This window comes from Amphiura filiformis, chromosome 1 (assembly GCF_039555335.1).
Source record: "Amphiura filiformis chromosome 1, Afil_fr2py, whole genome shotgun sequence".
Lineage (NCBI taxonomy): Eukaryota > Metazoa > Echinodermata > Ophiuroidea > Amphilepidida > Amphiuridae > Amphiura > Amphiura filiformis.
In genome coordinates this window covers 39725223-39797311 of record NC_092628.1, presented here as the reverse complement: position 1 = coordinate 39797311, position 72089 = coordinate 39725223, and the positions used below count along the sequence as shown (strand labels likewise).

Genomic DNA, 72089 nt, shown 5'->3' with positions numbered 1-72089 from the left:
CTGTCAAAAAAAAAAAAAAAAAAAAAAAAAAAAAATTACCTACCACCTCCGAAGTACATTCCCAGAGCAAAATTTAACGTAAGTGTACCTAATGAAGTTCATCAAGCCGATTTGTTGTTTCTTCCTCACGACAGACCGAGTAAAGGAAAAAAGCTTTACAAGTACGCGTTGACTGTGGTGGATGTCGCGAGCAGATACAAGGAAGCTGAGCCTCTGAGCTTGAAGGAATCTGGGGAGGTGGCTAAGGCATTTGAAAAAATTTACTCTCGAGTTTTAAAGTGGCCGAAGCTTCTGCAGGTCGATCCTGGAAGAGAATTCATGGGCAAAGTGAACGAAGTGATGAAAAGCACAAGGTCGATATCAGAAGAGGGTTGCCTGGTCAACATAGAGCTCAGGCAATTGTTGAAAGATTCAACAGAACTTTGGCTGAAAGACTGTTTGGCCATCAGTACTCGCAGGAAATACTGATGGAAGCTCGTGGTCAGAAAAATGTGAGGTCTACCGAGTGGGTGGGTAGGCTTCCGGATGTGATCAGAGCTTTGAACAGCGAAGAGACTCGGCTGATAGGAATGAAACCGGTTGATGCTATCAAGAAGAAAAAGATTGAAACGATATCTTCAGCTCCACAGAAGTTGAAAAATGAGATTAAAATTCCAGGTAACGTGAGATTGAGGTATTTGTACGCTCCCGGAGAGTTGGAGGGAGGTGAGAGAAGACGCGCAACCGATCCCATTTGGTCTCTGGAAACTTACACGGTTGATAGTATCGTGAGAACACCGGGTGATCCAATTTTGTACTATTTGTCTAAGGAAGCACCAAAAAGAGCGTTTGTTAGACAGGAGCTTATGATAGTACCCGAGGGCACACAGTTGCCACCCGACAGAGTTTTGAAGTAAATTTTCTTATTCAAGTTTTACGGCGTAGTGTCCAATCGCATGTGTGTGTATTCCGTCTTCGTGTATGATTCTTTTGTCATCGTTAACATCTAAAGCGACTTTGTTAACGGTTTCTGTGTAGATATCGTGATTGTAACTCCTGATCACATTCATCTCTCTCGTCTGAGGTTTTTTGTCAGTAAGGCATTGCTTGTAGTCGTCAAAGGTAATCCTTCTTTCGACGACCGCTTTCTTGATACCTTTGCACCTCTTTTCATCGTTTCCCTCATACATTCTGAAAGAGTACAACTTTGGTCTCAGTCCAACAAATTCCGCTATCTGCTTTCCTCCGGCTTCGTCCTTGAACTTGCCGGGAACTTTTTGTTCTTTCCGGTCGGAATTCCTGATGGATGATCAGCCGGGTAGTTGGAAGTGTCGAAGTAGCGGTCCACGTCTGGTGCGATGTCCTCGTAGAAATCTTCGGTCTCGATTTCATAAAGTAGCGAGTCTGTGTCCGTCATACAGAGCTTCGCTTTGTCTCCGTACTTTTTCTTGATGTAATTGTAGTGAAAGTCGTACATCATCGTCTTTGCGATATCCAGGATGCTCGCTCCGAGATATATCGGTTTGTTGAAGTACAGCGAGGTTTTCTTCATGTGAACGGCTACGAGGTTTTCGTCAAAGATGGTGAATCGGTCGTAGGTAGGTTTGGCGGTTAACTTGCGCGCTTCATCTCGGGTGGTCACGAGATGAATGACCACTCTGTTTCTGATGTTTTCTATCGTTTTTCCAAAGACGCTGTTGTTCATCAACTTGAAGAAATCCTTCTCAAACTCCGATTCAGCTTTTGTTCGAAGACTGGTATTCTTGTCGATGTACGATTTCATGAAGGCTTCCTCTCGGTATTTTATCCTCGGTGAACCTTAGTCAGTTTGAGTCCAAGCTCCAAGCACTGCTTCAGAGCCACGTGGTGGATAACGTACTTTTCCTTGTCGTTCAGATTCGGAATTAGTTTTTCCACTTTGTTCACGATCAGTCTTTCTGGAGCTAGGGGAAAGTCGTTGTGAAGGTCGTGCAGCTCTTTGGGATATTCCAGATTCACTTCAAGGGTGCACGGGATTTTGCGCCAATTGTCTAGCTCTTTCGACGTCATCCACTCAAAGCCACCGACCGGAAGCTTTTGACTCATGGCCCATCCGTAAAGGTTGTTGTTGTCAACGTACTCGATGTACTTGGAGGGCTTGCTCGGATCGTAATCGCCACCCATGTACTTGTTGTTGGCTTTGGCGTATCTGGTAGGTATCAAGCAAACCCCTCCCTTTATGTTCTTTTCAAAGAACAGAATCATGTCGTAATCAGTGAGAAGTTCCAGACGTACGCCCGTCGTTTTCAGCATGGCGTCGTAAGAAAGTCCGGGAGCCGTATAGTACCAACAAGGATCCAGTTCGTAGTTTTCCAGACTAGTTTTTCTGAAATTTTCGAACATGTCGGCTAGAAGGAGAACGTCCGTCTTAAGATACAGATCGTGGTACTCCCTCATGGTTTTCATTCCGAAGGTATCCCAAACATTCCGCGCGTGCTGGTAATCTTCGTCGGAGAGTTCCACATCGTTGAGCTTGGAGTAAAACGCTTCTTTGGGAGGAAGACGGGTCTCTCGAAGTTTCTCTAGAGAGTTGACGTAATCGTAAGGGTACACTCCTTTTCTCAGAAGAAGTTGCAATTTTTCATTGTCTTTGAAAAATTTTGTGATTTCGGAAAAATCCGAAAGATTCTTCACGAGCGTATCCAAGCCGGCGGACAGAAACTTAAAGCTATCGAGAAACCTGATCTCGTATTTGACATCGACTGGTTTGATGCACTTTTGGTGAGCCGGTCCTAAAGATTCTTTCTTTGGATACGACACATCGGCTACGGTTGGATTCTTCTTGTCTTTCGGTTTTAGAGGACCTTCGCAAATATGACAGACTTCGTTCGGTCGCGCGTTGATTCGATCCCTATAAGGAACGAAGGAATCTACCACCATTTTTTTGCTGAAGGAGATGAACTTTTCCTCGTTGTTCGGAATGCAGTCAATTTTTCCCTTAGTCTTACCGAGATTTTTGATGAAGAGGTGAGAGTCGTATCCCGCGAGATTGTGAAAGAATACCGGAATAAAACTCGGCATTCTGTAAGAAAGATTGCACTGATTGTGAGCGGCTCCTCTGAATTTTCCAGTAAAGTGGCAGTGATCTCTAACGGTTCTGTTGTTCTTGTTTTTCGGGGTTAGAAGTTTCTTACAAATGTGACATCGCGTAGACTTCTTGTACAGCTTTCGCTCTTCGGGACTGATGATCATATTTTCCGCGAGTATGTAAGGATTGTTTTCCCGTTTCCAAAACCTGTCGTGGATCTTTCTAACATCCTCCTCGAGCTTGTTCACAAAACTTGCGATACGTCCTCGGTTTCACTTTGCTTGGTGTACACTACAGGCTCTTGAGAGTACACGGAATCATCAAAACACTTGATGTAGTAGCTAAAGCCCGAAGGTTCGTGCTTTTGGTATTTCGTCGTCTTCTGAGAAACTTCAGGTTGACAGGTTTGTATCGGACTTGTAAAGGATTCAAAGTCAGCGTAGACGACAAATGGAACTCTCTGCGACTTGAAGAAGTGCTTAAAGAACTGAGTTGGAGGATCGCCGTCTTTCGTTGCTTTTGGCATCTCAATTCTCGTAGGCTCATTAAGATGGCATAGATCTTCATGCACCCTTAGTCGTTCTATGGAAGTGTAACCTGCGTAGCAGTTTCTGCAGTGATCGTAATGTACTTTCTTCTTGGTTTTTATCCCCCTCAAAAGTCCTCCCATGTTCTTAACCACGGTATAGTGACTGGTTTCTTCGCCTTTTGAGTTTTTTCCATTAATCAAAAGCAGATCAACTTTTTGCGGTCGATCGAGGTTCTTACTAATTAATAAGGGAACAATGGCGGGATTGTACTTCGTGTCTTTGTCCGTACCCTTTGGTTTGTACAATGCTACATTTATGGAGAAAGAAGGATTGTTCTTTTCAAACTTGGGAAAATCCGAAATGGGAGTAGGAAAGGAGATACCATCCAAGTTGAGCTCTTTGTATTGTATCCTAAGGTCTCCGGTTATTCTTTCAGGATGAATATCAGTTAGATTGACACCTCGAAGGGTGCTCCACACGGCGCATCGATTGTCTTTATTTTGCATATTGATGATCGCTTTCTTGTTGGCTAGAAATTTTGGAAGCGGAAAGTACGTACCTCCATGCATCGGTTGGTAATGACCCATGTAAATTTCGAAGCTTACAATCTTCACAAACGCCCAATTACTTCCAATGTTTACAAACTTAATCAAACTCTGTAAAATTTGACCCCTCGTGGTTTGGTAAAATTCATCAAGATCCGTACCTTGTAGAAGTATCATCGTGGTAGAACGAAATGGTCTGGATATGGTAACAGTTTCATTGGTTGCCATGTCTACTTTTTCAAACGTGCACTTGAGAACCATATGAATTCTTCTCTGCCTGTTGTTGTTTAAAAGACTGATTATGCTCAGCCTGACGGTCGCAAAGAAGGTGTTGGGGTCGTAACCTCACGTCCTTCGATCGTGTACATTTCATAAAAATTCTTAAGAGTCGAAGGGTCTTTTTGTTCTTGAACGGATGACGAGGATTTGCGGGTGGTACCACAACGTCAAAATCGTTAGAGGAAATGATGTAATTTTCCTTGAGTTTTCATTGAGAGCATCTTTGTTCAGTCTCGAGTATCCTCGAAGACCCGCGTTTTTGCGAGCGCGCGTAATTCTTTTACGGTGTACTCTCCTCTTTGTCGTCTTGCTTCTTTTTTTTTATTATCGTTAAAATTGTAATCCGGAACTGGTTCGTTGAGTACTATAAGCAAAGCTGCTTTGTTTAGTTTGGAGTATCCACGATTTCCGCGTCTTTTAGCGTTTCTGCGTAAAAATTTTAGGCTTGAAATCGATCGAAAGACCGGCATTCTAGCTTTATTCTTTATTTATAATCTTTTTAAACCAAAATATTTATTTGTCTAAATTGATTTTTTCCGCTTTCTTTTTAGCATAATATTTTTTAGAAGCCTTTATATATGATTCTTTGTGTCTCAAATATCGCTCTTTCGAATATTTAACCGGATTACACAGTCCAAGTTCAGTACACAAAATTCCATCATATCGATTAATCATAAAAAAAAAAAAAAAAAATTTGTCTGGATTTTTCTTATGACTAAGCTGAATCCACTGATCCTTGTAAAATACAAACAAATGCTTGTTTTCAACTTTTGACTCGAGAGTAATTTCTTTTTCGATATTGCGATAATTTTTAAACGATTCCATTTTTTTTTATTATAAGATTTTTTTATTATATCAAAATTTCTTAAATTATTTTTTTAAATTAGGAAAAAATCTAAAAATAGTGTGTGCCCTCTCCCAGCTGGTATTAACTAGTAAAAAATAACAGCGCCATCTCTGTTTAGCATTTCCACATTCCGATCCGACACAAACATTCCAAACAGTATCAAAAAAAAAAAAAAAAAAAAAAAAATTTCAAAAAATTATGTCGGATCGGAATGTGTATGCCGGATCGGAATGTGTGATACCTTTAGGTATGTCGCCCAATTTGTATCAAAAAATCAGGCAACTGGATAAAATCAACAACAAAAAATTCCCTGCAAAAATATCCTAATGTACGTAAATAGGGTTGATCAGGCAACATGCTAACAAAGGAATGTGCGTTATTAAGTTTCAACTCCACAAATGCCTTCGGGCTAGGTTTCCGCCTGGTTAGACATATCAAATTAATTCTTCCCGCAACCGCTTTGTCTCACTGCATGTTATTGTGTGTAAGTGTGTGTGGGTAACAGACAATGGATCTGCGGGTTATGTCTCCTGCTGAGCTTAACCCTGTCTGACCTCCAGCTAGTAACTGTGTGTGAAATTTTTGAAGTGTAATAATTTTTGTGTCATGTATTGTACTTGACTGTAAAAATTAACTGATTGAAAAAAATTGTTTCCAGCATAAAATTGATTTTTCTACCGTTTTTGAGGGTTTATTGTGTATATCAAGTTAACAAGTGTTCCCAGTCACAGTATTGAATAGAAAGTCTGTTGTACTTTTATTGTACTGATTTGAAAAAAATTGTTTCCAGCATAAAATTGATTATTTTTTTTCTCATTTCTCTGAGTGTATATTGTATTGAATATTGAAAGGGGTTAGAGGCGGATAAAATATAATCAACTATGGAAAAGGTTACCCAGTTTTTATCAAATATGGCTGCCGAATCAAAGGTGTCAAAGTGCAAAGCGCGAATAGAGTTAGCACGGAAGATGAATCAGCGAAGTAAGCTAATTCAAAAGCGAAAACTTCAAAAAAAAAAGGAAAAAAAGTTAATAAAAGAGCTTACAACAACTGAAACTGAAATAGAGTTGGCTGAATCGGATATTCGACAAATAGAAGAGAATGTAAACAATGGTTCAGATGGTGAGGAGGACTAATAAGGAACTAAATTCACTCTCTACCATGTAAATAGACTAGTACTATGCTTTGTACATAGCAGTTTTAACCCCAAAAAATCCTTCCATGGTAACACACCATGGAGGGATTTTTTTATGAAAATGAGTAGCTTGTAAGCAAATGCCGATTAGATTAACCTCTGTAACCTTTTGTCTAAGGCTGGTTGTTTGTGTTGCACCATTGGTACTGGCAAGTGGGTCTGTGTTATATATCATGTGCAAAGAAAAGGACATGCTTTATAAAACTGTTCAAATGTTGATCAGTGTTATTTAATATTCTGCGATATTTTGACAATTTTGTAACAAATCAAAGGTATTTTCTGTATGGATATATTTAGCATGTTTAGCAGACAAGTTTTTGGTCTTCACAACAAAATTAAAAAGGTAAGATTTTTTTTTTGTGTAAATTATTGTTCTGTGTAATCCTGTGTAAATTATTGTTCTGTGTAATCCTGTGTAAATTGTTTTTTCTGTGTAATCCTGTGTAAATTATTGTTCTGTGTAATCCTGTGTAAATTGTTTTTCTGTGTAATCCTGTGTAAATTGTTTTTCTGTGTAATCCTGTGTAAATTGTTTTTCTGTGTAATCCTGTGTTGTAATCCTGTGTTGTTATTTTTTCTGTGTAATCCTGTGTAAATTGTTTTTCTGTGTAATTCTGTGATGTTATTTTTTTTCTGTGTAATCCTGTGTAATTTGTTTTTCTGTGTAATCCTGTGTAAATTGTTTTCTGTGTAATCCTGTGTTGTTATTTTTCTGTGTAATCCTGTGTGTTTTTTGTGTAATCCTGTGTTGTTGTTTTTCTGTGTAATCCTGTGTAAATTGTTTTTCTGTGTAATCCTGTGTTGTTATTTTTTCTGTGTAATCCTGTGTAAATTGTTTTTCTGTGTAATCCTATGTAAATTATTGTTCTGTGTAATCCTGTGTAAATTGTTTTTCTGTGTAATCCTGTGTAAATTGTTTTTCTGTGTAATCCTGAGTAAATTGTTTTTCTGTGTAATCCTGTGTAAATTGTTTTTCTGTGTAATCCTGTGTAAATTGTTTTCTGTGTAATCCTGTGTAAATTGTTTTTCTGTGTAATCCTGTGTAAATTGTTTTTCTGTGTAATCCTGTGTAAATTGTTTTTCTGTGTAATCCTGTGTTGTTATTTTTGAACACTTTACAGGGAAGAATACAGGGAAGCTTAGGGTAAAATAATGCAGGGGGATTACAGGGTATAAAAAGTTTTGTGTGTATTTTTTGTGTTAAGAGGTTTTTTTTGATTTTTACAGGGAAAATACAAGGGTGTCCCAGAATCCCTCTTTTACCCTACTAAAGAACAAACTAAACGACGAACAAAAGAAGAACGATTCGAAAAAAGGACAAAGGTATACGAAAGAAAGAAAAAACAATGAAAGACAGAATGAAAACGCACACAAAAAAGGGACAAGCAATCCCAGGGCCAGTCGCCATCACTGCCAATTGCATGCATGTTTAATACCCGCTCGCATCCCTGATAAAAGCCAGCCAGGATATTTTACACCCCTCAATCGCAAGATAAAACCACACTTTAACTATTCTGTAAACTAATTTGTTTAAATGACTACAATAATGCCGCAGCATTTACATGCATCGAATACATTGTAGCTTATTTAGTATCTTACAGCATATAATATTATAATAGAATGAACAAAAGATAAAATTGAAGAAAATACCACCAGAATGAAGATAAACGTCGATGTATGCTACGTAAAATATCCAGAAAAAGCATCCATGTTGAACTTCAGCGGATTTGTATTTAACAATTGATGATTTGACACTGAAAAAAATGATGAAAATATAATTCGGACTATAGAACCTGTTTACCAATTCGGACTAAAGACCACGGTATCCGTTTCGGACTATAGAACCCTTTTGCAATTTCGGACTATAGAATCTTTTTTTAAATTCGGACTATAGAGCCTATTTCCATATTCGGACTGTAGAACCCTTTTTTAAATTCGGACTATAGAGCCTATTTTCATATTCGGACTAAAGAACCCTTTTAAAATTCGGACTATAGAACCTTCGAAATAAAGAACCATCGGAATAAAGAACCTTCGTAATAAAGAACCGTCGGATTAAAGAACCTTCGGACTAAAGAACCGTCGGAATAAAGAACCGTCGGACTATAGAGCTTCCACCCCCACCTAGAGCCCAAGAAACATGAGCTGATGGTCTTTACTATCCTTACCAAAAGTGGCACCCTGCTTCTTTCACTTGTCTACTGTCCTCCAAAGAAGGCTATCGGACCCATAGACTGGTATGACAAACATCTGGATAGCCTCATCTCCAAGACCAAAGCTAACATCTGTGTTCTAGCTGGAGACTTTACCTGTCATCATCGCAAATGGCTGGCCAGTAGGTCTCCCACTGATGCAGAAGGGAAAGCAGCCTTCAACCTATGCTGTGCTCACGACCTCAGCCAAATTGTTGACAAGCCAACCCACAAACTTGGAAACCGCCTGGATCTCATAATTACGGATGCTCCAAACATGTTCTCTCCAATTACCATCGACCACGACATTGGCTCTTCAGACCATTACCTTGTCCAGACCATGTTGAAAGCTTCTCCACTCTCAAAAATCCTCCTCCACGACGTGTCTGGCTCTACAAGAAAGCTAACTGAGATGCCTTGAGAAATGAGCTAGCTGGTGCACCCTGGGACCGTCTTCTCACAAAAGATGACCCTGAAGGGGCTTGCAGTAATGTCACCAACACAATCACTGATGCCATGCACCGATTCATACCACAGAAATCTGCACCCTCATTTGTCGACCATCCTGCGTGGTAGAATGAGTGCTGTGAAAAGGCTCTGGAGAGAAAGAACAAAACATGGAGAAGATGGAAAGCCCTGCAGTCTCCTGATGCTCGCCTTGATTATAACAGAGCAAGGAATGAGTATACCACAATATCCAGGAAGGCATGCTCTCTTCACAAAGCTAGGGTCATAGGAAAGATGACAGACGAGCTCCAAACTGGTTCGAAATCTTGGTGGTGGACAGCACGCCGGTTGATGGATAAAGGTGGAAAATCTGAAATCCCAGTCCTGAAATCTGATGGCCAGACTTTTATCACTGCCAAGGAAAAGGCAGAGTGCATCGCCTCCTTCTTCAGTGACAAGTCAACCATCACTGAAACTGAAAACAGCAAGCAATTCCCTCACCTTCCTCCGAGGACGACCACCAAATGCTCCAGTGTGACTTTCTGGCCTAAGAAAGTAAGGAAACAGCTAACCAAACTGGATATCAACAAAGCGTCTGGGCCTGATGGGATTCCCGCCCTAGTTCTGAGAACTGCAGCTGCTGAACTGGCCACTCCTCTTGCACGGCTCTTCCAGCTCTGTTTCAACAGAAGACACGTGTCAGTCCAATGGAAAGTTGCCGATGTGGTCCCATGTTTCAAGAAAGGGGACAAACACTCTCCAAGCAACTGCCGGCCCATCTCTCTCCTCCCTGTTCTCTCCAAGATCATGGAGAAGTTGGTCAACAAGGCTACGTGGAAACATCTCAACGATCAGAAGCTGAAATCCAAACAGCAGTTTGGTTTCAGAGCTGGCCACTCAACATCAGATGCCCTCACTTATGTTTCCCAGCGTCTCACCAACACCTTGAACAACAGAGAAGAAGCTCGTGTTGTCTGCCTGGAAATCAGCATAGCATTCGACCGAGCCTGGCACCCTGGACTCCTGGAGAAACTCTCTGCTCTTGGCTTCTCTGGAAAGCTGTTAGCATGGTAAGCTGACTACCTTTCGAACCGCTCCATGAAGGTAATTCTGAATGGCAAATCGTCCAGTCTGAAGTGGATCAATGCTGGTGTCCCACAAGGATCCATCCTTGGTCCTCTCCTGTCTATAATATTCATAGATGACATCTCTCAGAGGCTGACATATACAAATCTTGTATGATGACGATGTCACCCTGATGACTTTTATCGAGTCTAGAGAGGACAGACAAGCTGTTGCTGCATCTCTCAACAAAGACCTACTAGAGATCGAAACATGGACCTCTACATGGAACGTACTTTTCGGAGCAGCTAAATGCCAATCCATCACAGTTTCCAACCGCAGAGATTCTGCTGGCAATCATCCAATCCTCCAATTCTTTGGTATAAAGCTTCCAGAGGCAGATAGTGTTGAACTCCTTGGTCTCACCCTCAGCAGCGATTTACCTTGGAATCCTGTTATAACCAAGATGGCAAAGACAGCAGCCCAGCGCACTGGTCTCCTCCGTCGTGCTGCACCCTACTTGGTGCCAGCTCAGAGAGCGATAATTTATAAGATTATGGTGAAATCTAAGATGGAGCATGCTCGCACAGCATGGCACGGAGCAACTCCTACATAACTGTCAAAACTAGATGCAGTCCAGAGGCGTGCTGCTCGCATCATCGATCTCCCTGAGAAGAACTTTCCTCTCTTCAAAGTCAGCCTTTGGCTCACCGTAGAACAGTAGGTGCCACAACTATGTTCCATCGAATTTTCTACGGGAATGCCCGTGAATTACTATGCCAACTACTTCCGGACCAGCTCCAGACTGACTCTTGCCTTCGCCGTTCAGTTAGATCTCACGACCTTGCAGTTCAAATTCCAACATCCAACCTTGTTAGTCATGAGCGGTCTTTCATTCCATCTACAGCCCGCACTTGGTATGCACTCCCGCCTCACATTCCTGGAATTGCGAAACGGAACAACTTCAAAAAGGAGGTTAATAGCTATCTAGGCGCCAACCGGTCAGCTTTATCGCAACGATAACAGCTGTTAATGCCTTGATATGTCTTGACATCAAAAAAGAAAAACCCTCAGATAAGGCAACTAAACCCAACATAAGGCGCCTTAATCCCAGATAAGAGACATAAACTCAGATATGGCAGTCTAAATCCCAGATAAGGCGCCGTAACCCCAGATAAGGGACGTACACCTCAGATAAAGCAGTTAATTCATGATCCTATGTGCTAACATATAACATTTACGCTCTACCAAATGGGGCCATCTTGGATTTCTGGGCAAAAATTATGCTATAATGTCAGATTCGAAATCCTTGTGGTCGACCTATGCAGAAAAAAGTGTCTTTGTACACGATTTTTGGTCCTCTGTTTCAAAAGTAAATTTTTCAAGATGGTGCCGGCCACCATCTTGGATTTCTGGGTGAAAATGATGTCGTAATGTCAAACTAATGTCAGACTCGGAATCCTTGTACTCGACATATCCGAAAAAGTGTCTTTGTGCATTATAGGTGCTCTGGTTCAAAACTTAAATTTTCAAAATGGTGGCGGCGGCCATTTTGGATTTTGGCCTCTAGTGAAAAACGCCGGGATTTTCGCGAGGGACATGGGTGCTATTTTTTTCTAAATGGTCCAAATTGAGGTTTTTGCCCTAACTAAATGGGAGCTAATGAATTCTAGTACTTTTTCCAAATACAGGGCACCCGTTATCATGATTATAAACTAGGTACTTTGGCCCATATGAGGTGAGGCAAATTTTGTGAAGTTAATTATATTATCAACACTCTTGGTAGATGTAAGAGCAGGCAGGTATGTCACATCAATATGCTCAAAAAGTATGTTGAATGAGGTGACAGCGAAGCACATCTACATCAAGTGAAATTTACCAACAACAACTAATAATACCTGTACTCTAAATAAAAAATAGTAAATATTACTCAATGTTGAGTAAAAAGAAAACAGATCAACAAAAGAGAGTCTATTAATTAAATTTTTACTCCCTTTGAGTAATTTTGCATTTGCAGTCTGTTAAAACGAATGAGCATAATCAGTTCAATGCACAAAAATAACAGGGCAGGTGAGCTGCTGAGGTCGAATTTGTAAAAAAAGGTGATGTGGTGGATGTATTTCGACAAGTTACAACTCTGGTAAAACACATCAGTTCTGTCAAAAAGAAAGTAGTACAGAGCGGATGGAAGCTGTTCTCAGAAAGAAGTAAATGGTAAAATTTGATATTGTCATCAGTGCAAGGATTGTGTACACAAAAGATAGGCCAGTTGTCTCCAAGTCTACAGTAGACTTTATGGGACATAAGTGTGTAAAATACTTCAGAGAGGCGTTTGGAACATAATAAGTGAATTTAATCAGCAATAATACATTGCAAATTATTGTAAATCATTGGCTGTATGCTTTCATGTTATACTTTTCATTATAGAATTAAATTTTGTTGACAGTTTATTTGTTGTGCATTTGTTTGCGAGCTAAAAAAAAGATTGCGGCCTGCGGTCAGCATCTGTGATAGCTAGGTACTAAATGTTGACTAAAAAGGGAACAGAGGAACAAAAAAGATTAAATTGAGTAATTTTGTATTTGCATTGTGTATATAAACAAGTCTAAAAGGGTCTAATCAGTTCATTGCACAAAAATAACGGGTCATGTGAGTTTGCTGACGTCACATTTTGCTGCATCATTAATTCGGCTTTAAGAGTACTGTATTACACAGTGTTTACACACTTACCAAATAAGAATGGCATATACTTGTACAATGAAGTATTTCAGCCTTCTGTGTGTTTTATTTATTTACATTGTTGGAATATCAGGTGAGATCAAAATAAATATCAACTCGTTGAAAACTGCTTTAAAAGTATTTCCGTCAGTGAATTAGACCTGTATATAAACTTGATACGTACTAAAATAGTTCGGTGATCCCGGATTGTAGATCCAAGAGATTTAGCTGAGATTGATATTTGGACATTCGGATTGAAATTCGGACATTTAGATTGCCTTCTTCTGTCCAATCAAACTGATATGCCGGGATTCATATACTGACATTTTAGATTATATTTATTCGGCAAATCTGGTATTATTAAAGAGATTGTTTGCCCCATAGAAGTCAGTGCACTTCTATATTTGTATGATTTGGCTTGTGCGTGACTTGACACACGTTCATGTGATTATTTCAACGTAAAACAATCTCGAAACTGAAAAGGACTATAGTAAAGAACTGTAAAGGACCGCCATGCTCAGAATTGGCGTTACGTGCTGTGAAAATATCGCTAATGATACTTTTTGGGTTTTGACCGGGGGTTTTGAGTATAGACATAATAAATAGGGGCGATTTAATCCAATGAATCTCAATGTATATGTAATCTCAATGTATAATATTATTGTAGTTAATTATTTTACTAGGATATTGTTGATTCTCTATGATTTCAGATACAAATGATTTGATTAAATATGCCCCAGAGTCCAAAATTTGACTCGGACCAAGTAGGGGTGGTTAAGAGAGCATAATTGAAGAGCTTTGTTGCAAAACCCTTACATCCACTTTTGACTTTTTGAGAAAAACAGCTTTTTTAATTTTGCAAGTATTACTTGTTCGATTTGGGTTTGGATAAAATGTTGATGAATAGAAACTAAAAGAATAGGTTTGGTACAATTTTCAAGCCTTCCTATTTATTTTATTATTTCTTTTATATCGCACCTTTTGTGGACGTAAGGGGTTTTGCAACAAAATAAATTTACCCCTTTTCTAGAAACCACCTTTGCAATCAAATTTGAGCCCATTTGTTTGCACTACATTATGTAACTTGGCTAATGCTTTGAAAATCAAAAGAGAAAAATTGAAATATCTTATTTACTTTTTTAATTATGAATTTTTAATTAAATTTGGGAAAATGGCATATTTTGGGTATTTCCGAAGCTACACCTTTTGTTAATTAATATGATTTTTTTCAAACATAGTGACCCAAAAAAACAGTTCCTTTTGGTTTTAATAGGTAAAGAACATTCCAGGTTACTATTATTATCAAAAAATTAAAACAAAACAATATTCTATATTCAATTTAAGTTCAGATTTCCGGAAATTCCTAAGATTTTCCAAACGGAAATATACGATACCTTCGGAAGGGAAGGTAGTATGAAGGTCAAACAACCACCAAAATGTGTATTTTTACCCACACTATAATATCATGCTAATAACTCAATTTCAGCCAAAAGTGGATGTAAGGGGTTTTGAAACAAAGCTCTTCATACAAGTTTGGCGCATTCCACAACCACAATCGGAGCCATTTTCGGTGCTGTTATGTGTAAATTTCCCTTTAATATCAGACAATGTTCCTGCACGTATTTAGAGCAATTATTACAAGCATGGTTATTAGATGTGGCCATCTGAATTAATAGAGTGATAGTAGGCCTTTATTGTATGCAGGCCTGCAGCCAAAATTTATTAGGGGTGTGGGCTCAAAAATGTACCTTTAGTGAATTTTTCCTTAAATAAAGGACCAATTTCAACGTTTTTAACACTAAAAATGGACCTTTTTGTGAATTGTAATATTTACATTTTAAGAATCAACCACTGAATCAACTACAGGAAGAGAGGCAACCCAGTCTGAATCTATCACTACTTCCAGTGCAGCTGAATCAACTACAGGAGAAGAAGTGACTGAAGACTTGACTTCTGCATTAGGTAAAACGTGCCATTTAGATAAAAAAATTCCGCACAGAACTCCAAAGTTAATTTCAGAAAATAAAAGATCAGATTAACATAAACGGGCGGAGCCTTACACACCCCCACCACACCCACCCCCCCCCCCCCCACACACACACATACTTACAACATTAGCCAAATTATCTATAGTAATATTATATAAATCAAAGTGCATTTGATTAATGCTTTTATAATTTGTTTGACTATCGTCTTATTTGTGTATATTGTGCACAGATTCTTGTCCGAGCAGCAACTTTCTATGTGACAATGATACCCGCTGCATTCCAGATTATTGGTATTGCGACGGATTTTTGACTGTTTAGATAAAAGTGATGAACCGACTGGTTGCTACTGTGAATCCACAGAAATCGTATGCGATGATGGTGGATGCGTCGATGTAACTTCATTGTGTGATGGTAAAGCAGATTGTGATGATGGCAGTGATGAAGCACCCTGTCGCCTCACAACCATTTACTTGGAAGATTTAGCGACAACTGATATACCAGGTAATTTCAAAGAATTGAATTAAAATCGTCATCCCAAAGGGGATGTTGTAGCAACCCCTTTGATTTATGTTTTCGTGCGTTCATATGTCTATTGTCTGTACGATCATTTAGCCATAATCACATTTTCGCCTATCAACGTTTTTACAGCAGTGGACCTTTGTTTTATTAGGAATTGGCATGGGGCACACCGACATCGCCTGGCTAATAATTAATTGGTACACCAGAGATACTAAAATCAATACCCGGGATCGATACACGTGAATGTGCTATGCACGATTTTGATATTCAGACGAAAATCTTTGGATACCGGGTTAGAAAATGATGAATATCTCCGTAAATGATTTCGTCTAAAGAAACCAGATGTGGTTCCTTGCACTTGAATATATGTGTTGAACAGATATGATAGTCGTTAGCTTGCGTCTTGAGAAAGAAGCTTGCGTCTTGAACTCAAAACCTGACAATAATTCTGATTTTATATGTGCCGAATTATATAGCGCAGTGTAAAGGCCAATCGTGGGTAGTCTAAAAGCATATGACCTATGGCGTACCATGCTCGACTCACACACAGCGAGGTCAGTCACCGGGCAATTGTCAGTAGGCTTAGTCAGATGTCCTTCGGCCCATTATGCGTCTCAAAAATATTAAACAGGTCGGAACAAAATGGTCATGCGTGGCGGTGGATTCCACCTACCATGGCGATTTCTGCCATGACGATATCGGGGCGATGACACTCTGTGTGTGTGTGGGGGAGTACATCCCCACTGAGCGATCCGAATATGAAGGAACTAGAAGTACTGTCCTCATGCTTATGGTTTTGTGGAATGTTAATAATCATGACACAACACTGAAGTATTTTTGTTTAATATTTAGTTACGCGTTTTACGATTAAGAATGCATGTGCAATAAATTAGCATTAAAATCAAGTTGGTTTTGAACACATTCTAGAAACTCTTGGAGTATGGCGTGGGTCGCTGTGATTTCCTGCATTCTCCATTATAACATCACTTTGACTGTTGATATCATAAGTGCACAGAGATGTTCAGAGAATCATATATAAAATAGTGCAAGGAAAATGGCCAAAAAGCTGGCCCCGAAGGATTAAGGATATAGGAAGAGGACACTTAAAATTGTATTTTTCTCCTGCATTGAATACTAAAAACAAATCAGAACTGGCTGTGATGTTTCACTCTCAACGTATTTTATCTCCTTTTACCAGCAAAAGTAGTAAAATTTAGAGTATAGTATACTTTAAAAAACAAGCCTTAATGGCTCTTGTTGTCAGATCGCTTGTATGTTCTGTCAATAACCAAGAAGAAGAGATTCAAATCCATGCCGTATGTTTTAAATAAATATTCCAATTCTTGTATAAAGATCAACTTACAAAAAAGTATCTACATGTGTTTCTCACGACAGTCATTGGATCAACAACAGAAACACTGACCACTCTGCCACAAATGATCACTCCTGTCAGCCCTACTGAATCAACTACAGGAGAGGAGGTAACACAGTCTGTATCTACCACTCCTGTTAGTTCTGCTGAATCAACTACAGGACAAAAGGTAACACAGCCTGAATCTACCACTCCTGTCAGTCCTTTTGAATCAACTGCGAGAAAAGGGATAACCCAGGCTGAATTTACCACTGCAGTCAATCCTGCTGAATCAACGACAGGGAGAGAGGTAACCCAGTCTGAATCTATCCCTGCTACCAGTGCAGATGTACCAACTACACAAGAAAAAGTGACTGTAGGTTTGACTTCTGCATCACCAACGAAAGGTATTATTAAGACATTCTTAGTATGCTTAATATTAGTTTTTGGTCAAGGGTATAGGAAGAGGACACTTAAAGTTGTATTATTCTCCTGCATTGAATATTAAAAACAAATCAGAACTGGCTGTGATGTTTCACTCTCAACGTATTTTACGTAGCACATGCTTCTTCAGTTATCTCCTTTTACCAGTAAGTAGTAAAATTTAGAGTATAGTATACTTTAAAAAACAAGCCTTGGTGGTTCTTGTTGTCAGATCGCTTGTATGTTCTGTCAATAACCAAGAAGAAGAGATTCAAATCCATGTCGTTTTAAATATTCCAATTCTTGTATAATGACCAACTTACAAAAAGTATCTACATTTGTTTCTCACGACATATATAGTGATCATTGGATCAACAACAGAAACACTGACTACTCTGTCACAAATTATCACTCATGTCAGTCCTGTTGAATCAACTACAGGAGAAGAGGTAACCCAGTCTGTATCTACCACTCCTGTCAAGCCAGTTGAATCAACTACAGGAGGAGAGGTAACCCAGCCTAAATCTACCACTCCTGTCAGTCCTTCTGAATCAACTGCGGGAAAAGAGGTAACACAGCCTGAATCTACCACTCCTGTCAGTGCTGAAGAGGTAACCAAGCCTGAATCTCCTATTCCTATTAGTTCTGCTGAATCAACTACAGGACAAAAGGTAACCCAGCCTGAATCTACCACTCCTGTCAGTCCTTTTGAATCAACTGCGAGAAAAGGGATAACCCAGACTGAATCTACCACTCCTGCCAGTCCTTTTGAATCAACTGCGAGAAAAGGGATAACCCAGACTGAATCTACCACTCCTGTCAGTCCTTTTGAATCAACTGCGAGAAAAGGGATAACCCAGACTGAATCTACCACTCCTGTCAGTCCTTTTGAATCAACTGCGAGAAAAGGGATAACCCAGACTGAATCTACCACTCCTGCCAGTCCTGCTGCATCAACGACAGAAGGAGAGGTAACCCAGTCTGAATCCATCATTACTACCAGTGCAGATGTACCAACTACACAAGAAGAAATGACTGAAGGCTTGACTTCTTCATCACCAACGCAAGGTAATATTAAGACATTCACAATATCATGATATGCTTCATATTAGTTTTTGGTCAATGATATAGGAAGAGGACACTTTTAGTCTAATATTTCTCCTCCATTGAATATATTTTATAAGTAGCACATGCTTCTTCGTTCATCTCCTTTCACCAGGAATATAACATAAGTAGTAAAAATTTAAGTATAGTATACTTACAAAAACAAATTATTCTTTGACTGTTCCTTTTATTTATTTGGTTTCAGAACAGTATACCTAAGAAATACAAAATTGCTCATCTTTACAGGTTGATTGTATTATATTATTGTATTTTTTTGTCTGTTGCCGTTTTTTGTTTTAAACCTTGAGAATACTTAGAATCATGATTTATAATTATTACATATATATAGGTAACAATAAATGTCTAGGAGATGATATGAATTCAATACAGTGGGAGTGGTGGCTTTGCCTGGAGTGACATTTTATTGCTATTTTATTTCCTACTCAGATCCAACTATTATATATGAAGCATTGTTAGTAGTATACCATAAGGAGCTTCAAGTGATTTGGCCTAGTAATATACCGGCAGATGGCTTTCACATTGAATATAAGTTGCATGCAACTGATATATGTCCAAATCTCGAAGTGACATTTTATTGCTCTTTTATTTCCTACTCAGATCCAACTATTATATATGAAGCATGGTTAGTAGTATACCATAAGGAGCTTCAAGTGATTTGGCCTAGTAATATACGGGCAGATGACTTTCACATTGAATATAAATTGAAGAAAAATAATACTAGTATATGGAATGACACATATGCCAAGGCAAATGAAACAACGGCAACGTTGAAAGATCTAACACCGAATTTAGAGTACAAGGTCCAAATATCTACTAGGCACAATGTCACTACTGTCATCCCACCCACTGGCATGCCAACTACTGATGCTCCTACCACGACAGGTTTGTGAAATATTTTGAGCTATAGTTTTGGCTCAATAGCGATGTTAAAAGGTTCTATGGAGCTATTTAAGTTAATTACACAGAAACACAAAACGTTTTAAAAAGCTTAATAGGGTTATATTTTGGGTTTTGGTTTTGGAAAAGGGCATAAAAATGTTTTTAAAACAATTGGTATGAAAAAACACAATACAACAACATTTTTGAAATGTTGTCAAAATGTTATCGTAATAGTTTTTTGCAAACAGTTTTTGCAAAATATTTCGTCAACACTTAAATATCTTTATGTTAGAATATTTTGCAGTAAGTTTTCAAACAATGTTTTTGAAAGTTAATAAAACGTTTTACACCCTTTATATAATCCGAAATTTAAACCTTTTCATCTAACCTTTTCTAACCTTTTGCGAATAATGTCGAAAACGTTTTGTGTTTTCTGGGTACCCATGTTCACCAGGGTTGTCCCATGTGTTTGCCAGCACATTTCGGCTATAAAGGCATCCCCATCAGCGTTACTATGGTTTTCAATGGCGATAAATTAGGCCCGTAAAGAGGACATGGTTTGAAGAATTAGGGAATTACGAGGTAAATATTAAATGGCATATAAAATGCATATTCAATTCTGTTGTAATCATTAACTGCCAACTCATCAGTATTCTCTTAAATTAATCGATTGAAATATTTCAATCTTTTAACGTCAGTCAAATTTTTTTAAATTGAACTAGCTCTTCCCTTAGACTGATTTCACCATCCAATTAAGGGAGTGTTCATAAATACTTTGGTGGGGGCTGGAATTTTTTTTTCATGTCGAAAATTTTTAACCGCCCCTCTTCGCGAACCCAAAACTTTTTGACCCCCCCCCTTAATGGACCTAAAACTTTCTTGACCCCCCCCTCATATTAGGTTCAAACCTATTTTGACCCCCCCCCCCTCATTTTAATGTTCCATTCTACATCAAAGGACAGAGGAAACATATTAATGATACTAAAATTTGAATTGATGTGCAATGAAATTGTCCATGTCATTGATATAAAATATATGAAATTGTGGAAATGTTTTATCATTTTGTAAAGTAGCTCATAAGCTCATAAGTATGTTTTATGCAAACCCAGTGTTAAAAAAACATCCATTTATGATAGTAATCAGTGGCAATGGAAGCATTGAAATTTAGGGGGTCGGGGGACGAGTATATTTTGTTCTGGTTTTACTGGAACTTGGGGGGGGGGGCAATATAAAATTTCGGGAGCACAGTTGACAAAAAAATTGCAGTTGCAAAATGCAAATACATACCGGTTTTGTTTTTAGAGAGACTGTATTTGAGCATTTCATGTATTTTATTTGAGCTTCCAAAAATGCTTTATTGGGACGATGTGTGCACGTAGCGTGCAAAATATTATATTTTACACTATTTTCGCCAATGATGGGGATGAAAATGCCTTTATTGTGACAATGTGCGCATACGCGTACAGCGTGCAAGCGTTTTGTATTTTACACTATTTTGGACCATGATCAAGGTGAATTTCCTTTACCCTCCAAATTGTATCTTTCATTTTTTGTCAGGGGAACTTTTTCTTTCATCTTTGTCATGGGGGCACTTTCCCCCCTTGCCCCTGGCTACGCTACTGCCGAAATGGTGTGTTTTGCTATTTGATGGGCCAGTTCGCGTGATCGCGAAGCGCAAAATTGTGCAATTTTACCCTATTTGGGCCCAAAACACGGTGCTTTTCGATGTGCTAAAAAGTTGCATAGGGCAATTATTGTTTTTTTTCTCCTACTAGGATTTTTAGGGGGATGTCCCCCATGGAAAAGGGGGTGGAAACGTGTACCCCGGTTCTCCAAGCTTCCTCCGCCTTATAATTGTAAAGCTGCATGATTTAGTTGTGTCAGTGAATGTGATAATAAATTAATAATCTGTACTACATGAAACATTATTGTAAAAATTGTCAACACTAAAGAAGAACAAAGATATTGCACCTTTTTAGTGATTTAAAGAGCAGACCAGAAGGAACTGACACAAACCTCAAAATTAAGTTATAGACAACAAGACATATCTTTGACTATTGAATGATTTGTTAAAATACATGATCAAATACCGTTATCTGGAATGAACTTTTGTTCTGGTTTTAGTGGAACATTTGCGCGTGAAGCGCGCGAAAAAATTTCAGGCTATTTTATATTTTTTGCTTCAGGACTAATATTGCTACAGTTTTACACCCCCCTCTACGTGCCCAAAACTTTTACCCCCCTGTTCATACACCCAAAACTTTTTAACCCCCCTAAAATTGTATGACCCCCTACATATTTTCCAGCCCCCCCTACCAAAGTATTTATGAACACTCCCTAAGTGTTATACTCCCATAAATGTACTGCCAAAAGGCTAACGCTGCATATGATGCTATGAAGAGGCCGGTTCTGTTAGTTGCCCAGGTTCACGAGGGTGGTCCTCGTGGGTTTTTTTTTAGCAATTTTTGTGTTAAAATTATTTATTATAATGATAACAATGTGGTCAAAAATCGTGGACCAGTATGATACTACAAAAATGCAGAGGAAAACGAAAGAATGATATGTATGGAAGGACTAACCAGTGGATTGTATGACATACGGATATCATTTATTCCACATGTCGCCATTGTCATGCGAACTATACAGGTAGCACAACTTCTAAGTTCCCCCCGACAATTGTTTGAATAAACCAATAATTGTTTTAACCAGTTTAAAAAATTTAAAAAACCTTATGTAAAATGACACGTTGTACATCTTCGGTGCTAAATTTGTGCAAATTTATTAATGCTATCACAAGTTATGAGAAGTTAAACTAAATTTTACCATGTTTTAAAAGTTGCCGTAAACCCTCATTTAAAGCCGGGAAGTCATTTTTCTGTGGTACACATACTTCAATAAATCAATTACTTTACCATGGATTTTCACAATAAATTTAAAAACCTAGTTGTGCAATATCATGTTGTGCGTCATAATTGTTAAAATCGTGCAAATCCATTGATGCTATCAGATGTTACGAGCAGCTGAACAACATTTGACCATGTTTTAAAGTTTTAGCAACTCAACTTTTACAAAAACCCAAAATGTCATTCATAGTATTCGCTTACTTTCAGTATTCTTAAAGAATTCATTACCCTGTGGTACTTAGTATTTTAAATTTTTTCTGTGCCTTAATGTGGAAACTGTATATTGATAATTAATGTAAAAACTAGGATTCTTTTTAAATCATAAACACAATCTACTCCCTATTCCAGAAAAATACAGAACTAATTTTTTGGGATTGAAAAAATATTATCCTGTTTTGCCAAATGAAACATAGCTCAACCCTAAGCCCAAAGACTTGTACAAAGACTAATTTCAGTTTATGCATATTAATTTTTGGAAAATTCTTATAACCAACCATTTAATTAAAGTAACACAAAAAGCAGTGAAAATTAGAGCAAACTTTCGGCATAATACTCAAGATTTGAATGCTTAGACTTGTTCCAAGTCTTTGGTTTTTGTGACTCAATTGTCAGAAAATATACCGGAAATGCATGTTTTTTTGTCTTTTATCTCCAGTTAGGACTAAATGAATGATTAGGATTGAGCTATGTTTCATTTGGCAAAACTTAATAATATTTTTTAATCCAAAAAATAGTGCTGTATTTTTCTGGAATGGGGAGTAGTAGCAAGATTTTGTACACAGCAGGAAACTGCAAAATATCCATGCACTTAATGAAAATAAATCACTGAATACCAAAATTGATCTGGTTTGAATGGAGTGCCTATTTTTTAACATGCGTGGATAGTAATTTCAGATTGCTGGAAAACCGAACATTTTTGAAAATCAGAGTGAAATAGAGTTTTCAGCCCAACTGGTTGCCCTGATCTATTTTTGTTGGATATAAAAGATGTGACTAAACAATTATGTTTTAACATTGTTCCAAGCGTGTGACAAAGTGTTATTTTTGTATGAACAAATCTTTCTTTTCAGCTCAAAATCTTGATATTTTTTACAATAGAACTTTGCAACTTTTGAAACACGGTATTGATTTATTAAAAGCTATTGAAGGTGTTGAACCACAAAAGAATGACTTTCTGGCTTTATGACTTAATGCAACTTTGAAAAAATGGTAATTTTGTTTAACTGCTCATAACTTGTGATGGAATCAATGGAATTTCACGATTTTAACACTGAAGATGTACAACAACATGTCATTCTACATGATTTTTATTTTTTATATTTATATTGATTAATTCAAACAGTTGTAAGCGGGAACTTAAATTGCATGTTTTTGGAATATTTTAGTTATAGTTTTGGCTCAGTGGCTTTGATACAAGGTTCTATGATGAGGCCGGTTCCGTTAGATCACCAGGGTGGTCCCCACATAATTTCCAGAACTTTGTGTTAAAATAATTGATAACAATGCAATTATTGTGAGTACTAATTTGAGACCAGCAAGATATTAAAACATTGTTTTTGATTATTTAAACAAAATCCATATCCAGTTCCAAATACAGAAAAGACCCTCTTTTTTTTTCTTTTTTCTATAAAATAGACCAAATTGTTATTCTTTTTGTAGTCGTCAACATTCTAAACTCAGAATAGTTGTTTTACTTATTTCAACAGGCTCCAACTGATTGTTCAGACCACGAATTAAATGACACTGCTGTATAGAGGACTTCAATCCAGCTAAAAGTACATCAGGCAAAAGAATATTTCACTTGGTCCTTCGGAATCCCTGTAGTGGAAAGAGGCTTAATTTGACGTATTTTAAGGTATAAAAATAGTATAAGGTCCACAGTCATTTTCTTCAGAACATAAAAAGTGGAGGCGCCAGAACTATAACTCAAAAATACAATTTAGGACATTTACGGCTCATTCGTCGCGTACAGTCACATATGACAATAGACTTTTTTTTTATCATGAGAGGAAGAACATGATAGAACAGAATTTTCATTTTGGCCCCCATTATGACCTTCGACCCCTCGTGGGAAGCATAGGGAGTATTGAAAAAAAATGAACCAATTCTAGTTTTATCATATGAGGTGTAAGGATGCCAAAAATCATTGGTTCCACTATTTAGCAAGACAAAATGCTAACTCAAATGTCACCACATAGCGCTCTGCACTACAGAAATGAAGCTGGAAGGCTAGGCGTTCGTTCCTGTTCGGGGGGGGGGGGGGTAAAGCTTGGAATAGCTTGCAATCTGATCTGAAATATCCAATACCAACCAGCAACCAGCACTACCATTTTCGAAAATAGGTTTTTAAGTGTGTAATATTATCACTATTTGTGGTTTATAATGACCACTTGTTGCAATAAGTAGGAAAAAATCCTTTTATACACTGAAATAAAATAGTGTAAACATGGCCTTAAGCTTAATATGCTTAAATAAAATTTTAGTTTTTCAAACGTGTATATTAGCTTATATTTAATAATAAAAATATTGGCGAAATTTTCTAATAATATCAATTGTAATGTGTTTTAAATATTTACTGTTTCATAATTTGTGAAATGTGTATATTTAATTGCAATAACAGATGGACAATTTTCTTGTTATATAAATTCTATTGTGTCTAAAATCTTGAACCGTTTATTATTTTTAGAAACAAGGCCTTATGTTGTATTTTGGTTCGTACCATGCAAAACAGTGTTCATTCACTGTGACGCGTCACAGAGTGAATACATTTTTGATTCCATTTTCAGTAAATATCAGAATAATAATATACTTACCATTGCCAAAATGATGGAAGATATGAATTGGGTAAATCAATCACTAATTCTCAAACTTTGGCCATAAGTACATGTATGAGTTCAAACATTCTATTTCTGTCTTATAATACTGCATATACATTTTGGAATTACGTTTGATAGTGATACATTTCTTTTTATAATCTTATTGTGATGCATGTATACGCTGGCGAAGTTACGTAATAATCGGATTAACTACCATAGCAATAGGTACAAACAATTTTTGATTATGTCGCGCTGCACTACTACGTTCATGTGGTACCTACACCACATTTCGCCATAATACATTCTAGAAACGCTTGCTGTTAGAATAAGAAAAAAATTAATGCTAATTTATTGCACATTCTAGGGAAGCGTGGTTACCTTTTGAAATAACCGAGTGAGAGGGTTTTCAAGAAAATATTTTCCTGTCAAAACTGAAGCATCCTCTGTATAAAAGAAAATATGAATATTAACTGCACATCATATATAACGATTCGTGATACCCAATTGTGGCACATTTGATGTCGTTTAAGAAGCAGAGAATTTTATTTCAATTTTATATACGCCAAAATATTTTTTAATTGAGCAAGAATAAGGATAGAAAAAACGTTGAAAATCCTATGTGAATATTACATTAGACCCAACCAAAGATTACTGTTTCGTTTTTATGGTAATCTAATCTTTTATTTCCTGAAAAACATTTTGGGTCTAATGTCGAATATTCACATACTTGATCAAAACATCGAACATGTATACAAGAAAATGGCCCGGAAAATGGTAGGTTTTCCTCTATAGTATTTTACTGACCATGGAAATGTACTGAGACACAAGCACGTGTCAAAATCGATATAATGTATTGTCCATATAGACGCCCAGTTATCATGTTCATTGTTGGATTTTTTTGTATAAAACACGCAGTTAACAATAATTGAGCGCTAATAATACACATAAATGTTTTTAGGCAAATAAAATTCCAAAATATGGTACGTTTTCTGCCTTTGCTTGTCACGTGGTAGGCCTATGTTGAAGTTGCGATTATATCTTCAAATAAGTTTCAAATGAATTCCAACAAGACAAGTGGCCGAGTGGTCTAAGGCGCTGGGTTCATACTCCAAAGCAGTCCGCCGCCGTGAGTTCGAACCCCGCCTCCGCCAAACTTTAATGAAGTAAAATTAAAATTAAAATTTTACTTAAAAAAATTTCATATTGGGGAAATGTGACTGGCAGAATTTATGTATGGCGTGGAGTGGTGTGTGTGGTACCTCTGCATTGAACCATAGATGTCAAAGAAATGCTAATCACTTGCACGTGTAAGATTAGTCTCTTTGAAAAGAGCGGTATTGTATTCAATCTATTATATGATTGACGACAGGTGACGAGTGAAACCTGCTTGTAGTGCAGCGCGGTATATTCAAAACTGTTTGTACCTATTGCTATGGTAGTTAATCCGATTAATTACGTAACTTCGCCAGCGTATACACATAGTTTTTGCATTCCATTGTTTAAATCAGCATGTACATATTATTCTTACTCTTAGCACCTGTTATAGCCCTACTTTGTCCTGTTGTTGAAATATTAAATTTGGCAAATGCTCTTGTTCTTTGCTTCAATGCATAAGAATTATTTTCATATTCCCATTTTGTTGGTTTTTATTCTTTGCATTTTTGATTTTGTAGTTATTGTCTGATTATAACATTGTATTGATTAATCTGGAACTCTTGGAGCAGTGGCGTGCCTGGCAGGGGAGGGGAAATGAGAGACTCACACATTCCAGGAACACCTTAATTTGATTAATAATAGTGTATTAACAATGTGTATCAACTTTCACTTCAAATAGTATGAAACTGAAAATTTCTCGTGCTGCGTTTGCAGATATCCCGCCAGACTCATGCTTACTGGGCAAACGCTTTTCTTTCCCCCTCACCCAACAAAAAGACCAGGCACGCCACTACTCTCAGTACTTTATTACATGTATTGGAAGAGCTTACCGCAATAAAATGCTATTTGTTAGAAAAATAAAGTCATATCGTACCGAATGAGGTATCAAAACACGCAGAACAAAATTCTTTATCTATCAACTAGTTTATTTTTAGTATATTTTAGTATATTAAAAAAAACGGCTTTAGTTTTACGTGTTAGGATACTTTTTGCGCGCAGTGTATTACTTCAGGGAAGGTGTTATCATGGAAGAAAGAGATATAGGCACACACCTTATCACAACACCACATGCGTACCTCAAAAATATTGACTGATCACCGCACTCAATCAGTTAGGACGCTGGACAACCGATTGTTATTGTTCTGCAAGGCTCAGTCATTTAATAAGGCAATACAAACGATCGAATTTGGTATTCAAATGAACAAAATTTTGAGTTACACCTTTTCAGTGTAAAATTTTTTTCTCGGCCAAATGAAAAGCAATAATTTTCATTTTTTCAGTAAATGTCAGGAAAAACTGTAATGCTTGATACTGTATTTTGTTTTCAAATCTTAGTGTTAAACTTAGTCGTGAAATTCAGTCATTTAGTGTAAGATTTTCGATTTTGATAGGCTTCAACTCTGCCCGTGAGCCTTTTTTTGGATCAACCTTTTAGCTTTTCAAAGTAATATAGTTCGCTAAAGAAGGATTTTTCCCAACTTTCTAACGCACATCACCGTGAGCGATATATCATAGTTTTGTCAGAATTTCCGTTTTGATTCCATAATTTTTGACTACCAGCTGAAAAAATTTCAAATCCACGCGTGAAATACTAGCATTGTGGATCGATATCTCTGGGTGCCCGGCCTGGATACAGTTTTGCCAGAACTTCAATAGCAAAGAAATTACCTAGTGTTTCGGTATAGTGCCTTTTGTTTGTGTTTGTTTGAAATTGCTTAAACCCACCGAAAGTCATAATGAAGCAGCCAAAACAATACAAGGTTAAACACGGAAGTTTATAACAACCTATTATAATGACCTAAAGGAAAAATCATTTATGGTAACAATGAGCCTTGCATTGTAAGTCATGGTTAAAATGTGTTGAGTACCCACCCCACCCCATAGGCCTACATAATATTACATACCGGTACCTTATAATATTTATATAGCACGGCTATAGCTATACATTTAGAAAGTAGGTCCTATAGCGCTAAATTATGACAAATAGGCCTACACAAACCCGAACGCAAGTCTGAAGGGTGTAATGAAAATGCCAACCCGCGATGGGGGGGCATACAAAATTCACCTGGAGATAGGAGGGACAGAACATTAAAATCCCCTCTAATAACACGCGAATTTTTCTAGGTTTGGACAGTGGATTTTCCCATGGACCTCATCCTAGGTAAATAAATAAACAAACAAACAAACAGACAAAATGGTTTTCATAATCATGGAATCCATAGCCCCTATAAATTGAAATTGCAGGCTATCACGGAGCAAATTTCCAAAATCCACCTCATTTACCAGAATTGGGGATTTGGGCTACCAAATCGCTGGTCAGGCAATCCTGGTTTTCAATGGAAAAGGGACCTGGGTTGACAACAATTGAAATATCGATTATTTCTGCTGGTTGCTCTCGAGGTAAAGTACTAAGTTTGACATTTTCGGGAGCATGAAGGGGAAAAGGGTAAAATAAAACGGAAATTCTGACAAAACTATAATATATAGACCCACACGATGTGCTTTACAGAGGTGGGAAATATCTTTCTTTAGCAAACTATATTAGTTTGAGACGCTAAAAAATGAATTCTGTAAAAAGCTCACGGGCGAACTAAAGGCCTATAAAAATCAAAAATATCACACTAAAAGACACAATTTGATGCTTAATTTTAACACCAGGATTTTTAAAAAAAATGTTCATCCAAGCACTATGTTTTTATTTGACATTACTGAAGAAAAAAAAATGTTGCTTTATATTTGACCGAGAAAATAAATTTCATAGCAAAAAGGTGTATCTCGGAATTGTGTTGATTTTAACATGTATCGATCGACTTTTAGCGCGACTAAGCAGAACAAAAGATCGGTTGTCCTGCGTTTAGACTGCAATGTTATTGACCAATAATTGGAACGATTTAAGGTTATTAATTATTTTAAACTGTTGTGATTTGGTAGTTCACAGCATCTTACGAATGGTAGTGAGCTTTGGCAAAAATTGCATTGCTCAATTCATAGCGAGCGTGTAGAATAATTAAAATATTACAGATATACTTTTATAGGTGCTGCGGTTCTTGAGTTACGTTGTGAAGAGGGCTGAAACAACAACACTTTTGTAAAACGTACATAACTAATTAACAACAATAAATTAAGCAAGTTTGCAGAGTATACGATTTGTAGAATGAACCTTTGCAAAACATCAAGGTGTTAATTTTCAATAATATATTGATCTAGATAATGAAAATCGATTTTTAGGTTGCTTCGACCAACAATACCTCGTCTACCCTTAACATAGTAAACCATTTATGATGTCAGTCAAATCAACAGGCCAATCACAATCAACTAGATCCTTCAAGTTCCCAGACTGTACGTTCGCAATAACCACAGCAATCTAGGCATGAGACTACTTTCCCCGCTTATCACACCTACGACGCATGTGCACCAACTACTTCCTCTTCAGCATGCTCAGGGCTATAGACGAATCCAACGAGCCAAGTCATGGTCAGGATTTGGTCGGCCATCTTTGGTTTCCCGCTAGCACCAACCTGGGGTTTTGAGCGCCCGATTGTGCAAATAAATGCCGCCTAACACCTAGAGAAGATGCAAAGACGAGGAGGGTTAATAGAATAATATATACAATAGAGGTAATCCTGTCGAATCTATTCATACATAACATAGTCCTTTTGTTCATCCATTTGTACATCTATGAATAGATGCGACGGGATCACCTGCGGAATTATCTCTATTGTATTATTCTATTACTAGGGATGACCACTGTTAATACAGTTTCCACTAGAACGATTTTTCATTTACTGTGTGCGTGCACTCACACACGTATTGTCTATGGAGAAAGTGATCGATACAAGAAATCCCAGGCCTGTTAAATGGCGTACATACTTGTTTTGATCCAAATGTGGGCCTATATCAGGGTGTTTCAAGAAATTCCTGATTCCACCAGAAAACATTAACCAAACTTTTTCCTGTTTGGTCAGTAAATAGAGAAGACCTTCCTTCATGAAGAGATCAACTTTTTTAATGAAAAATTTAATGAGATGAGAACTACAACAGGTTGAAGTGACACCATTCCGTGCATCAGGTGTTCAAACGCAATTATCTCCGAATTTGGAGTGAATCAGACAAGCAAACTTACATACTCATAAAATTTAACTATTTTTGAAGACAAAATGTGCAGGATGTTAAGAAATTTAAGAATGTTTAAGCCTACCGCGGCCCATCTCAAATCTTTTACTTCCCCGTGTACTACTCACTACCTAGTCTGTGTTACAGACCGTGTACCTATATCCATAGGGAGAGAAACTACTGGGAACCACACACTCTCGGAAACCATAGTGGGCACATGCACACACACACAGTGTATTGCTCAATGTAGTAAAGATAACCTTGAGTTGGAGCAAATTTCTCAAAATTGGTAGTGATTAATGTTACCAAACTTATGCCATGATGAAATATAATAATTTTTGAAGATAAAATGTGCTGACCTTAAAAGATTGAACAATGTTTAAGACTACCGCTATTCATTTGAAATAATGCACTTATTGTTCATCTCCTCTATGGAGATATTTTCCATGGCGGCCATCTATGATCATGCTTGAGGTTTCACCAAACAAACCATGGGTTTTGAGGTCTTATATTTTTTGTTGTATGTCAACAAAATCGATTAAATTTTCAGGATGATCTTATTTTCATGTTGTTATAAGCAAATATAATGTTCCAGATAACGCTAGTTAATAAATACATTAAGAAAAAGTACCTTAAAGTTGCACTTTCTGTTAGTATTCCTTTTTGGACTTTAACTTTTTAACATGTTCTAGCAGCCCTATATAAAACCGTGACACTCGAAAGGCCATATCTCTGGAATGAAACGTCCGATTAAGATTATTTAAACGCCAAAATGTTTCTTTCATCAATTCCAAGCCAATAAGTTAGGTCTGAATCAATTTAAATGTACTTCACTTTTTAGTGGACATGCCTACTATTACCCCTCCTCGACCTTCTCTGGGTGTATTAAGGCGGCTTTTATTTGCACAACTGTTGGAACTGTATTGTGTGTGCATTCTTTTGTTACCTGTGTTTTCGCGGAAGGTGTAAAAATTTCCGCCAAGGCCGAATCATTTCACATTTTGGATGCATTGTAGCCGACGGGGACCCAACTAAAGGCTGCTAGTCAGGTGTAGGAATGCGTGTATTTGGATTCGTCTATAGAGGAATCCAAATCCACGCATTCCTACACCTGACTAGCAGCATTTAGTTGGGTAGCCGTCGGCTACAATGCACCCAAAATGTGAAATGATTCGGCCTAGCCGTCGGCTACAATGCACCCAAAATGTGAAATGATTCGGCCTTGGCGGAAATTTTAAACTGCATTCCATCACCCGTTTTACACCTTCCGCGAAAACACAGGTAGACAAAAGATTGATTAAAGTTTACAAGGTTCTACACCGGGGGGGCACTCACATTTTTTTGGGTAGGGGTGTGCCACCGCCGGTTTCGAACTTGAGGTCTAAGGAACTGATCGGCGGGTCAAAAAGGGGGGTCTAGGGAACTGATTGGCCGGTCAAAAAGGGGGTCTTGGGAACTGATCAGCCGCCAATGGGGTCTCGAGAACTGATCCAGGGTAATTTTCAATTTTTGTTGTTGCATTTTTGCCTCAGGTTTTCGAAAAAATCGATTTCGATTCTTGTCAAAAATTGTGCATCGAAGTATATCGGGATGAAAAATAAATTAAATGTATCTCAACATCTGGACCTGGATCATTCCAAGCAGAATGTCTGCATCACACTTGAATCCAGATTAGGGACCGATCGTTATTTACGGCAGGGTGGGGGGTGGGCGTTTTGGAAAAATCAACAAAAATGTTTGCGTTCCCCCCTCGCGTCCGCTCAAAATTTCCGCGTTCCCCCTTGTTTTCCCAATTTCTCCATTTAAAACTTCACAATCCCGCCCTCCTGGTTCAACTAAAATTTCAGGTTCCCCCCCTCTCAAGACTAAAAAACTTGTGTTCCCCTAAATTTTCCCATTACCTCCCTGCCATAATAACGATCGCTCCTTAGTAGGGAGCCTACAGGATCTATTCTATACGATGATTTTTATTTTTGGGTGGATCATCTGGAAAGGATAAAATTCAAATTGAGAAAATATTCTAGGTATGACTTGTACTTACCAGAACACGATTATGTCAGAAATTAATATTTTGTTCTGGGTCTGATTATTCGGACTAACTTGTAGGCCTACTATAACATCCAGATCATAAGAAAATGACAAATAGCCTAAATTCCCTGTACTGGCCTACTTTCTCACCTACTGAATAATTATAGCAGCAGTACTACAAGCAAACCTGAGATTGCCGCAAAGAAAAACATTATAATTCATATTATGTGAATGGATCGAGCCATAAATGTCAAGTGTGCAGAATTCGGCAGTCTTTCCACCAGGCTGATAGATCGAAAATCACTTCTAAATTCACTATTCGGGCTAGCCAATGAAGTGTACATATTTGAGGTACTATAGTCATAATATTTACTTCCAGTTTTATTCCCAATGATGGTCTCAATTCATCAAAATGTTCATGTCACCATCAGCCGAAAAGTCCGATGATTTTCAATGTCATGGCCTCGAGTGATGTTTACATTTTGAAAACAATCACAAAATTGGTCCAGTGTTGCCTAAAAAGGAGCCCAAAATTCACCTTATTCCTTACAATGTGTTAAATGGGGAAGAAAATGATGGAAAATTCCCATTGAAGGAAGTTTTGGGCTGCAAAAGTAGCTTTTGGGCCGAGATTTTGGGCTTGTAAACGTAGCGCGGAAAACATGCCAATCTATTGTCAATGAGAGCGGAGATGATGAATTCTGTGAGTCTAGCGAACGGCTAGAAAAAAATTGAGTCATCAGAGCGGCAATCAATGAATTCAGGGGTCTAGGGAACGGCCAGCGGCTCTGAAAAAGGGGGTCGTCGCCGCGGCACATACCCGTATAGCTGACAAATGTGAGTGCCCCCCCGGGGTTCTACATGGTCTATTCGCTGCTGAAATGACATAATAATCGGATTAACTACACGCGGTATATATGCATTGATGTACTTGCGAACAAAAGGACTATGTGTGAATAGATGCGACGGGATTACCTGTGGAATTATCTCCATTATATATATTATTAGCTATAATTCTATTAACCCTCCTCGTCCTTGCATCTTCTCTAGGTGTTAGGCGGCTTTTATTTGCACAATTGGACGCTCAAAACACAGGTTGGTGCTAGCGGCTACCCAAAGATGTCCGACCAAATCTTGACCATGACTTGGCTCGTTGGATTCGTCTATAATTTGTATGCTTTAGGAAAGTTAGTTCATCACGGGAAAGGAACCATGCACGAGAGCGTTTACAATCTACGTTCAGGTGGATTGGTGTACTCTCTAAATGCCCTATATGTTCTGTAGGGCGTGCAGGGAAGGTTTTATGCAGCGTATAGCGGTACAAAACTATCAGTGGGTGACGATATGGACACATCTGATCACCGCAATAACGCCAGGTGGATGTGACTTCATAAGAGCAATGTCGGGGATTATAGATCACAATTTTTCAATCGATGTAGAGAGATGAGGTCCCACCAACAGCCATTGTAACGAATGGTTCATGTTCAACTAATTCCAGCGGACGGTCTGTGGCTAGTATTAAAGGAATCGTCTTTGACCATGCGCTGATCTGGCTGGTCAGGAAGATATTTAATATCCCGAATTTATAATATGCCTACCAGTTCCATCGTATAACTGATTTGCAAGAGAATATTTCTTACCATGTTTAATAAATTCGTATTTATTGTATAATAAAATGTGGCCAAATGTATATTTGTGTACATAGTGTGTGGATCCACTCTTCTACGGACTTGGCTACTAAGCATGTCGGGAAGGAGTATGGCGGTATGCTGACCTGGGTCAATATGTTCTGAGCAGATGAGGTCCCACCAATTGCCTACGACCTTGTGTGCGATCATGTGTGACAGGCAATTCCCGATAATAATAGAAGTTCCCTGATAACACTCAAAACATGTTCAAGGTTATCCCGCAGGGCTACAAAAAAACCCCAATAACGCTCAAAATACAATAGTGATCAAGCTTAGACTATAAATTTGCCCCCGATAGAAGGCAGGGTATGAAGAATGAGGGAAATTAAGGGGTAAAAATAAAATGGATGACGGGCTGTCTCTAAGTATGATGTTCTGTCTATAAGGGGGCACACCACTAAATAATCGTCCCATTGAAATACACGTGAAAACACAAGAAAGTAAATTCGTTTTTCTACCCTTGGTTCCGAAAATGAGAAAATGTCGTATGGATTTTCTTAAAGTATAAAGTCTGAAATTTAATAAAAATTTATTTTTTTGTGACCAAGCCAGTCGAACTTTTGAGCTACGGGCACCTGAACAGCGCCCTCACGAATTTCAGCCGACAATTTCGCCTCCTTACCAGTTCCGGCCTTGATATTATTCCGACAGCCTGTCACTAATTCACAATCGATTTGAAACATTTTTTGAACAGATTTTTAATGTTGAGGTCTTACTCTATTCTTTTCATAAAAACAAGCACGATTCACTTAAATTTAGTACCCTCGAGAGGCTCATACATTTTGCTCAGGCGCTATTTTTAACCGGAACTATACAAGGTTACACCAAATGCGGAAGGATTTAGTGGTGTGCCCCCATAACGTTAAGGTTACGCTTTCACCTTGCATTATTGCCCTGCAGGCTTTTATATATAGGAACTCAATTAGTTGCAAGTCTACGGCCTCAGACCTGCCGAGCTTATGGTCTTGATGTTTATTAAACCGTCAGGGTTGAGGCCAGAGACTTCCATAATGAGGACTTGCAACTAATGGAGTTGCAATATATAATAGCCCCACAGGGCATGAAAGCAATGCATAACCTTAACGTTGACCAACATAGGGCGTCAATATAGTCATTCTAAACTTCTCTAAATAGTCAATTTAAAGTCATATGTAAACTGATTATATACAGCAGTTTAGTTAAGAGACTAGGTTGAGCAGACAGTAATTATTTCAGCATTTTGACAATAATAACAAAATTAAAATTTGACGCGAATCGTACATTATGGCTTTGACTGAGTAACTGATATCGGCAAACATGGTCAGAAAAAAATTAAAACAATGGTGTGACAAAATACCGGCAAAAGAGTGTTCAAACAGGGGAATGAGACCTACTGAGTTCTCCTTTTTCCAATTATAGGTCACCTATTACAAGCTAGGTACTTTGGCCCATATAGGGTGAGTCAAAATTTGGTTAAGTTGATTATATCGTTATGAATTCGGCAGACGGCCGAATCCGGATTCGGCTTTTGGTAAATTCATTTTACGGATGCATTACTTTTGAATTTGAGGACAAGGGATCAATGCTGTACATAATAGAGGGCAGTATATCAATTTTGTAACGGAGATCAGATGATAACAGCATATTAGGTATTCAAAAGAGGGCGACATACAGGTTTAGCTAACGGTGCATTGCAGTACGGTCAACGACGATAACCGTTAAAAAGTCGAAATGCTGCACTCTATAGGTAAAGTATTGATCCCTTGGTCTCAAATTCAAAAGTAATGCATGCGTAAAATGAATTTACCGAAAGCCGAATCCGGATTCGGCCATCTGCCGAATTCATAACGATATTATCAACATTCCTGGTAGATGTAACAACAAGCAGTTATTCCAAATAAATATGTTCAAAAAGTATGTTGAATGAGGTGACTGTGTAAAACACATCTACATCAGAAAAATTTGCCATCTTTACTTTTGTTCCCAATCCAGATGGTTCATATAGAATAGTCGCGGACATGCGAGCTGCAAATGTTCATTCTAAGAACTGTTGATTGCATACAGGTTTCTCTCACAGAGTGGATGGAAACTGTTCCCAGAAAAAAGGAGTGAATTAATTGTGAAATTTGAAATTGTCACGGTGCAAGGATTGTGTATGCTAGATATAGTCAGCATCTCAGTATACAGTGGACTTCATGTGACATATTAAGCGTGGAAAATACTTTAATAATTTTGTTACAAGCCGACGTCAAACGTCGGCTTGTGCTGTCTCTTCTCAATTCTTCTTCTTAAGTTAGGCGTGCAAAAGGCGTGCAGCCTAACTTATTTCTTTCTTGCCATTTCTTTCTTTCCTCTTTCTTCTTTCTTCTTTCTCACAATTTGCTACTACTGCCACATGCTTCATCGGATTTCGACCAAACTCAGTCACAAGCAGTATTGGGTAGCTGGCTGCAAAAGTTATGGGTTGTTTAACGTCAGAGGTCATCCAAGAGGTCACAGGGGTCAAAAAAGGTCATTTCAACCGAAAATGCTGTGATTGAGCTGAAATTTAAATGCAATGATCCTTATGACATTCTAAACATGTTTAAAACATTTTAGAATTCATTGAAGGTCATAAAGGGGTCATAAAGCGGGTCAAAGGTCAAGTTTTTCAGAATGCTCCAATTGAGCTGAAATTTAAATGCAATGATCCTTAAGACATTCTAAACATGTTGAAAACCTTTTAAAATGCATTTAAGGTCATTTAAGGGGCAATAAAGGGGTCAAAGGTCAAGTGTTCAAAATGCTTCAATTTAGCTGAAATTTAAATGCAATGATCCTTATGACATTCTTAAAATTCATTTAAGGTCATTAAGGGGGTCATTCAGAGGTCAAAGGTCAAGTTTTCAAAATGCAAGCTTTCCACGATCAAGATATAGGAATAATGAAACAGTTGATTAAAATTAATACTATCCAGCACAAAGTATTGCTGCTTGATCAGATCGTCGCAGTCATCCGCCTAACTTACCTCGTGCCCTTGCAAAGGGCACAGTTGCTCTAGTTAAGTTAGGCGGGCAGCCTAACTTATTTCTTTCTTGCCATTTCTTTCTTTACACAGCCGTGACTAACGTCACGGCTGTGTCTTTTTTCTTACGGGTTCTTACACAGCCGTGACGTTAGTCACGGCTGTGTCTTTTTTCTTACAGGTTCTTTACACAGCCGTGACGTTAGTCACGGCTGTGTCTTTTTTCTTACAGGTTCTTTCTTCTTCTTTCTTTCTTCTGCCGACCACTTCATTTGCTCTAGCACTTACATGCTTGCACCGATTTTAACCTAACTTGGTCACAACCATTATTGACCATGCCCCTACATGTCATATGAAACTCGTGGGGTCAAAGGTCACGCAGGGGTCATAGAGGTCAAAAACGTGATTTCAACTCAAAATGCTTCTTCTCTCACAGATTACGTAGGACAGTGACACCACTTGCACACATGCATTGCTATTATCTTGTGTCTATGGGGTCCTCACAGATTTGGGGTCAAAGGTCATTAAGGGGTCACTTCCGGTATAAAATGAAAAACTTCAAACATTTTTTTTTGCTAAGAAAAACATAGGAGAGTGATGGTATGTTCACACATGAATTGTGTTTACCCAATGTATATATGGTATTTTTTAATTTGGGGTCAAAGGTCATTAAGGGGTCATTTCCGGTATAAAACGAAATACCTTTAAAATGCTTCTTCTCCCACAAATTACGTAGGACAGTGACACCACTTGCACACATGAATTGTTATTACCCAGTGTCTATGGGGTCCTCACAGATTTGGGGTCAAAGGTCATTAAGGGGTCACTTCCGGTATAAAACGAAAAACCTTCAAAAATTTTTATTTGCTAAGAAAAACATAGGACAGTAACGGATGTTCACACATAAATTGTAGTTACCCTGTGTATATGTGGTATTTTTTAATTTAGGGTCAAAGGTCATTTAGGGGCCACTTCCGGTATAAAACGAAATACCTTTAAAATGCTTCTTCTCCCACAAATTACGTAGGACAGTGACACCACTTGCACACATAAATTGTTATTACCCAGTGTCTATGGGGTCCTCACAGATTTGGGGTCAAAGGTCATTAAGGGGTCATTTCCGGTATAAAACGAAAAACCTTCAAAATTTTTTATTTGCTAAGAAAAACATAGGACAGTAACGGTATGTTCACACATGAATTGTGGTTACCCAATTCATACGTAGTATTTTTCTTATTTGGGGTCAAAGGTCATTAAGGGGTCACTTCCGGCCTGAAACGAAAAACCTTCAAAATGCCCCTTCTGCCACAAATAACATAGCAAAGTGGTGCCACGTGCACCCATGCATTGACATTAGCCAATGTCTATTGGGTTTTCATATATTTTGGGGTCAAAGGTCATTGGGGGTTACAACACGGCTGTGTTCGTGGTCTTAGACCACAGCTAAGTCTAGTTCTTTCTTTCTTCTTCTTCTTTCTTCTGTCAACCTTTACATTTGCTCTAGCACTCACATGCTTACATCGATTTTGACCTAACTTGGTCACAATGATCATTGACCGTGCCCCTACATGTCACCTGAAACTCGTGGGGTCAAATGTCACGCAGGGGTCATAGGGGTCAAAAACGTGATTTAAACTAAAAATGCATCTTCTCCCACAACTTACGTATGAAAGCGACGCCACTTGCACACATGAATTGTTATTAACCAGTGTCTATGTGGTGTACACAGATTTGGGTCAAAGGTCATTAAGGGGTCACTTCCGGTATAAAACGAAATACCTTCAAACATTTTTATTAGCTAAGAAAAACAAAGGAGAGTGATGGTATGTTCACACATGAATTGTGTTTACCCAATGTATATCTGGTATTTTTTTAATTTGGGGTCAAAGGTCATTAAGGGGTCATTTTTGGTATAAAACGAAATACCTTTAAAATGCATCTTCTCCCACAAATTACGTAGGACAGTGATGCCACTTGCACACATGCATTGTTATTACCCAGTGTCTATGGGGTGTACACAGATTTGGGGTCAAAGGTCATTAAGGGGTCACTTCCGGTATAAAACGAAATAACTTCAAAAATTTTATCAGCCAAGAAAAAATATAGCACAGAGACGGTACATTCACACATGAATTGATGTTACTCAGTGTATACGTGGTATTTTTTATTTGGGGTAAAAGGTCATTAAGGGGTCACTTCCGGTCTGAGACAAAAAACCTTCAAAATGCCCCGTCTGCCAAAAATAACATGGCAAAGTTATACCACGTGCACACATACATTGACATTAGCCAATGTCTATGGGGTTTTCATATATTTTGGGGTCAAAGGTCATTAAGAGGTCACAACACGGCTGTGTTCGTGGTCTTAGACCACAGCTAAGTCTAGTCTTTCTTTCTTCTTCTCACAATTTGCTACTACTTCCACATCCTTGATCGGATTTCGACCAAACTCAGTCACAAGCAGTATTGGGTAGCTGGCTACAAAAGTTATGGGTTGTTTAACGTCGGGGGTCATTCAAGGGGTCACAGGGGTCAATAAAGGTCATTTTACCAGAAAATGCTCCGATTGAGCTGAAATTTAAATGCAATGATTCTTATGACATTCTAAACATGTTAAAAATATTTTGAAATTATTTAAGGTCATTAAGGGGTCATAAAGGGGTGGAAGGTCAAGTTTTTCAAAATGCTCTAATTGAGCTGAAATTTAAATGCAATGATCCTTATGACATTTTAAACATTTTAAAAATATTTTAAAATGCATTCAATGTCATTAAGGGGTCATAAAGGGGTCAAAGGTCAAGTTTTTCAAAATGCTCCAATTGAGCTGATATTTAAAAGCAATGATCCTTATGACATTCTAAATATTTTAAAAATATTTTGAAATTCGGTCATTAAGGGGTCAATAAGGGGGTCAAAGGTCAAGTTTTTCGAAACGCTGCAATTGAGCTGAAATTTATATGCAATGATCCTTATGACATTCTAAACATTTTAAAATTCATTTTTAGATCATTAAGGGGCAATAAAGGGGTCAAAGATCAAGTTTTCAAAATGCTTCAATTGAGCTGATATATAAATGCAATGATCCTTATGACATTCTTAACATGTTTTAAATATTTTAAAATTCATTTAAGGTCATTAAGGGGGCCATACAGAGGTCAAAAGTCAAATTTTCAAAATGGCAGCTTTCCACGATCAATGTATATTAAAATGGCAATTAATGAAACAGTCTTATTAAAATTAATCTTATCCAGCACAGTATTGCTGCTTGATCAGATCGTCACAATCATCCGCCTAACTTACCTCGTGCCCTTGCAAAGGGCACAGTTTCTCTAGTTCTTCTTTAAGTTAGACGGGCAGCCTAACTTATTTCTTTCTTTGCATTTCTTTCTTTCTTTCTTCTTTCTTCTCACAATTTGCTACTACTTCCACATCCTTGATCGGATTTCGACCAAACTCAGTCACAAGCAGTATTGGGTAGCTGGCTACAAAAGTTATGGGTTGTTTAACATCAAAGGTCATCCAAGGGGTCACAGGGGTCAAAAAAGGTCATTTTAACCGAAAATGCTCCGATTGAGCTGAAATTTAAATGCAATGATCCTAATGACATTCTAAACATGTTTAAAATATTTTAAAATTTATTTAAGGTCATTAAGGGGCCATAAAGGGGTCAAAGGTCAAGTTTTTCAAAATGCTCCAATTGAGCTGAAATTTAAATGCAATGATCCTTATGACATTCTAAACATGTTAAAAATATTTTAAAATTCATTTCAGCTCATTAAGGGGCAATAAAGGGGTCAAAGGTCAAGTTTTCAAAATGCTTAAATTGAGCTGAAATTTAAATGCAATGATCATTATGACATTCTTTACATGTTTTAAATATTTCAAAATTCATTTAAAGTCATTAAGGGGGTCATACAGAGGTCAAAGGTCAAGTTTTCAAAATGCCAGCTTTCCACGATCAATGTATATTAAAACGGGAATTAATGAAACAGTCTTATTAAAATCAATACTATCCTGCACCCAGCACAGTATTGCTGCTTGATCAGATCGTCACAATCATCCGCCTAACTTACCTTGTGCCCTTGCAAAGGGCACAGTTGCTCTAGTTGCACAGCCGCCATCGGCGCTGTGCCTTCTTTTTACCGCGTTCTTCTTCTGAATCTTCTGTCAACATTATGATCAGCCATCGTAGCCACATGCTTTCAGGCATGTTGACCATACTTGGTCAGTAGAACCGTTTGGTGGTGCCACAGATGTCACATGATCAACTTCCGGTCAAATGTCATCCACTTCCGGTCAATGGCCAAAACTTGGATTTTCACTAAAAATGCTTCTCCTCCCACATATTACATAGCATCGTGACGTCACTTATACACATGCATCATCTATATCCAGTGTCTAAAAGTCCTTCACAGAATTGGGATCAAAGGTCATTAAGGGGTCACTTTCGGTAAAAGTCTGACAAATTTGTAAAAAATATTCAAAAAATCACTGTCTTTACAAATTACATAGCAGAGAGTCGCCATTAGCACACATGCATCGCTACTAGCTAGGGTCTTTAGGATGCCTACAGTTTTGGGGTCAAAGGTCATTAAGGGGTTACTTCCGGTCAAAAACCAAAATTATCAAAAAGTTTAAAATTTTTTTATCTCAAAATGTAAACAGACCAGAGTAATATAATCATCATACATGAATTAGTGTTACTTGATGTATGCATGGTATTTTTATTTTGGGGGTCAAAGGTCATTAAGGGGTAACTTCCTGTTTTTAGCTAAATAACTTTAAGAATTTTTATCTCAACAACTAAACAAAGTAGAATTTTTAAATTAAAATTGGAACAATACATATTGTCGGTGTACATGTGGTTTTTTTTTTCATTGAGGTCAAAGGTCATTAAGGGGGTCAAACGGTCAATCATAAATTTAAAAAAATTCTTCTTCTTCTTGCACAGCTGCCATCGGCGCTGTGCCTTCTTTTTACCGCGTTCTTCTTGCACAGCCGCCATCGGCGCTGTGCATTCTTTTTACCGCGTTCTTGCACAGCCGCCATCGGCGCTGTGCATTGTTTTTACCGCGTTCTTCTTCTTTGCACAGCCGCCATCGGCGCTGTGCATTCTTTTTACCGCGTTCTTCTTCTTCTTACCTAGCCGGGACACCGGCTAGGTCTTGTGATGCTATCGGATCTTTCTTCTTTCTTCTTCTGCTTCTTTCTTCTGGCAACAAATTTCAAAATGCTTCTTCTCTTACATGTTACATCCTACAATGACGTCACTTGCACATATGCATCGGCTATATCCAGTGTCTATAGGATATTCAAAAATTTGGGGTCAAAGGTCATTAAGGGGTCATTTCCGGTATAAAACCAAATATCTTCAAAATGCTTCTTCTCCTACATGTTACATCATATAATGACGTCACTTGCACATATGCATCGGCTATATCCAGTGCCTATAAATTATTCACAGAATTTGGGTCAAAGGTCATTAAGGGGTCATTTCCGGTCTGAAAGCTAAAAATATTCAAAAATCACTGTCTTTACAAATTACACAGCAGAGTGTTGTCATTAGCACACATGCATTGCTACCAACCAGGGTCTTTGGGGTGTCTACAGTTTTGGGGTCAAAGGTCATTAAGGGGTCGCTTCCGGTCAAGAACCAAAAATCATCAAATATGTTCATTTTTTTATATCTCAAAACATAACCAGACCAGAGTGACATTAATTTCATATATGTATTAGTGATACCCGATGTATGCACGGTATTTTTATTTTTTTGGTCAAAGGTCATTTAGACGTCATTTCCGGTTTTAAGCTAAATAACTTCAAGAATTTTTATCTCCATAACTAAGCATAGTTGATTTTTTAATTTAAACTGTAACAATGCATTTTCTCGGTGTATATGAGGTTTTTTTTTATATTGGGGTCAAAGGTCATTAAGGAAGTCAAAAAAACAAAAAAGTTTAAAATTACGGAAAAGTAGCTGTATATCAGCCTATGGAAGACGGATAAAGCCCCTACATGCTACAGTGAAGCTCCATGTCCACAATATCAGGTCAAAGGTCAAACTTTAAGTTAAGACTGGCATTTCCGGCCCGGCTAGGTCCAGATCTGTAACCAGATCTAGTTCTTCTTCTTTCTTCTTTCTTCTTCTGTCAACATTATGATATCAGCCATCGTAGCCACATACTTTCATGGATTTCAACCAAACTTAAACACAATCATCACTGGCACTGGCTACAAATGTCACATGATCAACTTCCGGTCAAATGTCATCCACTTCCGGTCAATGGCCAAAACTTGGATTTTCACTAAAAATGCTACTCCTCACACATATTACATAGCACCGTGACGTCACTTACACACATGCATCATCTATAGCCAGTGTCTAAAAGTTCCTCACAGAATTGGGATCAAAGGTCATTAAGGGGTCACTTCCGGTAAAAGTCTGAAAAATTTGTAACAAATATTCAAAAAATCACTGTCTTTACAAATTACATAGCAGAGCGTCGCCATTAGCACACATGCATTGCTACTAGCCAATGTCTTTAGGATGCCTACAGTTTTGGGGTCAAAGGTCATTAAGGGGTTACTTCCGGTCAAAAACCAAAATTATCAAAAAAATTAAAAATTTTTATCTCAAAATGTAAACAGACCAGAGTAATATAACCATCATACATGAATCAGTATTACCTGATGTATGCATGGTATTTTTATTTTGGGGGTCAAAGGTCATTAAGGGGTCACTCTCTGTTTTTAGCTAAATAACTTCAAGAATTTTTATCTCAACAACTAAACATAGTAGAATTTTTTTAATAAAATTAGAACAATGCATTTTGTCGGTGTACATAAGGTTTTATTTTCATTGAGGTCAAAGGTCACTAAGGGGGTCAAAAGGTCAATCATAAATTTAAAAAAAAATCAAAATCCATGTATAAGTTCCGATTAAGCTGAAATTCACCAGGAATATTCCTTATGACATCCTAAGCACTATGTAATATTTTTTGGGGGGTCAAAGGTAATTAAGGGATCACTTCCGGTTTTCACAGATTCGGGGTCATAACTCATTTGTCACTGCTGGCTGTGCATCCTCGCGGTCGCAGGCGAACGCAATCAGATCTCGTTCTTCTTCTGTCAACATTTTGCAGACCCCCCCTCTTGAAATTTACAAATTGCTCTAGCTCCGGCATACTTTCATGGATTTCAACCAAACTTAGACACACTCATCACTGGCACTTGCTACAAATGTCACATGATCAATTTCCGGTCAAAGATCATCCACTTCCGGTCAATGACCAAAAACGTGATTTTCACTAAAAATGCTTCTTCTTCCACATATTACATAGCATCGTGACGTCACTTACACACATGCATCATCTATGGCCAATGTCCAAAAGTTATACCACAGAATTGGGATCAAAGGTCATTAAGGGGTCACTTCCGGTCAAAAACCCAAAAATTTGTAAAAATATTCAAAAAATCACTGTCTTTACAAATTACATAGCAGAGAGTCGCCATTAGCACACATGCATTGCTACTATCCAGGGTCTTTAGGATGCCTACAGTTATTAAGGGATCACTTACGGTTATCAACAAAACCGCCTGGTGGCTGTGCTCGCGGTCGCAGGTGACCGCAACCGATCGTATATCTTGTTCTTCTTTCTTCTTTCTGTCAACATCATGTCAACATCATTAAATCAGCCATCGTAGCCACATGCTTTCAGCAATGTTGATCATAGTTGGTCACTAGGACTATTGGGTGGTGCCACAGATGTCACATGATCAACTTCCGATCAAATGTCATCCACTTCCGGTCAGTGGCCAAAAACGTGATTTTCACTAAAAATGCTACTCCTCCCACATATAACATAGCATCGTCACGTCACTTGCACACATACATCACCTATAGCCAGTGTCTAAAAGTCCTTCACAGAATTGGGATCAAAGGTCATTAAGGGGTCACTTCCGGTAAAAGTCTGAAAAATGTGTAAAAAATATTCAAAAAATCACTGTCTTTACATATTACATAGCAGAGAGTCGCCATTAGCACACATGCATTGCTACTAGCTAGGGTCTTTAGGATGCCTACAGTTTTGGGGTCAAAGGTCATTAAGGGGTTACTTCCGGTCAAAAACCAAAATTATCAAAAAAGTTTAAAATTTTTTTATCTCAAAGTGTAAACAGACCATAGTAATATAATCATCATACATGAATCAGTGTTACCTGATGTATGCATGGTATTTTTATTTTGGGGTCAAAGGTCATTAAGGGGTCACTTCCTGTTTTTAGCTAAATGACTTTAACAATTTTTATCTCGACAACTACACAAAGTAGAATTTTTTAATTAAAATTGGAACAATGCATTTTGTCGGTGTAGATGTGGTTTTCTTTTCATTGAGGTCAAAGGTCATTAAGGGGGTCAAGAGGTCAATCATAAATTTAAAAAAAATCAAAATCCATGTATAAGTTCCGATTAAGCTGAAATTCACCAGGAATATTCCTTATGACATCCTAAGCGCTATGTAATATTTTTGCGGGGTCAAAGGTAATTAAGGGATCACTTCCGGTTCTCACAGATTCGGGGTCATAACTCATGTGTCACTGCTGGCTGTGCATGCTCGCGGTCGCAGGCGAACGCAATCAGATCTCGTTCTTACAAGCCGACGACGAACGTCGGCTTGTACTGTCTTCTTGGCGTTCTTCTTTCTTTCTTCATTCTGTCGACCACATTCGTACGTATAACTCAGTCACGGGTTGACGTATTTTAACTAAACGTTGTCAGAAGGACCGTTGGCATTGCCCGCACATGTCATATGACTTTCAACTACGTGTGACCTTTGACCTAGATAAAGAGGTCAACAATGTGATTTTTCTTCAAAATGTATCTTCTCCTACAAACAACATGCGATGATGACACGGTTTGGTCACATGACTCGTCTATGGTCGGTGTATATAGGGTGTTCATTGATAAGGGGTCAAAGGTCATTAAGGGGTCATTTCCGGTTACAGTCTGAAAAACTTGCAAATAATATTCAAAAAATCACTGTCTTTACAAATTACATAGCAGAGTGTCGCCATTAGCACACATGCATTGCTACTAGACGGGGTCCTTAGGATACCTACAGTTTTGGGGTCAAAGGTCATTAAGGGGTTACTTCCGGTCAAAAACCAAAATTATCAAAAATTTTCAAAAAATTTTTATCTCAAAAGATAAACAGACCAGAATAATATAACCATCATACATGAATCAGTGTTCCTGATGTATGCATAGTATTTTTATTTTGGGGTCAAAGGTCATTAGGGTCACTTCCTGTTTTTAGCTGAATAACTTCAAGAATTTTTATCTCAAGAACTAAACATGTCAGAATTTATTAATTAAAATTGGAACAATGCATTTTGTCGGTGTACATAAGGTGTTTTTTTCATTGAGGTCAAAGGTCATTAAGGGGGTCAAAAGGTCAATCAAAAATTTAAAAAAATCAAAATCCATGTATAAGTTCCGATTAAGCTGAAATTCACCAGGAATATTTCTTATGACATCCTAAGCACAATGCAAGCGCAGTTGACCCCATCCGTGACCCAGGGGTCAAGTTATAGGGGTCAAAGGTCAAATTTAGTCGGCTTGTTGTCATGTCTTGCATGACTTTCTATATAGCTCTTGTTCTTTCTTTCTTCTGTCGACCACATTCGTACGTATAACTCAGTCACGGGTTGACGTATTTTAACTAAACGTTGTCAGAAGGACCGTTGGCATTGCCCGCATATGTCATATGACTTTGAACTACGTGTGACCTTTGACCTAGATAAAGAGGTCAACAATGTGATTTTTCTTCAAAATGTATCTTCTCCTACAAACAACACGCGATGATGACACGGTTTGGTCACATGACTCGTCTATGGTCGGTGTATATAGGGTGTTCATTGATAAGGGGTCAAATGTCATTAAGGGGTCATTTGCGGTTACAGTCTGAAAAACTTGTAATTAATATTCAAAAAATCACTGTCTTTACAAATTACATAGCAGAGAGTCGCCATTAGCACACATGCATTGCTACTAGACAGGGTCTTTAGGATGCCTACAGGTTTGGGGTCAAAGGTCATTAAGGGGTTACTTCCGGTCAAAAACCAAAATTATCAAAAATGTTCAAAAAATTTTTATCTCAAAATATAAACAAACCAGAATCATATAACCGTCATACATGAATTAGTGTTCCCTGATGTATGCATGGTATTTTTATTTTGGGGGTCAAAGGTCATTAAGGGGTCACTTCCTGTTTTTAGCTGAATAACTTTAAGAATTTTTATCTCAAGAACTAAACCTGTTAGAATTTTTTAATTAAAATTAAAACAATGCATTTTGTCGGTGTACATAAGGTTTTTTTTTCATTGAGGTCAAAGGTCATTAAGGGGTCAAAAGGTCAATCAAAAATTTAAAAAATCAAAATCCATGTATAAGTTCCGATTAAGCTGAAATTCACCAGGAATATTTCTTATGACATCCTAAGCACAATGCAAGAGCAGTTGACCCATCCGTGACCCAAGGGTCAAGTTATAGGGTCAAAGGTCAAATTTCGAAATTGGTCCAATCGAGCTCAAATTCAACAGGAATTATTCTTACGACATTCTAAACATGTTAAAATATTCATGACCCCAAAGGTCAAAGTTTAGGGGTCAAAGGTCAAATTTCTAAATTGCTCAAACTTGACCCATCAACAGGTCGGCTTGTGTGTCATGTCTCGCATGACAATTTCTATATAGCTCTTGTTCTTTCTTTCTCACAATTGACTACTAGTGCTACATCCGTGATCGGATGTGGACCAAACGCATAGCCAAGCCGTATTGGGTAAGTGGCTACAAAAGTCTTAAAATGTTTTAATATCGGAGGTCATCCAGGGGGTCACAGGGGTCAAAAATGGTCATTTTGCCTCATATGTGCCGCACCCCCCCATCATAATTAGGGGCAAAACATGGAGACATCTAGTCTAGTGTTTTGATAAACAAGCAATGGTTCTGCTGTCTGTGCTTCAAAACGTGTAAAACTTCGTCTGGATTCGTCTATTGCCAGGTGGTGAGTGCCGTGCATTCTCTAAATTCAGTATATTTCCATCGTCAACCGTGTGGAAAATGTCATACGGCCGGGCGGTTTCACAAGTTGCCGGCTCTATCATACCAGTCGCTGCCTGGCTATTGCAGCTGCAATCCATACATCAAAACGTGTAAATTTTGGCTATTCCAACTGCAATCCATACACCCTTCATGCAAGACATGACTGCAATCGTCCACACAGGGAGTGAATATTACAAATGGAGTCACCCATTGAGGTAGGCCCATTCGAAATTCACACGCCCTGTGTGGGAGATTAAGATGTCTTCCGGAGAGGTTGTATGAATTTCAACTGGAACAGCCCAGTTGGGGTGTATGAAACCCCAAGTGGGCGATTCACACGAAACAAACTGAGGTATGTTCAGATGCCAATTTTGTTACATATCTTGAGTGTAACTTGTGATGTGATGCCTGTATGCTAGTTATAAACAGCTACATCATTTCCACTGATGGCTATAGGGTGTGGGTGGGGGGGTGTGTGTGTGGGGGGGGGGTGATATCTTGGCTAAAACTGCATCACGCCTTCCCATGATGCATTTATGAAAATCAATAATCCCACTATATAGTTTCTACAGATGACGCAATAATGGTGAATAAGGGGTGAGGGGTAAGTAAAATGTTGAAATATGACCGCATTAAACCACAAAGGTCATGTGAGGTCAAAGGTCAGGTCAAATTACAAGTTGCTCCGATTGGGCTGTAACTCGGGGAAAATGATCCCTGACACTTAGGGAGTATAAAACCACAAAGGTCAAGTGAGGTCAAAGGTCAGGTCAAATTTGAAGTTGCTCCAATTAGGCTGTAAGTCGGGAAAATGATCCCTGACACTTTGGGAGTATAAAACCACAAAGGTCATGTGGAGGTCAAAGGTCAGGTCAAATTTAAAGTTGCTCCAATTGGGCTGTAAGTCGGGGAAAATGATCCCTGACACGTGGGGAGTATAAAACCACAAAGGTCAAGTGAGGTCAAAGGTCAGGTCAAATTTGAAGTTGCTCCAATTAGGCTGTAAGTCGGGGAAAATGATCCCTGACACTTTGGGAGTATAAAACCACAAAGGTCATGCGAGGCCAAAGGTCAGGTCAAATTTGAAGTTGCTCCAATGAGGCTGTAAGTCTGGGAAAATGATCCCTGACACTTTGGGAGTATAAAACCACAAAGGTCAAGTGAGGTCAAAGGTCAGGTCAATTTTGCAGTTGCTCCAATTAGGCTGTAAGTCGGGGAAAATGATCCCTGACACTTTGGGAGTATAAAACCACAAAGGTCATGTGAGGTCAAAGGTCAGGTCAAATTACAAGTTGCTCCGATTGGGCTGTAACTCGGGGAAAATGATCCCTGACACTTGGGGAGTATAAAACCACAAAGGTCAAGTGATGTCAAAGGTCAGGTCAAATTTGAAGTTGCTCCAATTAGGCTGTAAGTCGGGGAAAATGATCACTGACACTTGGGGAGTATAAAACCACAAAGGTCATGTGAGGTCAAAGGTCAGGTCAAATTTAAAGTTGCTCCAATTGGGCTGTAAGTCGGGGGAAATGATCCCTGACACTTGGGGAGTATAAAACCACAACGGTCATGTGAGGTCAAAGGTCAGGGCAAATTTGAAGTTGCTCCAATTGGGCTGTAAGTTGGGAGAAATGATCCCTGGGAAGTATTAAACCGCAAAGGTCATTCGAGGTCAAAGGTCAGGTCAAATTTAAAGTTGCTCTGATTGGGCTGCAATTCAGGGAAAATGATCCCTGACACTTGGGGAGTATGAAACCACAAAGGTCATGTGAGGTCAAAGGTCAGGTCAAATTTAAAGTTGCTCCGATCAGGCTGCAACTTGCGGCAAATGATCCCTAACACTTGGGGAGTGTAAAACCGAAAAGGTCATCCGAGGTCAAATTTAACGTTGCTCAGAATGTGAAACCGAAAAGGTCAACCGAAGACAAAGGTCGGGTCAAATTTAATGTTGCACAGTATTGCTGCGTGATGATGTCATCACAGTCATACGCCTAACTTACCTCGTGCCCTTGCAAAGGGCACAGTTGCTCTAGTTCTTTCTTTCTTTCTTTCTTTCTTCTGGCAACCGCAATCAACTGCATGTAGCTCCGCAAGGGATTGACAGATTTCAACCAAAGTTGACCCAAATGACCACTGGGCTAAGCCAAACCTTCCATTTGACTTTGACCTCGCTGTAACCTTTGACCTAGCTATAATGGTCAAAAATGTGATTTCACAAAAAATGCTACTCCTTCCACAAATTTCATGCGATGGGGACATGGTTATATCATGTGACTTGACTTTAGTCGGTGTCTATAGGGTGTGCTCAGATAAGAGGTCAAAGGTCATTAAGGGGTCATTTCCGGTCAAAGTCTAAAAATATTCAAAAAATCACTGTCTTTACAAATTACATAGCAGAGAGTCGCGATTAGCACACATGCATTGCTACTAGCCAGGGTCTTTAGGATGCCTACAGTTTTGGGGTCAAAGGTCATTAGGGGTTACTTCCGGTCAAAACCAAAATTATCAAAAATGTTCAAAAAAATTGTATCTCAAAATGTAAACAGACCAGAGTAATATAACCATCATACATGAATCAGTGTTACCTGATGTATGCACGGTATTTTTATTTTGGGGGTCAAAGGTCATTAAGGGGTCACTTCCTGTTTTTAGCTAGATAACTTCAAGAATTTTTATCTCAACAACTGAACATAGTAGAATTTTTAAATTAAAACTGGAACAATGCATTTTGTCGGTGTACATAAGGTTTTTTTCCCATTGAGGTCAAAGGTCATTAAGGGGGTCAAAAGGTCAATCAAAAATTTAAAAAAATCAAAATCCATGTTTAAGTTCCGATTAAGCTGAAATTCACCAGGAATATTTCTTATGACATCCTAAGCACAATGCAAGAGCAGTTGACCCCATCCGTAACCCAGGGTCAAGTTATAGGGGTCAAATTGCGGCTTGTATTCAGCGTCTGTTGACTCTAGTTAACAATGTGTTTGTTGCGAATTTGTTCGTGAAAATTAAAAAGATGATTTCGGCCTACGATCATCGTCGGTGATAGATCATAACATCGTAACACCTGCATTCTAAATAGTTAAAAATAGTAAAAATTACTCAATGTTGATAAAAAGGGGACAGAGCAACAAAAATGAGTCAATTGATCAAATTTTGAGTACAATTTAATCAACATTAAGTTCTATTTACTCATTTTGCTGCTCTGATCACTTTTTACTCAACACTTTGCAGTGTGTAAATAAAACGAATGTGCCTAACAGGGTCTAATCAGTTCATTGCACAAAAATAACAGGTCAGGTGAGCATGCTGAGGTCGAATTTGTTACATAGTGCATACACCACATTTCGCCATACTGCATTCTAGAAACGCTTGCTGTTAGAATAAGAAAAATTTTAATGCTAAATTATTGCACATTCTAGGGAAGCGTGGTTACCGTTTTGAAATAACCGAGCGAGAGGGTTTTTAAGAAAATATTTTTCCTGTCAAAACTGAAGCATCCTCTGTATAAAAGAAAATATGAATATTAACTGCATATCATATATAACGATTCGTGATACCCAATTGTGGCACATTTGATGTCGTTTATGAGGCAGATAATTTTATTTCAATTTTATATACGCCAAAATATTTTTTTTTTTTTTCAAGAATAAGGATAGAAAAAACGTTGAAAATTCTATGTATAAATAACATTAGACCCGGCAAAAGATTACTGTTTCGTTTTTATGGTAATCTAATCTTTTATTTCCTGAAGAAACATTTGGGGTCTAAAATGGATTTTTTATGTAATTTATAAAAACATCGAACGTGTATACAAGATAAATGGTAGGTTCCTCTATAGTATTTTACTGACCATGGAAATGTACTGACACCGTGCGAGCACATGTCAAAATCGATATAATGTATTGTCCATATAGACGCGCATTTATCATGTTTATTGTCGGATTAACAACAATTGAGCGCTACACATTAATGTTTTTAGGCAAATAAAATTCCAAAATATGGTACGTTTTCTGCTTTTGCTTGTCACGTGGTAGGCCTACTTTGAAGTTGCGATTATATCTTCAAATAAGTTTCAAATGGATTCCATCAAGACAAGTGGCCGAGTGGTCTAAGGCGCTAGGCTCATAGAGCATATCCAAACTCTGCCAAACTTTAAAAGAAGTAAAATTAAAATTAAAATTAAACTTTTTAAATTTCATATTGGGGAAATGTGACTGGGAGAATTTATGTATGGCGTGGAGTGGTGTGCATAGTGCAATCGGCTTTAGGAGTACCGCATACACAGTGTTTACGCTTAAGCAATATAAAGAATAACATCTACTTGTACAATGAAGTATTTCAGCTTTCTGTGCGTTTTATTTATTTGCATTGTTGGAATATCAGGTGAGATTAAGATAAATATCAACTCGTAGAAAACTACTTTACAAGTATTTCTGTCATTTGAATTCATTTACATATTAACTTGAAATATGATAGGCTGAAATAGTTCGGTGATCCTTGATTTGATTGTAGATCCTAGAGATTAGCTGAGATTAGCATTCGGACATTCGGATTGAAATTCGAACATTTAGATTGCGTTTTTCTGACCGAACAAACCTGACATGCGAGGATTTACATACTGACATCATAGATTACATTAATTCGGCAAATCTTGTATTATTAAAGAGATTGTTTGCACCATAGAACACTACTGTTTTGTTATGATTTGGCTGATACGTGATTTAACACATGTGTGTGTGATTATTTCAACGTAAAGAACAATCTGGAAACTGAAAAGGACTATAGCAAGAACTGTACAGGACCGCATGTAGGACGAACGTCTCAACTATGTTCAGAATTGGCGTGACGTGTTTTGAAATATTATACTTTTTTTAGTACTGACACAATAAATAGAGGCGACTTCACCCAGACTCAATGTATATTATCATTGTAGTAAATTATTTTATTAGGAAATTGTTGATTCTCTATGATCTCAGATACAAAAGATTTGATGAAAATATGCCCAAAGTGCAAAATTTGACTTTGAGCAAGTCATTATTACTGGTAGGCCCTATATGTAAATTTTCCTAATATCTGACAATGTGCCTGCTCTGCTCGTATCATTTAGAGCAATTATTACGAGCAGGTTTATTGGTGTGACCATCTGATTATAGCAATACTGCAATAGTACAAAAGACAGACTTCCTTCCAGAATTGGGAGGTGAAAAATAAAAAATGGACCTTTTCAATTTCAAGTGGACCTTTTGTGAATTTTCCTACAAAAAAGGTCTAATTTCAAAGTTACAGCAGTGGATCATTTTATTCGGATTGGCATTGGGGTGCAACCCCCTGAGCAATCCGAATATGAAGGAAGTAGAGGTACTGTCCTCATATTGTTGGTTTGAGGAATGTTAAGAATCATTTACACAACAATGAAGTATTTTTGGTTTAATATTAGGCTACACGCTTCCGCTTTACGTTTCTTTTGTTCGCTTTAAACGCTTTGTCAACCACTTACACGTACACCATTATTTTTGGTACCAATGACCTGATGACTAACTACGCACGTGTGACGTGTCTGCCGGTTTTTCTCTATTCAGTAATAAAATACCAGCCGCAAAATCCTGCATATAACACCACTATGATATCATACCAATGTCAATACCAATCCCGTTACACTTCTTTTTGAATACCAATGACTAACTTCAGATCGGATCTTCCCTGTACAGTAATATAATACCAAAGTAATTTCCAACATTCGAGTGCATAGCACTATGGGGTGATTTTTTGAGCTAGCATCTAGCTTTCCTACATTAGTGGAAGTGTTTTTTGTCATCCTTACCCCTCAAAGGAAAAAAACTAGGTTCCATTTTTTTCTTTGTCTCTATATGCTTCCCACGAGTGGAAGAAGGTCATAATAGAGCCAAAATTAAATATTAATTGTTCTATCATGTTGTAATATACATCAAATTGTTCCTCTCATTGCTTGGAAATAAAAAAAAGTCAATGGTTACATTCCACTATGGGGCTTAGTTCAGGAGTTAGGCCCAAAGGGAAAATTGTTTGATTGGCGTAACATAAAAAAATATATTAGGGTATGTAGGTAGGGATTTGTTAGGCCATATAGAGTATTGTTCAAGGCCTTCTAAGATTTACTCCCTGCTTGAACTATTTTCGGGTTCGCGAAGTCAGTGAGCAGGTGAGGGCCACAGATTACGAACTTGGGCTTAGTCGTAGATTTTCAGCATATGCACGGTCATTAATAGCCGTAATCTGTGGCCCTCACCTGCTCACTGACTTCGCGAGCCCGAAAATAGTTCAAGCAGGGAGGAAATCTTAGAAGACCTTGAACAAGCAAATGATGTGAAATATATCATGTACAGAAGCCAAAATATTCAAAATGTAATGATTCAATCGAATAATTTATTTGAGAAACGTATAACCACAGAATCGGATGAAATCATGGGTCGAAATGTTATGCTTGTGCTTTGTTTTATTGAACTTTGGCTGCATGAACTCTGAAGGGTGACATGACAATACAAAAATGCATTAAAATTGTGAATTAAGTTCAAGTTCAAGTTCAGTATTAATTTAAGTATTAAAGAATTATGTTTGCGATATCGTATGTTAAAGCCATATCGTAACATTTGCTGAGGAGGAGGCCCTCGTTATTGTTTTATATTCTGGTTTTTACATGATTGTAATGTCGAGTGTAATGTACTTAAATAAAGATACGCTGCAAAAATCAGGTGCCGTAGTTTTGTCTAAATCGGAGATTTTGAATAAATCGTCTTAATAAGATGGTTTATGTTTACGATGGAAATATTAGTCGAACACGTATGCGATGTTCATAATACAGTACGTACACACACATCAAAGGATCGTACCGTATTACGACCACAGGAGTAACACGCATTGGCGCTGGTAGTAAATTCTAATTTTCTTTGCTTTACCTCACTTGTTCGGCCCAAATTTAAAAGGGAAAATATCTGACATTAGAAGCTAACATTTTATGAAAAAGAATACTAATCTATTTTTATAGATACAATATATATAATTATAGAGACCAGTTTCGGTGAAATCGGACCATTTTTAAATTTTGACCTATGTATGAAATTATTGACATTTGACCTATTCGACCTTAACTCCTAAACTAAGCACATTCGAAAAATATGACAATCGACCTTTTTTTTTATTCCCTGTGATGAGAGGAACAATTTGAGATATATACATTACAACATGACAGGACTATTTTGAAGTTTTGGCTCCAATATGACCTTTGACTTATTGTGGTCGTGGAAACTACAGGGAGCATAGAAAAAATTAAACCAATCAAATCCTTATCATTTCAGATTTAAGGATGCCAAAAAAAACAAACATTGGTTCCACTAATGTAGGAAAATAAAATCCCAAACCCATAGCGCCCTGTACTGTTCTCTATTATGACATCACTTTGACTGTTGACATCAAAATGTATATTTGACACGGCTATACTTCCCCAGGTAAAATTCCCTCTCCCTTGTATAAACATGCGATTTTAATCATGAACCGGTTTGGCTACATATATATCACTGGATTTCACCAACCACCCGGGGGACTAAGATATGCAGCATTATAAGATATCCCAAAGACTGCTGTTTCCCCATTTGCCTCCAGAGACCCCATATTGTTCATTCATGTTGAAGTCCTTCCCCAGCCAATTTTTTTCCTTTTTACCCCAAGAGGCAAATTTATGCTTTTGCTTTCACTACATTTAAAAACTTCTACTTGGTACATCATCTGCCCCAGGAAGAATCAGTTTTTACCCCCAAATGCCCTCATTCTTTAGCATCTGCCCACGAAGCCCACTCTTCCATTCTTTAGCATTCCTCCAGACAATTTTGCCCCAGAAAGACTCCCGTGTTGAAGATTGCAGCCGCATATGCATGTCACTTTACTATCGGAGTTCCCTTGCTCTCAATGTGTATACTTTTTTCTGAATCTCACAGGTGCTACACTACGGAGTCCTATATCTCATCCAGATACCCAAACCGTATTAACAACAGAAGATGAAGGGACCCAGCCAACATATAATACTACTCCACTCAGTGAAAGTAAATCCACAGGAGGAACCACGGTAACACAGGATGACTCTACCACCCTTGTCAGCCTTACTGAATCATCAGATGAAGAAGTAACACATGAATCTACCACTCCTATCAGTCCTGCTGAAATTACAACCTTAGAAGTGACAAGTATGTTTTCAACTGGTATATACACAACTACAACATGTAACAGTGGCGTAACCAGGGGGGGCAGGGGGGCTGGAGCTTGCCCCTGTTTGCCCCCTCCCTACTTCTGAGAGTTATTAATTAACCTCATATCTGGTCATTTTAACCTTAAAAAACACAATTTTGTGCGCGCTTCGCGCGCATTTATTCCACTTTTTTACCATATGTCACCAGTTTAGCTTCAATATGCCAAAGATTTTCGCGCGCTTCGCGCGCATTTGTACCATACACTTCTTTTGTCGCCAAAAGGTGCTGGATTCCTTCCCCCTCATTTATTATGTTTGCCCCGCTTGCCCCCCCCCAAATGAAAATGTCTGTTTACGCCACTGACATGTAAGAAAGTAATTTTGTTTGACCGGAACTGTAACGGTACTGTTTTAATTGAGACTGAATTACACGGGTAAACATCTAAAGCCTTTTGAATTATATCAATAAAACATTGAAAATAACTTATTCCACAAAAGTTACGTGTTTATGAAAAATGCACGACACGTCATTTTAATGAATAATGTTATTATCAAGCAAACAACCTGCCTGGGCAGGGGAAATAATCTACCTTTTGTTTGTTTTTATATCGACAGACAATGAATCGCCAACAGGAACAATGACCACTCCAACTGAATCACCATGTATGTACATAGACCCTGGTATGTAGCACAATTCATGCTGTTCTATTTCTTCAATCAGTTTCTTTCAGAAATATTCACGAGGTAAAAATATTTAAGTATAATACCTAAAGAGAATTGTATTTTCATATTTCATGGTTTTTGTTACCAGGCAACTTTTATGTTCTTTCAATATAATAACTTAGAAGACGAGATCCAGACCTGTTTCTGTTATAGCAAAAGTATGATTCTATAAAATGGCATCGTAACTATATCCTATTCATTAATTAATTTCATCACATTACAGACCTGAGGCTGAACTACAAAATTAAGTTTAAAAACATTTTTAAAAAACATTGACAAAACATTTTGAATATATTAAGGGATCCAAATTGAGCGTTTATTGCGTTTCGACAGTATTTTTTCTGAGAGCACCTCAGACCTTTGATTTTTTTTTTGATTTGATTGTTCGGGTTTTGACAACCCTGGATAACCCAAGAAAGCCTCTATTGAAGCTTATTTCCATTGGGGTCCATTTGAACACCGGGACGGGTTGGGAACAGTCAGGGGTTAACACCCTACTCTTTTCGAAACTGGCTGCGAGATACATGTACAGGTATGGCTCTCTGTACACGGGACCGACGGCTTAACGTCCCCTCCGAAGGACGGAGTACTTTCATGATTCATTTACCCAATTCTAAATGAACCATGGGGAGAGCGGAAGTCTGAATTTAATCTACAGAAGTTGCCAATTAATTTCAGCCTTTTTTTTTTCCAAGTCAATATCCCAGCAAATCGCCACCGCCGGGAATCGAACCCGGGACCTCATGCACTAAAGGCAAGTACCCTAACCATTGCGCCACGCTCTCCACCTATCGAATTGCATTCTGAATACGAAGCATGTCTTTCTGATATCAAATAATTTTCATTTTTTTTAATCACAATATAATTCAAATTTTATGACAAATTATAAAAATTTGATATTTTTCAAATTTTGATATATAACAGTCCTCGAAGTAAATTATATAAATCTAATGATATATTCTTAAAGTGTATGTAGCAGGAGGAAAAGCCGACGGTCAATTGAAAATTTTGACCTTTCATATTGAAGATATGGATTTTTTCCCAAAAGACCTAATTTTTTTGGTGTTTTGGGAAAAAAATCTATATCTTCAATACGAAAGGTCCAAATTTTCAATTGATCGTCGGCTTTTCATCCCACCTACATACACTTTAAGTATAAATCATCAGATTTATAAAGTTTACTTCAAGTACTGTTAAATATCAAAATATCAATTTTAATGATTTGCCATAAAATGTGTATCAAATTGCGAATTTCAAAAATCAAAATTATTTGATATCAGAATGACATTCTTCGTATTCACAATGCAATTCGATATGTCTGATGTGCTCTAATGTCCCAAAATAAATACTGTCCAAACGTTCATACCCCAGCCCTTAATAAAACATTGATAATAACAATTATTATTCCACATTCTGCAGGAGGTATTATGTATAAAAACAAAATATCATTAATCTCCCACACAGATTGTGTGAGTTTTACTTGGGGGTTTACCACAATGGGTGACCCATTTGAAATCTATACTCCCTGTGTGGGAGATTAAAGTCATGTCTTCCATGTGGTGTGTATGGAATTCAACTGAACTGGCCGCTTTTGTTATACTAAAAATATTTAAAAAATAATTTCTTATGTGTTATAATTGCAGCTGCTTCTACACGCCCCTGCAATTGTACATACCCTCCACCTAAATTTAACATCAAAGAATTATCTGAAAGTAAGTAAGCTACTTTAATATTGACGTTTTGGGTACATATTGATAAAAAAAACATGTTAAAAATACATTTGTCAACCCAAATATCTCAGTTCACGTCACTTTTCAGAATTTCAGGAAATGGGGGGGGGGGGAGAGTTTGAAGATAAAGGTTAGTACTATATATTGGAAGCTTTTTCCAAAAGTGTCACTATAATGTGATCATCTTTTTTAAAGAACAAGACTCAATATAAATCTTGATGTTAAACTAGATAACGTGTATCAGTAAACTTGGATGGTGGGACTTTTTAAGTTCTTTCAAAAACCTAGAAGAAATCAAAATCTATAGGCCTATAATAAGTTCTGAATGTTCAAAAACAAAGAACATTCAGAACCTACTTCATGGATTTGCATTTCTTCTAGGTTATTATCCAAATCAATAATCTACCTTGTATTTGTTTTTATTGACAGGAAATAGATCAACAACAGAAATTCTGACAACTATGACACAACTAACAACTCTTACCACTCCTGCTGAATCGCCCTGTACGTAACAAAATTATATAAGGTTTTGTTTTTGGTAAAAAAGTTTTAATAACATTAAATGTTGGGTTATATATAAAAAAGGCCATGAAAACGTTTTTATGAAAACACACTACAACAACATTTTTTAAATGTTGTCAAAATGTTATTGTAAAATGTTTTTGTAAACATAATTCGGCAAATATTTTGTCAACAATTTAATAACATTATGTTGGAATGTTATATACCCTTTACATAAGCTCTTCGTTTACATAACCCGACATTAACGTTTCCTGGCAACGTTTTCTAACCTTCTGCGAATGATGGCGAAAACGTTTTTTTTTTCTGAGACTTGTATGTTCTTTCAAGAGATTCAAATCCATGTCATATGTAAATATTACATATTCATATGTAAATATTCAAATTCTTGCGTAATGATCAACTTTCAAAACGTACCTACATTTGTGTTTCGCGACAGCCATTGGGTCTATCACAAAGACACTGACCACTCTGCCACAAATCACCACTCCTATCAGTCCTGATGAATCAACTACAGGAGAAGAGGTAATACGGCCTGAATCTGCCACTCCTGTCAGTTCAGCTAAATCAACTACAGGAGAAGAGTTAACACGGCCTAAATCTACCAATCCTGTCAGTCCTGCTGAATCAACTACAAGAAGAGAGGTAACACAGCTTAAATCTACCACTCCTGTCAGTTCTACTAAATTAACTACAAGAAGAGAGGTAACACAGCTTAAATCTACCACTCCTGTCAGTCCGGAAAGGGTAACATATCCTGAATCTCCTACTCCTGTCAGTCTTGTTGAATCAACTACAGGACAAAAAGTAACCCAGTCCGAACTAGAGATTCAGATTCAGATTCAGATTCAGATTAAATTTATTTCAATTCGTGGCCCGGAGGCCAAATTACATGAAATATTACAATTATAATGACATAAAAACATACAAAATTACATTGAAAAACACAATAAAGATTATTAAAAGAAATTAATTGCACTTACTGAATCACTTGAATACATCAAACACATATTAAATTTACATTGAATTATAAATCAAAATTCACAAAACTCAATTATATCCACACAGCCCTGCAAACACTCCAAATATAAACTCTCTCATGTGCATACATAGACTCACCCCCACACACCTCTCACATTTCCGCACAACCCATCGTATTTCTACACACAACGCTCATATGTGACCCGGCAGCACAAATGAGCCGTAAATTCCCTAAATTGTGTTCTGAGTTACGGTGTAAAATGTGTACGAAGGTCATATTCATCGGTAACTTAAGCTGGCCCGACATCCGTCTCATTTCGATAGTCAAAAACTAATCAATAATCCTATTGTTGAAGTGGATAATAAGCTTCTATCTTAGATGGCTATAGAACTTTTAATAGCTCTGGTCTTTGTTTGCTTATATTGCTAAATCCTGTTCAAGTGGTGGGTTACCAGGCATTGTATTTTGTACAGGTATGCATAACCAACAATTAACAATGAGAGAACTTTCTTAAACCTCGTTGACTTGGGGATGATTTGAAATGACCGCCAATTATGACTGTTTGATATTTATTGCCAACAATGTGGAAAAAGAGACACATGTAAAAACTTAAAAAGCTATAATTTGGTTGAAGGAGCAAAGTTTAACAAACCATAACCCCGCTTCTGGATATCGTTTGAAGTCAAATGATATACCATTTTTAAGTTTATGATGTTTATTTTTAAACACGAAATAAAACAAAATTGACCGGGGAGGAATTTACGGCTCATTCGCCGTGGACGGTCACATATACTCTCACATCCAGATTATCAGCCCTCACACACAAATAAACACAGGCATTAAGAACTTCATTCAATGAAGTTACATTCAATTCAATGAAAAACAAGATATTGCACATAGATTGGACACAGTAAAGCAACTTAGTCAACACACATCAGAAAAACAAGATAAGATCAGATCATCAAGACAAATTTTAAACACTGATCACTGATGGTTAAGAAGCCTTGTGAGGTAAGGAATGGGACTGTTAGCATATCTATTGGTCCTGTACCTTGGGACATGGTAAGTGCTGGATCTTCTAAGACACATACCATGGGAACTCTTGTTGAAAAGGAACAGGTGAGTATATTTCTCAGAGGTGGTACAATTCTTTGCAAATTGACAGCAAAGGTGATGACGCCTTTCTTCAAGCGATTGGAGACCCGTGAGGGACAATGCATCTGTGTACGAGGTATATGTTGAACCAAGAATGATGCGGCAGGCCCTTTTTTGGATTCTTTCAATCCGTTGAGTTTGCTGGATGGTGATACTGCCGTGCCATACAGGCGAAGCATACACAACAGTGGGACGGACATATCCTACGTACACAGAAACAAGGTCCTCCACGGGTACTCCAAAACGCTTCAGTCTGCTCAGCATGTAAACTCAAGCTTTTTTCCAGCAATAACAAGATCAGGTGGGTTGGGCGGCTGCCTTTTGAAGCAGATTTGCATAACCTTACATTTGAAGGGATTAAGCTTCAGGTGGTTCATGTTGGCCCAATCATCCAGGTTCTGGACATCCAAATCTATCTGAGAAGGCTGGTTGGCAGGACGGACTTCCGCAAGGCTCAGGTCGTCGACATACTTGAAGCTGCAAGCTTTGGCATTTTCAGCAGCATCATTGATAAGAGCAATAAAAATAATGGGACCCAGTAAGGTGCCTTGTGGCACGCCACATGAAAGAGTCTCCCACTCAGATAGTGCAGATTGATATTGCACTCTATGACGCCGGGATGTGAGGAAATTGGCAATCCATGGGATGAGCTCACTTCTAACACCAAGGTTATACAGCTTTTGTATGGCCAGGGTGTGGTCGGCGCAGTCGAAAGCCTTGGAGAAGTCCGTCACCACCAACGTACCGACTGTGTTAGCTTTATCAGTACCCTTGTAGAGCACATCGAGAAGTTCTATCATACAGTGAGTAGTTGAGGATCCTTTAATACTCCCATACTGATTACGATCAATTGAGCTGGAAATATCCTCAACTATCCATCTGGATACAAAACTTTCACTGACCTTAGCCAGAAGAGCAGTTAGGGAGATAAGCCTGAGCTAAGCACTTGTTGCTGGCATTTCTTAAGGAATAGGTACAATAGTGGCATCCTTCCATATTTGGGGAACATAACTCTCAGCAAAGGATGCATTAAGTATGTCAGCAACGGGGGTACTAAACTCACATGCAAACTCCTTTAAAAGTTTACCTGGCAGTCCCAGCTCGCAAACATTTCAGTGCAAGTGAATAAGATGTCAAATGCATGCTCAGGTCGATCTTGCGGGTCCGTTGAATAAAGTGTTTGTTTCAAAACTTGATCGTTGTAATTTAAACATCTGTTTGATTTTGATTTTGTGAATAACGATCCACTGATCATAATACTGAATATGGCTTGAGATATGCATGGTAAGTTATGACTTATAACCACATTGTTATTCTGCCACTGTTCTCATAATTCTTTATGTGTTGTGATTGCAGTTTCTACACACCCCTGTAATTGTACTCCTCAACCAGCACGAATCTACCACTCCTGACATTCCTGCTGAATCAACTACAGGAGAAGAGGTAACACAGCCTGAATCTACCACTCCTGACATTCCTGCTGAATCAACTACAGGAGAAGAGGTAACACAGCCTGAATCTACCACTAATGTTAGTCCTGCTGAATCAACTACAGGAGAAGAGGTAACACAGCCTCAATCTACCACTAATTTTAGTCCTGCTGAATCAACTACAGGAGAAGAGGTAACACAGCCTGAATCTACCACTAATGTTAGTCCTGCTGAATCAACTACAGGAGAAGAAGTAACACAACTTGAATCTACCACTCCTCTCGGTCTTGCTGAATCAACAACAGAAGAAGAGATAACAAAGCCTGAATCTACCATTCCTGTCAGTCCTGCTGAATCAACAACAGAAGAAAAAAATAGTAATTGCATATCTTTACATGTTTATTGTATTTTATTATTACATTTTGTTTATTTGCCTGTTGCCGTTTTTGTTTTTAATCTAACCTTGAGAAAACTTTGAATTATGATTTATAATTATTACCTAAAGTAATAAATTAGGTAATAAATGCCTAGGACATGAAATGAAAGTTAGAGTGGTGGCTGTGTTCAAATCTCGAGGTGACATTTTATTGCTCTTTTATTTCCTTCTCAGATCCAACTATTATATATGAAGCATGGTTAGAAGTATGCCATAAGGAGCTTCAAGTAGTTTGGCCTCGTAATATACCGGCAGATGGCTTTCACATTGAATATAAATTGCATGAAACTGATATATGGAATGACACATATTCCGAGGCACATGAAACAACGGCAACGTTGAAAGATCTAACACCGAATTCAAAGTACGAGGTCCAGATATCTACCAGGCACAATGTCTCAACTGTCATCCCACCAACTGGCATGCCAACTACTGATGCTCCAACCACGACAGGTTTGTGAAATATTTTGAGTTATAGTTTTGGCTATGTTAAAAGGATATATGGAGAGGCTGTCGCAGTTAATTACCCAGAAACACAAAACGTTTAAAAAAGTTTAATAGGGTTATATTTTGGGTTTTGGGTTTGGAAAAGGGCATAAAAACGTTTTTAAAACAATTGGTATGAAAACACACTACAACATTTCAAAAATCTGGTTTTTGATTTATGTGATTGCAAAAATGATACTTAATAAGGACAGTGGTTTTTTCCCAAGATTTTAGTCTTAAGAAAGAAGATATTTACTGGTAATGTTAGTACTTTTTTTAAATTTTCTTGACTTTTTCTAGAAACACTAAATTACCTAAATTCTAGAATTTTTTTTGAGCTAACTATAGGTCCAATTTCAACAAACAAGCCCGATTAGCCGTTCATACTACCTGAATTAATTAAACAGTTTGTGATGTGAAGGATATGTTTACAAGTTGACTGCAAAATATGCTTAGCTATTTTTAAATTAAAATTTCTGGATGTTGTTTTGACTGTGTTCATTCAGTTTTTATTCTTATACGGTATTATACAATTAAAAATACGAAAATTTAAAAAGACCTATCGTAAGAAGAAGCAAATATATTTTTAAATGATTAACTACACTGAGCTTGATTGAACTATGAGACCAGGGACATACATCACTTTATGGTTTCTGAACTAAACCGGGAAAATGCTTTTAAATAATATAATTAGTTATAATTCATTTCATTTTTACTAGGCCTATGCATTAGGCAATTTTTAACACTACTTAAAACTATATTTTTCCTTCACTTTTAATATAGCAACGCGCTTGTTTGAACAATGTTGACGATACATGTATCTAATGCTTAAATATAAACATGATAAATAGGATTTTCATATTTGAACCATTGTAGAATATTTAAGAACTTCTGGATTTGATTCTGCACTTCGCGAATTCGATTGAGCATTTTTCCATTTTGTTTTTGCATAATGAATTTGTATTTCCAAATAGGCTCTGAATTCAAGGCTACGTGAATTTGGATGCACAGTTTGCGAAATTTGCTGCACAATGTGCAAAATTGGGTGACTATTTAGAATATTGAATGCGTAATAAATGAAATAGATTGCACATTCGCTAAATTGAAATCGAGAATGTAATCGTTCATTCAATTTCGCGCGAAAAGGAATGACACTTTTACTAAACTGAACGACCAAAGTTGGACGGGAAAACCCATATTAAACGGCATTAAACGGCAGATAAAATGCATATTCAATTCTGTTGTAATCATTAACTGCCAACTCATCAGTATTCTCTTAAATTAATTGATTGAAATATTTCAATCTTTTAACGTCAGTCCAATTTTTTTAAATTGAACTAGCTCTTCCCTTATAGACTGATTTCACCATCCAATTAAGTGTTATACTCCCATAAATGTATTGCCAAAAGGCTAACGCTGTATATGTTTGGATTAAAAAAATTTTATAGTAAAATATTTTCAATATTGTAAAGGATTTGTCCCTAATTTTAGTCAGCATACGATTGAAAAATCAATCATTTCGACTAAATATTCAATCTTTAAAGATTTGTTCTTCAATTACAATCGCTATAAGATTGAAACCACTCCTTCAGATTAAGGGCTCATCAGATAGCAACATCAGCACAGTATTTTTTCTGGGACATGAGAGCACATCAGACATATCGAATTGCATTCTGAATACGAGGGATGTCCTTCTAATATCAAATAATTTTTTTTTATTTTTAATTTGCGTTATAATACAAATTTTATGGTAAATTATTAAAAAGATTTGTTCATAATTGCAGTCAGCAAAATATTGAAAAACCAATCTTTTCGATTTAAGAGTCTGACAACCAGAAAAGTTGCGACTGATATATACTACCATACATCAGCATACGAGCTTATACGCAATATCGGTCAAACACTGGTTTCTTCCCGACACGATTGATCAGTTTCAACTGGTTACTAGTATGAGAATTTGGTGAATACCCCGGATATTGTATTCTTGATTTTGAGCTAGTGGTGGGAGAGAGGGGTCAATTTTAGGGGTGCCCTTTCGGTTACCGCCCTGCCCTGCTGACGTGCAACAAAAATTTGGGATTACTGCCTGGATCATGATATAAAGTTATAGTGACGGCTGTGTCCAAATTTTATTAACTCTTTTATTTCTTGCTCAGGTCCTAGTGTATCAGATCCTATTATATATGATAGCTCGATATTAGCGTCCAATACAAATCTTCAAGTGAGTTGGTCTTGGCCAATAGAGCGTCCGGTAGATAGATTTCAGATTGAATATAGATTGTCAGGAACTGATACATGGAATGTCATATATGCAGAGGAAAACAAAAGAATGGTATCATTGGAAGGACTAACCAGTGGATGGTATGACGTATGGATATCTATTATTAAAGGTTTGTGAAATATTTCAGCTATATTTTGAGCTCATCGTGGGTTTTTTTAGTAATTTCTGTGTTAAAATCATTTATAATAATGCTAACAATGTGGTCAAAAATCGTAGACCGGTATGATTTTACAAAAATGCAGAGGAAAACGAAAGAATGATATCATTGGAAGGACTAACCAGTGGATTGTATGACATACGGATATCTATTATTCCACATGTCGCTGTCATGCCAACTATATAGTCCCGACAATTTCAGGTTTTTGGAATATTTTGGTTATAGTTTTGGCTCAGTGGCTTTGCTATAAGGTTCTATGATGAAGCCGGTTCCGTTAGTTTACCAAGGTGGCCCGCACGTGGTCCGCACGTTTTCCAGAACTTTGTGTTAAAATAATTGATAACAGTGCAATAATTGTGAGTACCAATTTTAGAGCAGTAAGATATTAAAACATTGCTTTTGATTATTTAAACAAAATCCAAATTCAGTTCCAAATACATCTGAAAAGACCCTCCTTTCGTGCAGAGTATCTCTTCCTTTACCCATATGATAATTATTTTCTTTTCTTTTCTTTTTTTCTATAAAATAGATCAATTGTTATTCTTTTTGTAGGCTATAAGGCTATATTTAGCATTTTTGAGTCGTCAACAAAATAATTCAGAATAGTTGTTTTACTTATTTCAACAGGTTCCGACTGAATGTTTAGACCACGAAATTAAATGACACTGCTGCATAGAGGACTTCAATCCAGCTAAAATACATAGTGGAAAGAGGCATAATTTGAGTTATTTTAAGATATAGAAATAGTATAAGGTCCAAAGTCACAATTTTGAGAAAGTAGTAACTAACTACAAGCTTGGCGAAAAATGTTGCCACACCTGAGCGTTAATTGGCCAACATCCTTCCCCGCTCCCATATTCGCTGTCGTAGTGCACGTTACAATATGACCGTTGCTAGGCCAACTGGATCACGCTTTCTTTGTTACGAACCACTGATCGAAATGATCACAACACAAAGCCTATGGCATATCAAAATTCGGAACAGGTGTATGAGCCCAGGCTTGGAGCAGTAACCAATGGTTACTAACGTGCACTACGACAGCGAATTGCAATGTTGATTTGGACAAAATCGTCATCATGTCTACATTTCAGTCTCCCAACATTGAAAGATGGGGGTGGGGAAGGGGAGAGTCTAAATTGAACGTGCCTGCATTTTTGCAACTATTATACAAAGATAATGCGGTACTGTCATATATTTAGCTCTGGCGATTGCTTGATTTTAACACCACGTGCTGGTGTGGCAACGAATTTCCGCCAGGGTTGTCGTTTTGCGTCTTCAGAATATAAATAGTGGAGGCGCCAGGAAATTTTCGGAGGGGGAGGGGGGGGGGGTCAAAGTGAATTTCAGGGGGGTAAATCAACAAATTTTTTCAAAATTGCTGGAAAAAGTGAAAAATTTCGTAATTTTGTGGTTTTACGGGGAGAATCTCGGGGAATGAATGGGGGCATCCCCCCATGCCCCCTGGCGCCGCCATTGAACATAAATATGCAGTTTTCGTCGATTTGGAAATTTAAGATGATATGGTGGAAGAACAAAATTGTCATGGAAAATCAAGTTGGTCGCACCGCTCATTTTGTCAGATATATTCTGTGCTAGTTGTATCCTTGCATCATTTCCTTTTCTGAAAATGTATACTTGCATGCACTTTCTTTAAAAGATAAGTAATTAATTAATTAATTAAGTTGCAGAGTAATTAGTTAGCAATTAGTAATTAATTAATTAATTTAGTTTAGTAATTTGGTGAGTACCCAACAAACACAAAACGTTTTCGACATCATTCGTAAAAGGTTATAAAAGGTTGTCAGAAAACGTTTAAATGTCGGGTTATATAAAGTGTATATTAAGGGTATAAAACGTTTTCATAACATTAAAAATCATTTTTTGATAATTTACTGCTCAGCAAACAAAAATGTTTTACAGAAAACATTTAAATGTCGGGTTATATAAAGGGTATAAAAACGTTTTAATAACAGTCCAAAAACATTTTTGAAAACTTAATACAAAACATTCTAAACAGTATGTTATTTTGGGGTTGAAAAATATTTTACGAAAAATGTTTGCCCAAAATATTTGCAATAACGTTTTAAAAATGTTTTCATGACCTTTTTGTAACCCGACATTTAAATATTATTAAAACGTTTTGAAAAAAAATTTAAGAACATTTCTGTGTTTGCTGGGTGCAAATATTTTAACATAATGTTATTTAAGTGTTGAAAAATATTTGGCAAAAATGTTTGCAAAAATAGTTTACAATAACATTTTTGAAAACATTATAAAAATATTGTTGTAGTGTGTTTTCATACAAAACGTTTTAAAACGTTTACATGACCTTTATATAACCCGACATTTTAATGTTATTAAAACGTTTTATGTAAACCATAAGCCAAAATATAACTTAATAAAAACGTTTTTAAAACGTTTTTTGTGTTTGCTGGGTATCTGGCAATTTTTTGACTTCCATCTGCATAATTAAGTTTTATTTAAAACTTTCAATTTAGTTTGGTTACATAATTTGATTCCTTATTAGCTATTAATTTAAAACAATGCGACCAATTGATGCAAGGAATTATAAGCTAGTAAGGAATCATTGATATGATAAAATGATGAGATCCAGGCGGCCACCATGCGGTGTCAACAAAGGATTCATTTTTTAACAGACATGTAAATGTCTGATAACAAAATAGTAAAGCCATTGGTCCCGTGTACAGAAAGAATCATCCATATGCACGTTAAGGGGGTACTACACCCTGGCCAATTTTGTGCATATTTTTGCATTTTCTCAAATATTATAGCGCATTGGTGACAAGTAAGATATGTATATTATAAGGGCAAGGACTACAACTACTGCACTGAAAATTCAGCAACTCAAGGCAAGTAGTTATTGATTTATTGATCAAATATTGGTTTTCCTCATTATTGACTGTAACTCAACAACTGTTGTCTGTGTTGAAACAAAATTTCCAGTGCAGTAGTTGTAGTCCTGGCCCCTATAATATACACATCTTACTTGTCACCAATGCGCTATAATTTTTGAGAAAAATGCAAAAATAGGCACCAAATTGGGCAGGGGTGTAGTATCCCCTTAAGTGTCCGAGCTGTTCGAAAAGAGAAGGGGAGCATCCCCGGTTCTGATATCTGCAATCAATCCTAGGTTCCAGGATCGTGCATAGGTATGTGCACGTAAACCCCGTGCAATATAAAAATTGATGTACATCACGTGAATAGAAAGAAGAAGAAGAAATTTTAAGTGTGTAATATTGTTGTAATAAGTGGCAAAAACTCTTTTCATACACCGAAATAAAATATTGCAAACATGGCTTTAAGCTTGTATTTGGCCAAAGGTTAAATCAATAATTAGTTTTTTCAAAATGTATATATGTCATAATTGAAATATTGCCGAAATTTTCTCATATATCAATATTAATGTGTTTTAAATCTTTAACTGTTTTATTACTTGTGAAATTTGTATATATTGAATTGAAATACTAATGGTGAATGTTCTTATTGTGTATAAAATCTATAAGGTGTCGGTCACCCACCTTTGTATTTTTGTGGGGCCAGAGAGCACATCAGACACACCAAATTGCATTCTAAATACGAGGAATGTCCTTCTGATATCAAATCATTTTAATTTTGTTGAAATTCGCGATATAATACAAATTTTATGGCAAAATGTTAAAAATTGACATTGGTCATATTTAAAAGTCCTCGAAGTAAACTTTATAAATTTAATGATATTTACTTAAAGTGTGTGTAGCTGGGAGGAAAGGCCGTCCATCATTTGAAAATTTTTACCTTTCGTACAAACATTTGTCCCCAATGAAATTTTAAATTGGCATGTAAGTATTATTTTCATATCCTTATTTTGTATTATTGTATTCTTTGCATTTTTGATTTTGTCTGATTATATCATTATATTGTTGATCTGGTCCTCTTGGATCAGTGGTGTGCCTGACAAGGGGAAGGGGATGAGAGACTCACACATTCGGGGCCATCTTGATTTTATCAAAAAAATATTGTAAAAATGCCAATTTTTGCGAGCTTCACGCGAAATGAACACAATGTGTGATAAAAAGTCCAGGCACGCCACTGCTTCAGTACTTATTACATGTATTGGAAAAGCTTACCGCAATAAAGATAGAATGAATAAATGAAAATACATGTGCGTATTTCATGCTTTACATATTTTATATGACAACAGCATTCAACATGTTAAACTACAGAAGTAGTTTGCTGATCAGCTGAAGATATAGATAGATGAAGTAATGTGTTATTAAGCGTTATCAGCTGAAGATAACTGTTGAAGTAGTGTATTCAGTTGAAAAAGCGGACGAAGTAGTGTGCTCAGCTGAAGAGAGCTGATGAAGCAATGTGTTCATCCGAAGATAGCTGATGAAATAGTGTACTGTTAGTTGAAGATAGCTGTTGAAGTAGTGTACAAGGTTTTGGTGCTAATAACAGAGCATTAGTGTGTTCATCTAAAGCTAACTGAAGTAATATGCTCTTATCTAAAGATAGCTGATGAAGTAGTGCGGTCAATTGAAGATAGTTGATGAAGTAGTGAACAAGGTCTTGGTGCTAGTTTGATGATCCCCGTGCCATAACTCTCAATCAGCACCCCTGTAACCCAAAGCGCATCCTAGTCCGGATCCTAGTCCCCTTCGAAACGCCTGCTTTTCCCCTAGTCTCCTTCACAGTCGGTTTCTGTCGTTCAGTTCATCGCAAATAACAAACCGTCTGCAATCGAGCAGAAGCAACGACTCCTCTGATTGGCTCAATTTTCCGGTTAATAAACAGAAAGGACCCTTGAGTGCTTTAGGGTACAATCCACGCTCAGGTTGATTGGAATGCTATCTACCCGGTCCTCTCTATTAATGGACTACGTTTGACCTATATATACTGTGCCAAAAAGTATCCGAACACTTAAAGCAAAAGCCATATTAAAACTGCACAATAAACAAGTCAATAGATGGAGAGTTTTATTTGGCACAATGCGATTTTATTCCACTAAACTATACTCATTTGAATGACAAATGGTCTCGAGTTTCAAAGTAACAAATTCAAATATTTCCTCATTAAAGGCGACTTATGCTGCCTATTGTTACGGGTTCAATAAAGCCAAATGGATGAACACTCACTCTGCTGTGATAATATATGCGTGCTTCGCCAATGCAAATTGTTGTTACTTTTGAAAAGCTCTTTTACTTTTTTCAAATTACTATAAGCTAGGAAAATAAAATCATATCATATCATATCAAAATACGCAGAACAAAATTCTCTATCTATCGACTTCTTTATTTTGTAATTTAGTTCTAGTATCTTTAAGAAGTGGCTTTTGTTTTGAGTGTTTTGATACTTTTTGGGCGCAGTGTATTACTTCAGGGAAGGTATTATGAAGCCATAGGCACACGTCTGATTACCGCACACCGCATGCGTACCTCAATGACTGATCACCGCACTCAATGTTATTGACCAATAATTGGGACGTTAACATAGTAAACCGTTGATGTCAGTCAAATCAACAGGCCAATCACAATCAACTAGATCCTTCATGTTCCCAGACAATACGTTCGCGATAACCACATGCAATCTGGACTCAAGGCTATTTTTCCCGCTTATCATACCCACGACACATGCGCACCAACTACTTCCGCTTCAGCACGCTCACTAATTTGGCTATAAATTGTATGCTTTAGGAAAATAAATATATCACGAGAAAGGAACCACAAGTGCGTTTACAATCTACGCTCAAGTGGTATGCTATCTTGCTGGTAAAGTAAACAACATTTTGACATTTTTTATGTTATTGTAGAGTAGGTATTATGCAGCCTATATAACGGTGCCAGATGGTCAGTAGCTAAGAATATGCAAATATATGCAAAATAACCCCGACATCTGGCAGGGTCTCAAGAATGAGAGGGTGAAGGGGTAAAGAAATAAAAGTGGGTGAGGGGGGGAAGAGGTGTCTATAAAGGTTAGGCCGTCGCCTTGGGTTTTTGCCCGGCGCGGCGAGTATGTCGTAGCTGCAAGTCCTCACTATGGAAGTC

The 72089-nt window shown here is 37.5% G+C and overlaps 2 protein-coding genes across 3 annotated transcripts; both read left to right on the top strand.

The window, feature by feature from the left end:
* Positions 1-52256: 52256 nt before the first annotated feature.
* LOC140159219 (uncharacterized) lies at positions 52257-59032 on the top strand. The gene is made up of 5 exons (XM_072182628.1): positions 52257-52311; positions 55896-56141; positions 56759-56824; positions 58510-58582; positions 59026-59032. Exons 1-5 carry the CDS (start codon positions 52257-52259, stop codon positions 59030-59032), a joined length of 447 nt encoding a protein of 148 aa, XP_072038729.1.
* A 5-nt stretch (positions 59033-59037) lies between these two features.
* Positions 59038-67349, top strand: LOC140146861 (uncharacterized). Of its 2 annotated transcripts, XM_072168753.1 has the most exons (6): positions 59038-59100; positions 59555-59760; positions 62609-63059; positions 63293-63571; positions 65761-65994; positions 66670-67349. In XM_072168753.1, exons 1-6 carry the CDS (start codon positions 59058-59060, stop codon positions 66678-66680), a joined length of 1224 nt encoding a protein of 407 aa, XP_072024854.1. In that variant the 5' UTR covers positions 59038-59057; the 3' UTR covers positions 66681-67349. The 2 variants fall into 2 exon arrangements, with proteins under 2 accessions (XP_072024854.1, XP_072024862.1); XM_072168761.1 differs by lacking the exons at positions 59038-59100; positions 59555-59760 and adding an exon at positions 60885-61216.
* Positions 67350-72089: the final 4740 nt, after the last annotated feature.

Excerpts from the sequence above, each read along its gene's own strand:
- LOC140159219 (XM_072182628.1), top strand. The coding sequence starts at position 52,257 with ATGAAGTATTTCAGCTTTCTGTGCGTTTTATTTATTTGCATTGTTGGA. Across the intron at positions 52,312-55,895 it reads TTGCATTGTTGGAATATCAG|GTGCTACACTACGGAGTCCT; the intron begins GTGAGATTAAGA and ends TGAATCTCACAG. Across the intron at positions 56,142-56,758 it reads TACAACCTTAGAAGTGACAA|ACAATGAATCGCCAACAGGA; the intron begins GTATGTTTTCAA and ends TTATATCGACAG.
- LOC140146861 (XM_072168753.1), top strand. The coding sequence starts at position 59,058 with ATGACACAACTAACAACTCTTACCACTCCTGCTGAATCGCCCT. Across the intron at positions 59,761-62,608 it reads AATCAACTACAAGAAGAGAG|TTTCTACACACCCCTGTAAT; the intron begins GTAACACAGCTT and ends TTGTGATTGCAG. Across the intron at positions 63,060-63,292 it reads AACAACAGAAGAAAAAAATA|ATCCAACTATTATATATGAA; the intron begins GTAATTGCATAT and ends TTTCCTTCTCAG.